At 42.0% G+C, this 54,490-nt stretch overlaps 1 protein-coding gene across 2 annotated transcripts; it reads right to left on the bottom strand.

Annotated features, from left to right (window-relative positions):
* Positions 1 to 7,877: 7,877 nt before the first annotated feature.
* On the bottom strand, positions 7,878 to 33,585 carry GCNT1 (glucosaminyl (N-acetyl) transferase 1). 2 transcript variants are annotated; one of them, XM_032427672.1, is made up of 4 exons: positions 33,479 to 33,585; positions 32,547 to 32,664; positions 11,906 to 12,052; positions 7,878 to 10,533 (listed from the first exon to the last, which is right to left on the bottom strand). In XM_032427672.1, exon 4 carries the CDS (start codon positions 10,388 to 10,390, stop codon positions 9,104 to 9,106), a length of 1,287 nt encoding a protein of 428 aa, XP_032283563.1. In that variant the 5' UTR covers positions 10,391 to 10,533; positions 11,906 to 12,052; positions 32,547 to 32,664; positions 33,479 to 33,585; the 3' UTR covers positions 7,878 to 9,103. The 2 variants fall into 2 exon arrangements, with proteins under 2 accessions (XP_032283563.1, XP_032283564.1); XM_032427673.1 differs by having other exon boundaries at positions 11,962 to 12,052.
* Between the last annotated feature and the right edge of the window lie 20,905 nt (positions 33,586 to 54,490).

The following is a 54,490-nucleotide window of genomic DNA, read 5'->3' as shown; positions in this document are numbered from 1 at the left end:
GTAATATTAGTTTCAGGAGTAGAATTTAGTGATTCATCATTTACATATGACACCCCAGTGCTAATCACAAGTGTCCTCAATACCCTTCACCCATTTAACCCATCCCTCCACCCCCATTATTTGGAATACTTTTGTGCATTTGTCAGTCAACTAAAATATTAGAAAAATTAGAAAAGGGTATCCACATCTTGATGTGTTTTCAACTATCAGTTGTATTTTATTGAAATAAATCTCATTTTAGTTTTATCTCAACACAAAAAAAAAAAAATTTTTAAATTAAAAAAAAAATGGTTTCTATTTCTTAGCTGATCTTGAAGGTAGTTGAGCCTTTCCATGAAATGTACCAAATTCTGGAGTTAAATAGGCCCCTCCTTCTGCACTGATATTGTTCATCCAAGTTGCTCCCATGATTGATCCGATGGGTGGATGGATAACACCAGAGAGTTTATTTTTAAGTCCGCCTGCTGAAGGGAACATTTGTTTTGCATTGGTATGCAGCTGAAAGAATTAAACCGATTAAATGATCATTTATCTGGTATCAGATAATGAAATTACATATATACATTCAAAGGAACTGTAGGCAAAGCTGGTGCCAATCTAGGCGTCCTGGGATCTTGAAGCCAGGCTGACGGTGCCCTATAGGATTGGTTAAATTGATCTTCCGGTTACTGCTGCAAAAAGTTTTTGTCCACTCAAGATACACAGGTAGAGTATCGTATAGGGCTACCCAGAGGATAAGGCCTTGAGACACATTGCTAAGCACCAAAGTTTAAAGCTAAAAACATTTGTGGGTGAAAGAGAAATGGAGACAAAAGAGGGCTCCTCCCTCCCCCAATAAAGGCTGGGGGTGAGGAGTCTTAATAAGATTCCCTAAGGCAAACGATATGTGGAAAATGCTCCAAATAAATATCTGGCAAGCCACAATTTTATAGAGCTGGAAGGAATTGCTCTCAAGATATCAAGATGTGATATTTCAGGGAAATTCTGAATGCTCCTTTGTCTTCGATATAATTTTTTTTTCATAATTGAGATCATATATGTAGTCTTCCAGTTTCCCTTAACTTATAGTAATTTTCCATGGCACTAGGTATACTGTAAGAACATTCCACAATACCCCATCGTATGAATGTAAAAAAAAAGTACACATTTATTTCTCTATCATTGGAGATTTGTGTATTTTTACATTTCACCACAAGTAAGGATATGGACTAGCATTGCATTTAAATATGGATCCTGATCTCTGATTATTCCCTTAGGATATTTTCCAAGAAGTGAACAAATGATCAAAGAATCTGAATGTTTTTAAGGGCTTTTCGTGGGGTCAAACTGCTTTTTGGGTAGATTTTAACACTCCTCCCTGCAGCGTGAGCATGTTTCTTAACATAGTCTCATAATTAGGAGGGTGAATATTAAAACTCTCATTAAAAAAACAAAAACAAAAAACCTGCTAGTTTGGTGTATATATATAAAAGTTAAATTGTTTTAATTTGGATTATTTGTATTGAATTTCAATATTTCATATTCACCATTTGTACTTCACCTTCTATGGATTGTGACATCCTTTGTTAATTTTACTCTTGGCATCTTAATGCTTTTAAAAAATATATTAGTATAGGGGGCTGAGGGGTAATGAGGAGAGACCACGCAAGGGTATATGGTTTCTCTTGGGGGTGATGAAAATGTTCTAAAGCTGATTGTGATGGTTCTATTAAAAACCATCGAAGTGTGCCTGGGTGGCTTAGTTGTTAAGCGTCTGCCTTCGGCTCAGGTCATGATCCCAGGGTCCTGGGATTGAGCCCCATGTCAGGCTCCCAGCTCAGCTGGGAGTCTGCTTCTCCCTCTCCCCCCCGCCCCCCGCTTGTGTCCCCTCTCTACCTGTCTCTCTCTCTCTCTGTCAAATAAATAAAATTTAAAAATCTTAAAAAAAAACAAACAAACCATGGAGGGGCACCTGGGTGGCTCAGATGATAAAGCGTCTGCCTTCGGCTCAGGTCATGATCCCAGGGTCCTGGGATTGAGCCCCATGTCTGGCTCCCAGCTCAGTGGGGAGTCTGCTTTTCCCTCTCCCTCTGCCTCTCCCCCTGCTTATGCTCTCTCTGTCTCTCTCAAATGAATAAATAAAATCTTAAAAAAAAAACCAAACCATCGAATTGTAAACTTTATATGGGTGAATTGTATGGTATATGATTTCTATATCAATAAGGCTGTTTTTAAAACATTAGCATAAATTATTTCCATATTAAGGTATTCAGCCTCCCTCTTTCAAAACTTGTTAGCAAATTTTCCAATTCTGATTGCCTTTTGCTTTCTCATATTCAGAAGATACATACTTTTAGTTAAATCTATAATCTGTTCCGTAAAGAATATGCCCACTGGTTTTATTTGCAAAATCCCACCACATGTGGATAGTCACTGATACGTTCTTCTAGTTTATTTCATTCTTAATCCATCTGGACTTTGGTGTAGGTTATGAAGCTATAATCGATGTTCTCTAATACGTATTTGTTGAATAAAATAAATTTGCCCTTCCCTTCTTGTGTTCGGATGGTTCTGTTCTCGAAAACGGACCTCAGTGCTTCGGAACCCAAATTCAACGTGAAGACAGTTTGGGATAAAGCGGAACAATAGCTTTATCACTTTGCCAGGCAAAGGACGCTGCAGCAGGCTACGGCCTTCAAAAACTGCAAGCCGGTCGGGAGGAAAGGGCTGGGGGGGGGGGGGGGGGGGGGGGGGGGGGGGAGGGGTTATAGGGAAATACAGGATCTAACCAGTTTTGACAGGAATTGTGTACATGGTACCTGCCTCCTCCGTCCTTAGGGAGGCTCCGGGTTCCTGAAAGAAAAGCCTAAGAAAGGAGGAGAGGTTGTTTGTGGAAGAGGGGAAAAAGGTTGCTGAAAAATCAAGCTTCGCGGAAGCATGAGTGCAGCCATTTTTATTTTTGTTCAACTTTATGCTTTTAAGCAGTTTTAGTTCCTTTGCAATATTTTACATATAATAACATCTATTTCTGAGTTATTATTGTATTGGTCTGAGAGTTCAAATGTAAACTAGTAATACACTTTTAAATTTTTAGTTTTAAAACATGGCTTCATATCTAGTATTACAAGAATTCAGGGGCACCTGGGTGGCTCAGTCAGTTAAGTGTCTGCCTTTGGCTCAGGTCACGATCTCAGGGTCCTGGGATCGAGTCCCAGGGTGGGTTCCCTGCTCAGTGAGGAGCCCGCTTCGCCTTTTCCCTCTGCCGCTCCCCCTGCTGGTGCACTCTCCCTCTCTCTCAAATGAAATCTTTGAAAAACGAACAAACAAACCCAAGGCTTCATTACTTTCTTTCTTTTTCTTTTTTTAAGATTTATTTATTTGAGAGATCGAGAATGAGAGAGAGAGAGACAGCACATGAGAGGCAGGAGGGTCAGAGGGAGAAGCAGGCTCCTCGCTGAGCAGGGAGCCCGATGCGGGACTCGATTCCGGACTCCGGGATCCTGACCTGAGCCGAAGGCAGACGGTTAATCAACTGGGCCACCCAGGCGCCCCAAGACTTCATTACTTTCCTTTCTCAAAGTATTCCTAGCTATTCTTTTATTTTTCAAGATTTATTTGAGAGAAAGAGACAGACAGAGCACGAGTGGGAGGGGCGGAGGGAGAGGGAGAATCTGAAGCAGACTCTGCTGAGCAGGGAGCCTGACACGGGGCTCTACCCCATCCCCGAGATCATGACCTGAGCCGAAACCAAGAATTGGACACTTAACCAACTGTGCTACCCTGGCGCCCCTCCTAGCTATTCTTGCACATTTTTTCTTTCAGATGAAATTTAGAACAATTTTACTAATGTTTGAGAATATGGTTGGATTTCCATTTAACAGATGGACTGATTTGGGAAGGGCCATGTTTAAAATAATTGTCTCAGAGTGCAATGTAGTTTTCCTCCACAGTCCCACACACATTAAATTTGAACATTTTCTGAGCTTGTTGCCATGATAAATGCTCACATAATCCCATTATATTGTCAAACTATTATTTTTTTGCTTGAATATGGAAACCGTATTAATTTTGAATATCTGGATCTATTGGTTAATTAAAAATCCTAAGAAAAGATTTTTTGGGCTTTCTATTTGGACAAACATACAATCTGCAGTAATGAAAAGTCTTCTCCTTCCCAACAGCTATGTCATTTCTAGTTTCAATCTTATTGCATCAAAAAATATTAAATCAGTATTCCGATGACAAGCCCTGAAAACTTTAAGAAAGCACATATTAAAAACTGAATCTTTGACAAGCAAGCTTATGAAGGATATATATTAAAAGTCTCAAGGGTTAGAGAAAGATCCAAGGTTAATCAACTTTGTCGCTTTCTGGAGTGTGTTTCATCTAAACTGAAGCCAAAGAGCACCAGAAGGATTTAACAGATCAGGTGAGAGGACATTTGGAGCTGTACTTAATATTTTTGGCGGGGAAGGGGGGGTCAGGGTGGGGGTGGTTCTTTTCCCTCCACTGCACCCTCCACAGACCACAGCAAATAACAGATCTTGTTAGTATTTGTGGCCATTGAGATGGGACTGACTGGGAAAGTGCCCTTCCCCCATCAACAGATACTGCATTCTTCTAAAGGCCTGGTCTGAATCTTTTTGCATAAACTGTGTTAAATTTTCTACCATTGCCACACCCTCTTCCTCTCAGACATCTCTGCCTGGAGAATTAATGTTTTTAATCAATACTCATACACAACACTTCTTGGTTACAAAGTACCACACCAGCTACTAAATTTAAGTGCTGGTAGCTAAGGAAAAAAGAGTAATTTGTGGAGACAAGGCATTGATTTCTGAATGGCTGATTTTAATGGTGATATGACTAGTTACAAATGCATTCAGTCCTGCCCACAATCAAAAGAGTAAAACCTATGGTAGCCACTTTTGCCACGAAACAGTGTTGCATTTATTTTATATTTAACATAATGAGAAATAAGTTATTTTTCTAAGCAAACTACAAAAATCCAGTTTAATTGACCCTACAGATGAAATAAATTAAAACATGGGACATGGCTTCCTCCTCCCCTAAATAACTACAAGAGAACATCTACTTACGTTATTTGAGTGAATTGTATTTGATGAATGACACAAATCCATGTTTGGAGACAATGCTTCTGGAGAGGGAGCAAATTTTGCTGCCCCAAAATGTGCCTCTTTGGCATATTAATTATTTCAAGCTGGTTATTTTTTTCCCCTAAAGATTTATTTATTTATTTTTTTGGGGGGGACGGCGCATGAGTGAGCGGTGGGGCAGAGGGAGAGACAAGAATCTCAAGCAGACTCCCTGCCTAGCGCAGAGCCCCAGCCTTATGTGGGCCTCGATCTCATGACCCTGAGAGCACAACCTGAGCCGAAATCAAGAGTCAGACGCTTACCTGACTGAGCCACCCAGGAACCCCTAAGCTGATTATTTTTAAGAGACTGCAGACTCAAAAACTCTGAAAACTGAGTAGAAGTTACCCTTTTAAGAGACATTTACATATACAAGAGAAATCTCCATTTATAAGGGTGTCTCCCTCAGTACCAAGAAGAGGGAGAAGACTCTAAATCTCTAGAAACTGTTATCAATGGAAAAAGCATGGACTTAAATCTGTATAGTAACCTTACCCTGGTTTATTATGCTTTTTCTGGTAACCTCCCATAACAGACTCCCCACCCCCAACACCTTTTGTCTTTAACTGGAGATGATGTTTAAGGTAATGGCTTCAGCCAGGGAGTTACTGCTTTCCTGGGTCTCTCCCATGTACACAGAAGGTATACATGTTATTTATTAGTTTGATTTTTTTCTTTTTTTTAAGTAGGCTCCTCGTCCAGTGTGGGGCTCGAACTCATGACCCCAAGATCAAGAGTCACATGCTCTACTGACTGAGCCAGCCAGGCATCCCTGTTTGATTTTTCTCTTGTTAATTTCTCCTTACTCAGTCTCATGTCAATTTGATTCTTAGACCAGCTAGAAGAACCTTAATGGGTAGAGTAAAACTTTTTCCTGCCTAACATTTCACATTTGCAAAGTTTAACAGTTGTTTGCTATGGTGTGGAAGAGCCTGGGTAACTGCCTAAAAAAGAAGTTTTTATTAACTCTTGCACTTAATAAGTGATGTTATTTGATGCATTACTTCATTAACTAGAATAAACCTTCCATCTCAAAATTGCAGTTTATGTTTTGTGAATGATTCCTAATAATTCCCTACGTAAGACCTTAAGTGACGGTAAAAGCAGTGTTTAATAACTGACATACAGGGAACAATTTATATCTTTCTCAACTTGCATTTTTGCTTCCTTTTGAAACCGTCTTTTTGATTTTTCAAATTGCTTGTCCCAGTAGTATGAATTTTATTTTTTAAGATTTCATTGTTAAGTAATCTCCACACCCAACATGGGGCTCAAACTTACAGCCCTGAGGTCAAGAGTCGCATGCTCTACTGACTGAGCCAGCCAGTCACCCATGTCCCATAGTATGAATTTTATTTGCTTTAAGTTATGCTAAAATGTATAAAAGGAAGTCACAATAAACAGATTTTATATAATTCCTGTAACAGGCATTAGCAATAGGGTAATGTTCAGACATATCTCACCAAGTGCCATTCTAGAATATTGAGGTACCACAGCTATATAGAAGACAGTAGGTCCATAGTTTTAGTGTGGGACTTGGGGAGATGACACTCTAAAGTCTTATTTTTGTATCTATGGTGGAGAAAAATCTCTCAAAACCTATCAGTTTTAAATGTAAATCACTTGCCGTCACATTACAAAGTAGTGTTGAGGTAAATAACCTTGGATATTTGTAAATTAAAAAGATAGATTTAACCTTCAATTTTTGCTAAATTCCAAAATCCATATAATTTAAAGCAAGTGGGACATGATGTTAACAATCAGCGATTCCAGGTGAGGGTTATATGGTGTTCACTGTACTATTATTTTTAACTTTCCTGTAAATTTGCAAATTTTCAAAATAAGAAATGAAAATGCACATAAAACAAGACACCATGAATGCAGTAAAAATATAAGACAAAGTATTTGTCAATGAATACCACTAATTTTAGAGAAAAAAAAGGACCCATCCATAGGTAAATCCTTCTGCTAAGAGCATGGGAGAAACATTTGACATGCATTAAAAGAACAAACTGATTTAGAAGGCGAGAGAGGCAGCACTATCATCTTATGCCCTCATGGACATCATCTTTGAGTTTTCAGAGTATGTTTTCCTGGTCCAACATTGGCTGCCTTATCTAATTATGCAAAACAGCAATCTACTGACTTGCACGTTTACACATGATGACAAAGCTTTTAAAAATGTGAAAATTTCATTCAGGAGGGTCGGTAGAACAAAGCTCTCCATAAAATGAAAATGTTCTCTAACTTTAAGGAATAAAGAATATTTTCTCAGTTGAATGCCTGAAAACTGCTTGTATTATGAATTTCTTCTGTATCACTTAAATTTGCTATGCTTTATAATGAAGTACATAGTTTTGATCATTTAGAGCCTCAGCTAAATGATAAGGTGTCCCATTTCCTGTTAGATCTCTGGCTGAACACTATCAGCTTAGCAAAAGAACGTTTTCTTTCTTTCTTTTTTTTTTTTTAAGATTTTATTTATTTATTTATTTGAGAGAGAGAGAGAGAAACAGCATGAGAGGGGAGAGGGTCAGAGGGAGAAGCAGGCTCCCTGCGGAGCCGGGAGCCCGATGTGGGACTTGATCCCAGGACTCTGGGACCATGACCCGAGCCGAAGGCAGTCACTTAACCAACTGAGCCACCCAGGCGCCCAAGAACGTTTTCTTTCTAATCTTCATTTACTTTGAGATATGAGATAGCACAATGGCAACCTGGAATCATTTGTCTTTTGGTGGAAAAGTAGAGCAGACACCATAGGCATGTGAAAAAACAGCTTATGCCTTCTAAGGAAGAAGGAAACTTACAATCCAAGGGCTAAGGAATAACTAAGGGGCAGGTAACATGAAGAAGCAAGGACAGCAGAAGCCAGCCAGTCCTTTGAAATGGAGACACAGGTGACATTAGATGCAAGTCCCTGGGAAGCTGGACCTAAGTGGGTCCCAAGAGCAATAGCCTTACTATCTGGCTATAGTAAGATGAATGACTGCTAGAACATTCATCATAGGCCTCAGAAACTGCCCAAACACGGCCGCCTCTTCTCCTACTCCCCATACCTACTACACCCTTTCTGTCTTAGATCCCCACTCCCCATACACACTACTCCCTTTCTGTCTTGGATCACGTTAAGAGAACTGAGGCACTATGAAAACAAGTTTTTCTATAGCTTGATAGCAGGGTCTGAGGAGACAGGGGCAGGGGTGAGTCGAGACAAGTATTTGGAAAATTGAGTTTCTCTGTAGAGACTATAATAATAGACAAAGATCTCAACTTTTTAAATAACTTAAGGTATCTTTTCTAATAAGCTAAGATGATTCATAGAATCAACGAAGCTAGACATTGCCACTTTTTCTTTTGTTTTTAAAAACATATAGACATTGTTAGAAGCAAAAATTAGAAATATTCACGTTCAGTCAAGCCCATTTTTTCAAGTTCCCTGAGATGACACATACCGACATGCTACATAACACAATGTTACAGCAGAAAGTAAATTATTTACGAGGACCATTTAAAGTCAAATTTCTATTTCACCACATAAAACCTGCAAGATAAATTATATCCTTACAACTGGTTGTTGCTATAAATTTATTCAAATCAAGAAAATTGTCATAAGTAAAGCTCTCAAAGTAATTTTGGCACAGATGAAATCTTGGTCATTTTGTTAAGTCCCTGAGTTCTTTTAACAGGCTGGTTTTTGCATTCAGCCGCATCCCCAGCTACGTGGGCCACTGCCCCCCAGAGTGCCTCCCAACCTACCCTGACCCCATGCTAACTCAAGGTCAACATTTAATGCTATAACCTTTCTAACCCATGGTGCTGTGCTGGGCAGAAATCACACAGCTTCAAGGAGGTCCCTAACCCAAAGAGCGCCCCCTATAGTTTCTCTGTTTATTACCAGGCAGAAGAATCAGGTAGGGTGCATCTCATGCACACGTCTTCTCATTTCTAAAGTTGACTAAACTGAACCATCAATGTTTTAATGTCTCCAGGGCTTTATGCCTCAGATGCTCATCCAAACACTGGATGGCAAAGAGGTCAATGTCCGTGTCAAACTTGTTGGCAAACAAGTGGTGCTTGCGTAGCATCCAGTTCAAGTCCCCTGCTCCGAACACGCACACGGAACGCACATGGACCCCACTGCAGGGTGGGTAGGGGGCACCCTTGGAAACATCCCCTTCGAAATACTGCCATTTGACAAACCTTGCAATTGCATGCATGTCAGACATGTCATACTTCTGGCTTAAGGACAGTGAGCCTGGGACATCAGGGATCCTCTGAATAGTGGCCCAGAGATACTCATCCGGGCTGTATGTATCTTTAGCCCACTCCATAAACTTTTGGATTTTTTCATTCTCTAGCACATACCCCACGTACATCCTACTGACCACAAAATAGGCACTGCCTGAAAACAGAGGTGTTTCGAGAGGAGGGTGCATTTTGTCAGTCCCCGTGTTCGTCAGCTTCCCATTAACAACTCTATAATGCTTTTTCCACCTTTCTTTTTTATTGGATGGCATTCTCTCAGTTTCTAGGTTGTTTTCACCCATTAGCGACTTGAGCTTCCGGACAATTTCCAGGTTGGTTTTAATGGGAAAATCCATACCGCAAAGATTTATCAAGTACTTCCAGTCTGCACTCATCCTGTAGAGGTCTTGCATGCAGTTGAGGTCGGCCTGAACCCGACTCCACGACGCATACACCACACTCTCCAGCTGACTGGCCACAAAGACATTACTGAAGCAGGACGCGATGCCAATCACCGCGGCCAAAAAGGAATCCTCTGACTTTCTGTCCACGTGAATGCAGTAGAAATTCTGAGGCATATAGATGGCTCTCAGGAGCCTGTCAAGCATTTCAATTTTGTGATGAACCACTATAGAATATGCTATGGGAAACTCTTCCTCTTCTTTACTAAGGGGTTGCATGATATATTTCCGCCTCTCGATGAAAGAATTACAATCTCTGGTCATGTTTATATAGTCATTGGTTGTCCACCGAGGGCGCTGCCTAAATTTCACCGTTAGAATTTCAAGCTGTACCTTTTGGATTTCATCTACATCCCCCCGTAAAACTTTGGTACAATTAATATTACTACTAGGATTCTCTCCAACCAGCTCCAAATGTCCAACACTTATAAATTCAGGCTTTTGATGAATTCTTAAAACAGAGAAGGTGACTAGGGAAAAAACAAGAAGGAGGAAGAAGTATTTAGTGGGATAAGAGAAAAGTCTCTTCCGCAGCAACTTTCTCAGCATTTCAAACAACAATCAGGGATTTTCCTTAATTAAGGGCAGTCTTCCAGGCTTCAAGCAGTCATGGTTTCTCTACCGTCGTGGCCCTGAGAGTTGTCAGTTCGCATTTATCAAACTGCAAAGGCATCTTGAAATGGAGAACAGCACTAAAAGAAAAATAGAAGGAATGTATATAAATACAGTCTTTTTACGACATCTCAGGTTTAAAAACCATCCTCTTTGTTATGAGGTCAAATGTTCAAAACAGAACAAAATTGGTCAATCAGCAGAAAAGGCTAGTGTTAGAGGAAACCCACAGTCTGTAATATTAATACCAGATTCTTAAAAAAGAATAAAAGGGGGGACTCCTGGCTGGCTCAGTCGGTGGAGCATATGACCCCTGATCTTCAGGTTGTGAGTTCGAGCCCTACGTTGAGTATGGAGATTGTTTAAAAATAATATCTAAAAAAACAAAGAAAAAAAATACAAGGATGTGCTAAAATATCCTACGTTATACCTCTTAGGAAGTTACCTCTCAGGAAAATTGAGGTACAAATCACAGCTGAAGACCTAGGCTACAATGAACTCTCCACAGTTGGTGAGATAAGTTTTTCCTCCTGTGCCAGTTCTAAAGCACCCTTTGCCTTGAAATCATTACTAATCTGGGTTCCTCCTGATGCATCCATTAATGTCCATCAGTTGGCATCAGCAGCCCCAAATATTTGAAGCAAGCAGCTTCATTCTGCACTTCACCAACTTAGGACTGGAGGTGCTCTTAAGGAGAAATTCAAAAATAGCTGTGACTTCTAAGAATCTCTGAAGGAAAAGCAAGTCAAGTGAATTTTCAAACTAAACCAGGAAGACCCAGCTGAAACCAGGCCAGATTTGGGTCTGTTTTGAATCTCTCTTAGTTCAGTTCCATACCAGGTACCCCAGGAAGAGAAGACATACACAGTCCAAAATAGAGACATAGCCTTGCATTTCCTACATTGCTTTTACAGGTTATAATAATTAATGCTTGTGAGAAACAACAGTTGTATACAAATTATAATGTATGACACACCTATTGTCTATATTCAAATGAGGAACCCGACCCATTTTTATTATGTTTACAAATATTACAAAATATATTTTGTTGTCAAAAATCAATTTTATAACTTGGCAATTGGTTCTATAACTAATAAGTGCTACTGTTCTTTTTTTTTTTTAAGACTTTATTTTAATCTCTATATCCAACTTGGGGCTCGAACTTACAACCCTGAGATCAAGAGTCCTATGCTCTACTGAGTTAGCCAGGCACCCCTAAGTGTTACTGTTCTAACAAATAAAGCCAAATACCATTGATCATCTCCATATCAGCTTTATAGAGATTTGAAACTGGTTTTTAATACCAGGATTAGCACTAGAACTTTTAAATATTTAGTTAGGAAATAAATTGTGAATATTAATAATGCAAATACAAATAAATAATTGGACATTATTAGTATAGAATAATGTTATGAAAAGTACTTAGATTTTTTTTTTTTTTTTTTTTTTTACCATTTAGACTTAAAGAAAGTCTGGCTCATTTAGTTCTTGGATTCCAGGTAACATACTGTGTTTGGAGAGTGCCTTTCATGCAGTCAAGTTTCTTATATGTACCAGGCATTCAGCAACAGTGCTGTCCCATGAGGCTTTTAAAAAAATCTGTGAAATGAAAAGGGAAATGTGTGAAGGAATGTAATGCCCATTAAGTATACACACACTCAGAAAGCATGCTCGTGAACTAATCCTAGGTATTCACTTTTTTTCCCTCAAAATTATGGCTGGTTCATTTCTTGCTTTTAAAATTTCCTTCTCTCCAATCTTAACTTGTTTTTCTAATGCTGGTTGTGTATTGTTAAAGGTTTGAAAATATTTACAATTTGGGTCAAGCTTTTCCAAAGAAAACTCTAGCAACATGTCCCAGAGTGGGTGCCAAGGAACCGTGTAATGGTCCAGTACTACTGGAAAATTGAATATATTCTATCCCCACTGTGAAGATTCCTGGTGCTCACTGGCCCATTAAAACAATCTTGCAGTTGAGTTAGCTGCTTATCTCATCTTTTTCCAACTATCTTGTCCACCACCCAACTCCAAACCTGTATTAGCAAGAAACGTGGGTAGATTCTGCAAAAATACTTAAGCATGGCAACCATTAAAACATCAGATCATCATAAACAAAATGATGCCACTAGGCAGCTCCTACTCCTTACTGGTTCAGACATTTGAAGAAATCTCTGTCCAATCATTAAGTGATCTGATCTCCAAGCTAACTGAACAGGGACTTAAGTGGCCTCACACTACAAAGAAAATAAACTTTTGAAAATTAACCTGGAAAAATCACTAAACAAAGAGCAACACCACCAAACCCCGGGCAGGGTAGGAGCAAAGGTCTGACTTCCAGTTGACATATTATAAAATCTCCCTTTTCTTTCTTTCTTTCTTTCTTTCTTTCTTTCTTTCTTTCTTTCTTTCTTTCTTTCTTTCTTTTAGAGAGAGCACGTGCAAGAGAGCGGGGGTAGGGGTGTAGGGGAGGGGCAAAGAGAGAGGGAGAGAGAGATTCTCAAGCAGGCTCCACGCTCGGCATGGAACCCAGTGCAGGGCTCGATCTCATGGCCCTGAGCTGAAATCAAGAGCCAGATGCCTAACTGACTGAACCACCCATATGCACCTAAAATGTCCCTTTGACAACAAAAAATTACAGAGTATGTCAAGTAACACGAAAGTCTGGCCCATATAAGGAAAAAAGCCGTCAATAAAAACTGTCCCTGAGGAAGCCCAGGCATTGGACTTAACCAAGACTCTAAGTCAGCTATTATAAATATTTTCAAAGAACTGAAGAACTGAAAGTATAAGAATCATATTTAACCACATTGAGAATTTCAATAAAGAGACAGAAAATGATAAAGAAAAAAACCCAACAGAAATCTGGAATTGAAAGTACAATAAAGTGAACTGAAAAATTATCTAGAGGGGCTCAACAGTAGGTTTAAACTGACAGAAGAAAGAATCAGGAGAATTGAGGACAGGTCAAGTGAGAGTATCCAGTTTAAGGAACAAAAAGAAAAAGAAAATTAAGAAAAATGAACAGAGCCCCAGAGACATGTGAGATACCATTAAGTATTATCAACAAATGTATAATAGGATTTACAGAAGGAAAGGAAGGGGGGAGAGGGCTGTATACATGAGCATGGGAGGTAGAAAAAAATATCTGAATAATGCTGCAAATCTCCCCAAGTTTGATTTTAAAGAATTAATCTACACATCCAAGAGGAGCAATGAGCTCCAAGTACGCAAAATGGTAGAATCGCTTTGGCAGTGTGGCAGTTTCTTATAAAGCTAAACAGAGGCTATCCTCTCAACACGGCAATCACACTCCTAGGTTTGTTTAATGGTCTAAGATATGGCCTATCGTGGAGAATGTTCTATGTGTTCTTGAGAAGAATGTGTATTTTGTTGATGTTGGGTGGAGTGTTCTACAGATGTCCACTAGCCTAGCTGGTTTATAGTGGAGTTCAAGTCTTCTGATTCCTTTTTGCCATTCCTTATGAAATGTCTTTCTTTGTCTTTAATAATTTTTGTCCTAAAGTCTATTTTGTCAGCTCTTAGTATAGTTACTCTAGCTCTTTTTGGGTATTTGTTTGCATGGCATATCTATTTGCATTCTTTTACTGCAATCTAACTGTGTCTCTAAATCTAAACCATTTCTCTTGTAGATATCCTATAGTTGGATCACTTTTTAAAAATCAATTCTGCCAATCCTTGCCTTGTGTTTGGAAGTCTTAGTCCATTTACACATAATCTGCCATTTTGCTATGTGACCCAAACACACCGCCAAGCCTTCCCTGCCCAGAATGTACCACAGGACTTGGCAACTGTCTTAGCAAGTATCCTAGAGAAAGTCCCTCCCTTGAACACTGATGCCTTTCTTGAAAGAGAAGACTTCCATGTGGACCCCACCATGAATATTTTTAAGTAGAAAAACCCAACTTAAGGAGAAACGGAAGAAGAAAATAATTCTACCATGTGAAGAAAACAGGGAAAGCCAAGACTTAAAGGCCATTCTTAATAGGTGGCTTTTTGAAATTAAAACTAAGAAGCACAAGAATACTAAGTTCTATAAAAACTGAAAGTAAACTCTGATCTTTTCTAATTCTGGTACTAAGGAGGAGTCAAGGAAGGGGACAAGAAGAAAAGCATGGAACACACATGAGGTAACAATACAGTCTCTAGAAGTGTTCCACCATAAAATGAGCAATTCCAACTGGTCAGGACTAAGGTGCAGCTGAGTACTCACTGGAGTGGGAGGACAGACAAAATGTCCTCAGGTAGAGTGAGAGAAGAAGCAGCAAGTAATATTTGAAAAGCAGACAGACGAAAGGTAACTGATTAAGCAGACCCAAGAATCCCAGACTGACAGCAGGGAAAGAAAAAACCAGCTCTATTTTTGCTACAGGATCTTCAAAAGGTTCAGGGAAATGGTAGCACAGATTCCAGAGGAGGGATGAGAGTTTCTGAAACAAAAACAAAACAGTATTGACCGGCAGCTTTTTTAAAAGCAGTTGGGTCTCTACCCTGAAAACTGGCCATGACCCAAGATTTAGTCTCTGAAGCCTGGGACACACCAGGCACAATGGAAAGCAGGGTTTCCAACCAGGAAACAGTGGAACCGAGTGAACCCAGAGACAATAGGTATTGAGGTCTCCTTCCCTATTGCAGCTACCAGCTCCCAGAACTTCGACAGCCAAGCCAACGCAGGAGTTTATTTACTAGAGAATCAACCAGGCCAACTCTTAAATACATTGCTTAAATTAGAAATTTCCCCAAATGTTCAAAGAAACAGATTGCGTACAGGAAGAAAACTAATTATAATAACCTCAGAGAGAGAAGAAAAAATATTGCATTCAATCAATCAGTAAGATTATAGGGCCCCCAAAATAGGCAAAACAATACTCCCATCCCGTATGCTCTTTTGCAATGTGACCTTGCCATTCACCAATAAAAATATAGTCAAAATTTCTTTCCCCTTGAATTTGGACAACCTTATGACTACACTGACCAGTAGAGATCGGCAGAAGTGACGCGATGTGGCCACCAAGACTGGGTCATGGAAAACTAAGCAGCTTCCAACCGGTTGTCTTAGAAAATCTGCTCTCCAGAGGCTTCCTTTCAGAACCAGCTTCCGTGATGTAATAAGCCACACAGAGAGTCCAAGATACCCAAGTCAACAGTCCCAGATGAACCCAGCCTTCATTCATCCCAGCCCAGGTGCCAGACATGTAATTGAAGAAGTCACCAGATGACTCCAGCCGATAGTCACTCAAGTCTTCTCTGAATTCCTGACCCACAGAATGTGTGAGCAAAAAATAAAATGGAAATGTTCACGTTACTACATTTGGGGAGGTCTGCCTCACAGCAGGGACTCCAACTAATCTGAAACAGAACATTTAGCAAATAAAAAAAAGCTATTAAAAATTAATGACATGAGAGGAAAAACTACAAAACTCAATGGCAGTGTTGGAAAAGAAAGTTGAGGAAAACTCTCAGGGAGTTAGTTAGGCAAATAGGCAAACCAACTGATGGGGAAATTGGAGGGGGAAAAATGTATCACAAAGAAGGAATAGTTTCCAGATTGACACTCCTTGGAATATCAATACAATGGGTGAAAACAGATCCACACCAAGACACGTTCCTGAATCATGAAATACTGGAATACTGGTAAAGAGAGTATCACATAGATCTCCAGAGGGGTAAAAATAAGCCCCATAGACAGGATTCAGAAGCACAGTTGTCTTCACATTTCATAGAAACCATCCACAGAAGGCAGATGATGAAGATAATGGCAACAGCATCGACAATGCTAAAGGAAACTGAATTCCAGAGGAGAATTCTTTGAACCACGTGAATTACTAAGTCAATTAAGGGTAAAATAAAAACATTTTACATCTTAAGACAGGTAAGGTCTCAAAATATTTACCTTTATGCACTTTATCTCAGGAAGCTACTGGAGGATGAACTCCATCAAAACTGAAGTATGGGGGGCGCCTGGGTGGCTCAGTTGGTTAAGCGACTGCCTTCAGCTCAGGTCATGATCCTGGAGTCCCTGGATCGAGTCCCGCGTCGGGCTCCCTGCTCAGCAGGGAGCCTGCTTCTCCCTCTGACCCTCCCCCCTCTCATGTGCTCTCTCTCTCTCATTCTCTCTGTCTCAAATAAATAAATAAAATCTTAAAAAAAAAAAAAAACAACTAAAGTATGGGGGCGCAGGACTGGCTCAGCCCATAGAGTATGTGACTCAATCTCGGGGTTGTAAGTCGACCCACTTTGGGGGTAGAATTTACTTAAAAAAAAAAACAAAAAACAACTAAAGTATAAACTAAGAAAGGGGAAAACATAACAATCAGAAAAGGTACATCCCAGGATGATGGTAAAGGAACATCCTAGACTATATCACAGGCCAACAGATAACCGTAGCAGGCTGGGGCAGATGAGAAGGCCCCAGGACAGGGTGGTTCTGTCGGGTCAGTGGGTGAAGTGACTGACTCTTGATTTCAGTTCAGGTCACGATCTCAGGGTCGTGAGGTCAAGCCCCGAGTCAGGCTCCCTGCTTAGCAAGGAGTCTGCAGGAGATTCTTCCCCTCTCCCTCTGCCCCTCCCCCGTCTCGCATGCGTGAGCCTGGGGGCATGCGCTCTCGCACGCTCTCTCTCTTAAATAAATAAATAAATAAATAAATAAATAAATAAATGAATAAAATATTAAAAAAAAAAAGGCCCCAGGAGAGATGTCTTCAAGATGAAACTGATGGAATAAATGATGGGAATAAGCATATTGAAAACTGATTTAAAAAACTGGCAGTTTGGGTCGTGAATTTATAACTACATTGAAAACAAAGGAGATGAGGGAGGGTTGGGGTGATAGTCATTGCCTCCAAAGAAATCAGAGACATGCAATGATGAAAAAAGCCATCACTGTGCACTGTGGCTTAGCTCTGAAGAGCACTGGTCTTATAAGCATGATTTTCCCAACAAGATTCACCGACACCTTATTAGGAGGACAGAGCAATGGGAAAGATGGTTGTTGAAAGAAATGGGTTGTGTGCTTTGCCCAGCATCACATAACTGCCCATGGGAGAGGCTCTAAAGTACATTACTGCTCCAAGCGAAAGGCCTCTGCCTAATTTAATCCACCACCTCTCGTCTTCAACAGCTCACCATGGTAAGGATGGGACAGAAGTAAAGTAGGGGACTGTTTTCACAAGGATAAATACATGAGGCGATCTGTGTAAGGAAGTCTAAAACCCTAGATTATCGAATCTAGATTGCAGTTTGGAATATGTCAGGACACAGAGGACTTTGCGATATAATAACTAAGACCTAGATAGAACTAGCACAAGCCTCAGTATTTTAAATAAACCGATGCCAAAAGATGACATTCATCCCAATCACACACTAGTTTCAGTGAATTTAGAGAAGTATCACTACAAAGAGAAGAAAATGAAAAAAAATTAAAGAAACGAGCTATCTGTGGCTCAGGCTATATTTTCCTAAATTCCTTTTTTAATAATTTTTAAAAAGGCAAAGCAGGAAGAGGGAGGGAGAAGGGATTAAGGCATATTTTATTATAAACTAATAGGACATAAAATATTTAGACCTCAAACTAGGATTTACCCTATTTACATAAATTTGCATATAACGTACATACCCCTAAGAACAATCAGGATTTTCCTGTTCAGCCTCTAATTACTCTCAAGACTCCCAGACAAGGGGCAAGATAAAAAGGGCCCTGCACTGGTTAGCTTTGTTAACCTTGGGGCAGGTTAGAGCGGACAGGTGAGTCAACTGTAAAAATGAAAGGGTGGACTTCAAAGGGGTAAACTCTTTTCTCCTCAACCATTTCCACCACAGTCATTCTGGCTTAAGTCCAAACAAAACTATTATACATGGGACTAATTCTCTCTCCCTAGTGCCTATTGTTTCATTTTTAATAGTGGAAATATTTTTTCTTAAAAAAAAAAAAAAATACAGGGGCACCTGGGTGGCTCAGTCATTAAGCGTCTGCCTTCAGCTCAGGTCATGATCCCAGGGTCCTGGGATCCAGCCCTGCATTGGGCTCCCTGCTCAGCGGGGAGCCTGCTTCTCCCTCTCCCTTTGTGGCTCCCCCTGCTTGTGCTCTCTCTCTCTGTCAAATAAGTAAATAAAATCTTAAAAAAAAAAAATACATGCGCACGCACACACAGGCAAGTAGATGCACACACGTGTGTGGCCGCACAGGCAAGCGTAACTGAACAGCCAGACGGCTAAGTCAGGGCTCCTCTGTGACTCAAGTTCACAGACTCCCAAGGACTATTATTCCGTGACCCAGAGGCTGCTGTGCCCAGAGCAGAATACCCACCACTGCGATTGATGCTAAAGCTGCCCAAACATCTCAGGGGATCGGGACCCCAAAGCACCCTGAAGCAGCCGAGGGAGGGAAAAGGAAGTGGATGAGATCTCAAGGCGACTTCCTACCATTTACCACCTGTGTGTCTCCATGGCCTCCCCTCATCTGGGGGAACCTGGTCGGTCGCCCGCCTGCTATCTGTGACTCACTGCAGCAAGGCGCCAAGATTTTCTGAGGTGTCACCTAACGCAAGCTCCTGAGACCCCCCCAACAGTGTCTGCTCCTCCCGACTGGCCAGGAAAAGCGCTTGGAGTCCCCAAAACTTAGGACCGTGATTAAAAACACCGAGCTCCACAGTTTAGGTCACTGTGTCCCAGAGTTCATTCCAGAGTTCCCTTGGGCTCCAGCCACGGAAACAGGGGCGACAGGGAAAACCTTCTAGGACCGGCACTGGACCCTAGTTTCCTGTGCCCTCTTTGGAAAGGGGGCTTTCCACATGAAATAAGATATTACAACTAAAGCCAGATGGTGTGACCAAGGGAGTAGAGGGCTGAAAGCACGTGCTCAGTACAAGGCAGACATGGAAATGAGGAAATGCAGGAATATAGCTGGTCACTTCAAACAGGATTCCAGAATTATGTGCCCTTCAGACCAAAAATTGTGTTTTCCACAGCAAAAAAATGTCCCACTGATCCCACCCGTTAGTACCTATGCTTTCTTGATATCTTGAATCCTCTTCAAATTTATAATTCAGTGCTAGAAATGCATATGGGGGTGCCTGGGTGGCTCAGTCAGTTAAGCGGCTGATTCTTGGTTCTGGCTCAGGTCATGATCTCGGGGTCCTGCAATAAAGCCCCAAGTCGGGCTCTGTGCTCAGCAGGGAGACTGCTGGGGGTTACCTCCCTCTCCCTCCCTCCGCTCGCACTCTCTTACTCTCTCTCTAAAATAAATAAAATCTTTAAAAAAAAAGAATACATATGGATTCACAAGTTTTATACACTCCCTTGAAAGCCAAAAGAATGGCCATAATTGCACAAAAGTACCAGAATTAAGGCATTATATTAGTAGTCAGGAAAAGCAAATGATAAACATGGGGTATACATACAGAGGAATATTACTCAGCCTTGAAAAGGAATGACATTCTGCCGCAAGCTACAACACAGATGAGCCCTAAAGACGTGCTACGTGAAGTCAGTCAGTCACAAAAACATAAATACCGCATGATTCCACTTAAATGCGGTACCTAGAGTCATCAAATTTGTAAGAGATGGAAAGTACACCAGAGGTTATTAGGGGCTGGGGGTAGTATGTGTGCAGGGGGAGAAGTTACAGTTTATTGGGTACAGAGTTTGTTTGGGATGATGAGAAGTTCTGGAAATGGATAGTGGAGATGGATGTACTTAATGCCACTGAGTTTTACATAGTTTTAACCTCAAGAGTTTTTTTAAAACCTCTTTATTATGATTTTTTTAAAAGATGCAGCTGGCTTAGAACTAGACTAGACCTTCAGAGTGGGTGACTACCGGTAGAAAATGTAACTTAGAAGAGGCTTTTGAAATTAAGAGAAGACAGACATTAAAGGATATTTATTACAAGAGCATTGGGAGGAGTGAACCAGGTTGTCTGAACATGCAAAAAAGCGTCTTTTTTGAGCTTAGTGTCATGAAATTTTGGACATGAAGAACAAAGATCATCTGTCTGCCTCCCTCTCAGACTAGTGTTTCTTACTGCCTATGTAGGTTTCGTGTTATCTCCCGTTTTGTTAATGCACGAGCAATGGAAACCTTGAAATGGGAAAAACCTGTCCTCTAAGGCAAGAGAGTTCATTTGTAGAGGCAGACCTTTGTAGCCTTGAATGAAATATATCTACTTTGCGCATACACACACACACACACACAGTTTTTTTGTTTTTTTATTTTATAGATTTTATTTATTTATTTGACAGAGAGAGAGAGCACAAGGAGGGGGAGAGCAGCAGAGGGAGAGGGAGAAGCAGGCTCCCCGCTGAGCAGGGAGCCCGATGCGGGCCTCGATCCCAGGACCCCGGGATCATGACCTGAGCTGAAGGCAGTTGCTTAACTGACTGAGCCACCCAGGTGTCCCTGTTTTTGTTTGTTTGGTTGTTTTGTTTTTAAGAAATCTTCAACCTCATTATCACTGCAGGCCAAAAGTGAGTATAAAAGATCTATTGTTCACTTCAAAATTCCAGACTTGAAGAGTAATAAACTTTTTCCTTTCATTTTTTTAAAAACCTTTTACTAGGTGGTTTAGAATGCTAAATAGAGCACCACAGTTTTATGGAAACAAAATTTTAGATTTGAAAGGTACTTTCAAGTTTCTTTTGTCTGCTCTTAATTTTGAAGATGAGAATACTAGGGCTCAGAAGCCACGTGTCCAGAACAATTCTTTAGCACAGACAGTTTAACAGCGGCCCTGGTTTCTGTCCCACCTGCTCATCACACAGCCCATAGGTCCTGGGTTTTCTGAACAACCCCAATTTAAATATTCCAGGCTTTAAATGCTTCCTATGTCCCAGAAATTCCAATCCAAAATACCGGATTCCTTTTTGTTTTTAAAGGAAGTCCTAAAATTCCAGGTCATAGCATGTGTCTGGATTTTTGGCTGGTTAAATATAATGGTCAGAGTAGATTTTCTCTTTTATTATGCAAAAAATGATAAAGCTAACCATGAGCAAGAATGAGAAATGCTTTTTAACATATTAAAATCCGCCTCAACCTCTTGCAACGTGGTCCCTTTCCCGAACCACCCTCCGTGAGCTCAAACCTCACCGTCTAGTGGGAACCACAGCAGCAGTGTGAAGTCAAACAGAAGAAACGATAAATCCTATGTCATGTTCTAATGTAGGATTTCAGCAAGCTCCCTCATCTCTCCGAGCTTTGGTTTCCTCATCTGAAAAGTGGAGCTCCCCGTTGGGATGGGGGTGATTCAAAAACCTGTCAAGCACCTGGCAGAGAGACTGGTATGCAGCAGTTGCTGGATAAACAGAACAGGTGTCCTCACCACCATCTCCCATTTCAGCACTGAATTCCACATAATCCTGTCTAAACTGTTCCAAAGCACGTCCTCGGTGAGTTCCTGGTAATCTGACCTAGTCTCGGGCTCCTTGCCCACTCCCTCCCCTCACGCTGTTCCCTGGGCCGACCACGGGCGTATTCAACTTGAAAAATGAAAGAAAGAGAGAAACAAAGAGTCCGAGTTGTCCAAAATCCCTCCCTTCCCTCAAAGAAAGGTACAGCGGGACTGTGGTTGCTTTGGTTAAATGTGCCTTCAAGCTCAGAGTGTTTTCCAGCTAAGGAAACTAGAGTAGAGTATTTAGATGCTCCCAATTACAGTGTGTTGGGGAGCACACCGTGAATTCTGAGCCCCCTGTGTCAGGTCGGACAGAATGAGTAGCTATCAAGAAACCCCAAACCACCGGCCTCGTACTAGATGGTGCTCATCCTGTCTTCAGGACTGACCTTACCTTCCTGCGCTTGGGGCTCCTCACCTGTGCACAAGGGCAGTTGGGTTTGGGTCAGGGGTCCCCAACTCCCAACTCACACAGCACTCTGCTACTCCTCAGCGGGCGGATGATGGACGGGGACGGGGAGGCTGAGCCCTGGTCAGGTTGATTGTCTGGAGTGGAGGACGACGGGGAGGACCCGCTGCAAGACAACATACTAATCAGGCTGTACTTGCCTAAGTCTGAGGACTGACTTTCTTACATAATAGCTTCTGAAATTGATAGGCACTTATGCATCATGTGTTCGCTACTATGGTGGTTTTTTTTTTAATTTCCTTAAAAGCACATATTAAAATTGATGGTGCTTTCACAATGGAAGTTATTGTGGGATTAAGGAGATTGTTCAGGTGAAGGGTTAGCAAGAACTTCGCAACAAGCATTTTACATACATTGCCTCCAATCCTCGCAACCCTGGAAGTAGTTACTTTCTCTCTCACTTCATAGTCAAGGAAACCGAGGCTTTAGGCTGCTTTGAATTGGGTCATCTGCTCCTGTTTACCAGCAGGGAAGAGGTGGGAGGGGGTTCGGCCCAGGGCTGACTCCCCAGAGGGTAGAGGGAACAGAGCAGTCTCACTTTCTGGCCAAGAATACTGGGTCCAGTTATTATTAACAGCTTTGAATCATACCCTGCCTTACCTCCTAAACCTTCCAAGGGGCTCCAGAACCTTCCAAATATTCCTGCAGGTGTCAATATGACAAACTCTCCTCCTGAAGGCTTCAGTCCTAAGATACAGGGAACCATTTGTGATCTGAGACCTAACCATTCCCTTGAAGCGGATACATAAACTTGAGTGGCAAACTTGATCCAACATTTTCATTGTATCTAGATTACATTTAGGTATATACGTTGAATTTCAAAGTACTGCCAAAGCCAAGAATGAAGGAATTCTCTACGTAATGACACACAAAAAAGGTTTTTGAGATGAAACTGCATCCACAGGAGCTGCACTCCAGCTTGTATAGAATAAACCCATTAAAAAACAAGGCTCCAAATATACCATCAATGTGCACTAGAAAAATTTGAGCATAGACATACCCAAAACTATTCAGTGATCATCTTTTTGTTTGGGGGTGGGGTATTTATTCAAGCACTTTTGAAATGTTTTTAATTTCACTTCAGGAATTTCTAAAATTGCAAAGTGAGATAAAATGGCCCCAATTCTCCAACATAAGCTCCAATTAAGCATGCTGGCAAAGCATTATTGTAAAGATAATTTCCAAACAAACAAAAAGCCACTTACAGTTCTAGTCCACTTACACATCATTTTCAAGTTCCCTTCTAATGCCTGTCCAGGGACGTTCCTGACTTACATTTGTGCAAAGATGTAATAGCAGCTGGGATTCAATTTTCTGTTCTGTTTTTTTTTCTATTAATGGACATCACAGTCTTTATTGTTTTTTGCCAATGTTAGTATGCGTCTTGTGGTTGGATATTAAGGATATTTCCAAATTATATTGTTGTAAACATGAACTATGAATCCTTTTGAAGATACACATAATTTGTTTTCTCTTGGCTTTATAAAGGATTTCCAGGAGTAGGATTCTTGAATCAAAACTTATAAATTTCAGGGCATCTGGGTGGCTCAGGCATTAAGCATCTGCCTTTGGCTCAGGTCATGATCTCGGGGTCCTGGGATTGAGCCCCGCATCGGGCTCCCTGCTCAGCGGGAAGCCTGCTTCTCCCTCTCCCACTCCCCCTGCTTGTGTTTCCTCTCTTGCTGTGTCTCTGTCAAATAAATAAATAAAATCTTAGGAAAAAAACCACATAAATGTCTATGGCTCTCCACTGCCTTCCAAATGGACCACATTCACTTATACTGCCAGTAGTAATATCTGAGCACCATTTTTTCTACATTTACTATATGATTATCTTAATTATGTACTACATGTTCATCCACTGTATAATTATCTTTGTCATCATCACAACTATATAACGGTACATCAATGAGGTTTCATTTTGTATTTCTTTGATTACCAGTGGCTCCATATTTTCTCTTGAGTATATTTACATGCAAGAAGGAGAGCTTAGTAGCAATGATTTTAGCTCTGGAACCAGACTGCTCAGCTCAAAAACTGGGCATCATCATCCACCAACTCAAGGCTTCCGTACACCCTTAACTTCAAGCTTCAGCTTCTTTGCTGGTAAAAATAATAGTAAATAATAATAACAATAATAATAATTTTAGGCAGTTTGATTGAATTAGGGTCATGTGTGCCTTAGAGTTTTTATAAAGAATAAGTGAGCCAACCGGTCATACGCTTACACTGTATCTGACACGTGGGCCCTTCATTAAGGTTAGCCATTTATTCACTATGATTTATATTTTCTCTTGTCTGGACATGTTCAAATCTTTAGTTCATGCCTAGAGGGAACTTTTCTTAGACTTCCACAATCAGAAACTGTATTTCAAGTTTACTAACAAATTCACTCAATTTAATTCCACACCTAGTAGCTATTATACAGAACAGAATCCTAGGGTCTGGGTTTTGGGGTGGGGGGGGCAAGTACAATCATAAATAAAGCATCTTCCTGATCTCAAGGAATCCACACATGCTTATTTGCTGAGCCTTCTGGGGGAAATTATAGGCTTGGTCAATATAGATAAAAACTATTTGGGGAACAATGCATCCATTGTAGTGCTGAAAGGAACAGGTGAGAGCATCTAGCCAGACTGGTCAGAAACCATAGCTGAGGGTCCCCCTGGGGGCGAGGGAGGTTTACAGGGACTCCTTCCTGGGATGGCCACACTCCAGTGGCAGCTAGGACACCACGTGCTTCAGGAATTCTCATTGTTAGCCAGGTGTTTTGTTAATTAGCCGTAGCGTTAGAAATGAATCTTCCAGAGTGAACTGAATGACTTCGATTAGCATAACATAGGGAAAGAGTAAACGAAGATGAGATCAGTGTGCTCCAGATGGAATAGAAACATCCTACAGGCCTCTCAGGCACAAATACCTGAAGGACAAACACGCTTGCCAAGTCGAATAGCCTAGGATGGTGCCTTAGGCACATTCCTGGGTCCAGCCGCTGATTCCAGAAAATTCGTGATTACTTGATTCCAACCCATGATCAGCTGAATCTTACAGCTACCCCAAGTGAACTTTTTGTGGGGGATGCAGCCAGAGCCCCACGATAGAGCAGAGGTGACTCAAGACTTGCTTTTTAACCCTCACCTTTACCTGCAGAGGAGAATGTAGCCCTCTCCAATCTCCTTCCCCAAAAGATCCAAAATGGCTTGGGGCGGATCTCTGTCAACAGCACAGAGGTGGCTAGTGAAGGAAAGAATGAGAACCACAAGGCCTATGTAGAAATGACTTAAAAGCATTTACCCGTCCTGGAGCGGAGCACTGGGCACAACACCCCCAGGAGTTTCTTTTTTCTTTCTTTTTAAAGCATTTTAAAGTGGATTATTTAAAGGAAGTTTAAGGTACACATTTCAAGAGAAACAAGACACACATACATTCTGTATTTGTTACTTTTCAGAGTAGAAGCTCTAGTAGCAATTTTATTTTCCAGGAATGAACTATAGGAGCACGTCATGGGGAAGAGGCAGTTTTACAGTTTACAAGGAAATCTAGTTCTCAAATTGCTGTACGGGGAGGGGGACACTTTGACTCAGTTTTTAATGATAAGCTTGTAAATTTTTTAGTACAAACACCAGGAGTAAAAGCTTTGAGTAAGTCCCATCTAGATATGTATATTTCTTTAAAAATTCCATGTAGGGCGCCTGGGTGGCTCAGTTGGTGAAGCGACTGCCTTCAGCTCAGGTCATGATCCTGGAGTCCCGGGATTGAGTCCCACATCGGGCTCCCTGCTCGGCGGGTAGTCTGCTTCTCCCTCTGACCCTCCTCCCTCTCATTCTCTGTCTCTCATTCTCTCTCTCGCAAATAAATAAAATCTTTAAAAAATATAAAAATAAATAAATAAATAAAAATAAAAATTCCATGTAATAACTTTTGCACATTATAAAACAAAAAGATGGGGAAAAGAGGAAATAACGCCTATCGGTGTAATCACTTATGGTACAAATACAAATGGTTATTAATATTTGTAACGAAAGCAATAGATTAAATATGCTTTATTTTTTTAAAAAAAGACTTTATTCATTTGAGAAAAAGGAAGAGAGAAAACATGAGCAGGGGGAGGAGCAGAGAGCAGGGAGCCAGACTCCGGGGTTCGATCCCCTGGGATCATGACCTGAGCCCTAGACACTCAACCAACTGAGCCACGCAGGCGCCCCTAAATACGCTTTATTTTTGAAAACTCTTGGTTAATTATCCTGTTCTAGAGCCCTGTTAAGGGCTGCTTCCAAGTTTCCTGTATCCTAACATTTTGTTTTAATGGCTGGGGTGACAGGGATCCACTGGAGAAACAGTAGAAGACTCTGGGCTCTGCTACCTAAATCTTGATACTTCGTTTTCAGTCCATTCACCAATTACACAAAGTCTTTTTTTGGTGAGATTCAGCTGGTAGTTCTCAATCAATTGTCCTTGCAAACTAGTCAGTAGGTGTCACATTTTTATGAATCTAACAGATGGATTCAAAACCCACTGATATCCTCACTTAAAAGATTTTGTCAGACAATTATTTTTCGAAGTTCTTAGAGGTTTTCAGTTTTTTAAAAGTTTTGATCAGTCACAAATCTACCATATTTCTTGGCAACGTTTACATTACAGTGAAAACATTTCCAAACAGCTCTTTCCAAAATGCGTCTCTGTAGCATGAATTCTTCTAAAAAGCAGTCACCCCCTCTCACTGTGAAAAACATCACAATTACCTTGGATTGTTCTTGGTGTAAACACTTTCCCCAGCACCTCTGTGGGGTCATCAACCCAGAAGCTCTCCAAATAGCGTTGATCAAGTTTTTACAACCCAATCTCTAGGCATGCCCCTCCCCCTTCCCAGAGGACAGTGGGTGGGGCTGAAAGCTCCAAACCTCTAATTACTGGTTCTTTCTGGTGACCTCCCCATCCTGAGGCCACCTAGGGCACCCCCCCACACCTCAGCACCTCATTAGCATAAACAGGTGTGGAAAAGAGATCCTTCTATGAATAACAAAAGACATTCCTATCATCACAATCCCTCAGGAAATTCCAAGGGCTTCAGAGCCCAGTGTCAGGAACCAGAGACAAAGACCAAACATATATTTATTACTCTATCAGGGCTGAGCATAAGGGTCATCATCATTCATAATCTACCAGTGTTTGGCACTAGAAAATGCTTGAAGAATACTGGTTGATGAAGTAGCTGACTTCTGACAAGTAGCTGACACACCAAACTCGGCAGATGGTTTTGCAGCCTCCTTCAGAGAGCTCAACTTTGAGTCATCTAATCCATCTTCTCCCTCCCTCTTTCCATCGAAGACCAATCCCCTCACCTGTGTAATGGAATCCAACCTCTTTCACCTTCCCTGAAAGCAGGCTCAGTCATGGATTTCTCACTCCCACATGTTTAGCTTCTCCCTCTCTACCAGAAACTCACCAGCGGCATTAGAATTTGTTCAAGTCTCTCCAATCTCAAGTGGAAAAGGAGAGAAAGAGCGAAAGAGAAAGAGAGCGAGAGAGTGAGAGAAAAGAGAAAGAAAAGGAAACCACAGATCCCACATTTCCTCCCTATCCTGCATGTCTATTTGCTTTCTCAGTTGCCTTAACCAGCTGCTCTTCCTCTTCCAAACACAGTGGTCTTTTTCTCCAGGCCAGCCCCCTTCTCTTCTCACCCCACACCCCTCCTCACATGATCTTTTGGGTATGTGATGATTATTTACATGCAACAGCTCCCAACATGGACTTCCTTCCACACCACCACTTTCAAGAGTTCCAGATGCCAATTCCTTGGTCTCCACTTGGGTGTCTCCCAAGCAAAACCTATCCCAATGGATCACCTTCCCTCCCCGACCCCAGGGTTCCCTAACACCATAAATGGCCTCACCACCCCATCCCACTCAGTTATTTATGCCAGAAACTTTCAAAACATCCTCCATATCGCCCTGTCCATCAACCACATCCAAATAATCACCACTTTCATGTTGACTTTAGCTACAGACTCACCCTCTCTCCCTTTCCCTCCTCCCCCCAACCCCTCTGCCTCTGGCTTCTATTCAGCATCACTACACCATGCCCTGGTGATAGCAAAAACCTTTGCACTCTGCCCATACCGCATCCTGCCCCTCTGCAGGGTATGTATGCAAAGCGACAGGCTGAGGGCCTGAGGCCGTTGGTCTGGCCCAGCTGGGACAAAGTAGTGCATCTTACCTAGTCTGTACAAAGACATCACACATACCAGCCCAGCCCAACCCTGCAAACCATTCTCCACACAGCAGTGACGATGATCTTCTCAAAAACCCAAACTTAGTCGCACATCTCATCTACCATTTAAGGTCCTTCAAAAGGTTCCCATTACCTTTCCGTCTAAGTCCAAAGTCCTGAAAATGACCTGAGAGGCCTCACCCCAAAGCTATATTCCTGGCCTTGGTCTCAACCCTTCTAACATGGAACTCAGGCCCCTAATTCACCTGACTACTTTCTATTCATTTTTCAGGCCTTATTTTAAATACCACTTTCTAGGGAGACCTACCCTGAGTAATCCCCTCCCCTCAGATTAAATGCTCTCTGGATCTTGGGCTCTTCCGGAGTCCCACTGACAACTGGGACAGCCTGTGGGACTATGTGCTCATTTATCTCCACCCCCTCCTCTAGGCCCTAGGCTAGAAGGCTCAGCAAGGCAGGGACCTCCATCCTTCACAGCCGTAGGGTCAGAGCTGACAATGTCTGTCATGGACAGGTGCTCAGCTCAGTAAGTCATGGTTCAATGAATGCCTGAAAAAACAGGTCGCTCAGGTACCCAGGCCCCTCATACATAATGTGGCTAACTCTTTAGCAAAAGAAAAATTACTCATGGGAGGAATTTCTTTTTTATTCATGGGAGTAAATTTATTTTTATTTTTATTATTAAGTTTATTTATTTTTATTTTTTTAGTACTCTCCACACCCAACGTGGGGTTCTACTCATGATCCCGGGGTCAAGAGTCACATGCTCTTCTGACTGAGCTAGCCAGGTGCCCCTTCTTAGTAAATTTAGTGTACTAATTACCATATACATGTGGACTCCTGATTGGAAATATTAGTACATCCGTGAATCGGAAACTCTCAGTGCTTTGGGGCAGCAGTAATCTCTCCTCTGGATTTGCATTAGTGACTGCAATCCTCTTCTGAGCTATGGGCAAAGAGCCAGGGTCAGCTTCATGGGTATGGGACCTATACACCTGCACAGGGCCCTGTGATTCACTTAATACTCAAGCTGTCTGCCGCCATCTTGATATTCTTTTTTTTTTTTTTTTTTTTGAGTTGTATTTAAGTAATCTCTACACCCAATGTGGAACTTGAACTCACACCCTGAGATCAAGAGTCATGTGCTCTTCCAACTGAGCCAGCCAGGCACCCGGCCATCTTGGTGTTCTTAAATAATTTTTAAACATGGGGCCCCACAAATTATATAGCCAATCCTAAGTCTTACAAATTAGTTTGATTTCTGGAAGGGATCCAATGGGTAGCCAATCCCTATCTAAGGATGCATCTTTCAATAACTAGGGCTGTGTTTTCAACCTCCTGAACTTAAGGTCTAAAAAAAGAGGGTTGGTTATATATTCAGGACATTTTCTTCTTCTGATATGCATTATATTTTATATTATGTAGGGCTCTCTTCCACAAAATTAGAATTTCTCAGACTACAGAAATATATGGTTATCTTAGCTATTGCTGTTAGGTAAAAGCTTTTTATGTTTCCTAAAACTAAATTCTACTCTGAACATGATCTACATTGAGTCTCATTGTTAAAATTTTTGCTTAGAATTTTTGCTGTGGTTCTATTAGGGATTGTGTCAATTTTCACAAATCAATAAGCATGGTTCATTAATATTTTATCATCTTAAATTAAAAGACATCAAGTAAACTAAAAGGAGAAAAATGGGGGCCCCTGGGTGGCACAGTCAGTTAAGCATCTGACTCTTGATTTCGGCTCAGGTCATGATCTCGGGGTTGGGGGACCAGCCCTGAGTTGGGCTTCTTGCTCAGTGGGAAGTCTGCTGAATATTTTCTCCCTCTTCCTCTGCCCCTCTCCCAGCTTGCTCTTTTTCTCAAATAAAAATAAATAAATCTTTAAAAACATAAAATAAAAGGAGAAAAATGAAAACCACTCTAGAATTCCATTTTAGCTTCCACTATTTTAAACTTTAGAAATTCAACAACCACATTGAACACCTGAAATTTCCTTGGAGATAAAATCCTGGCAGGACACACGAAGCTGTGCACGAAGAACACTATTTAGTCACCTTTATTATAAAAGTATTTTAAAATGTAGATGTTTGTTTATACATTACAGATAGCTTCTCTAGTCACTAGAAGTTTAAAAGTTAATTGTATTTACGGTTTAGTTCATAAACGTCCAGAGCATTTTAAATGTCGGCTCATTCTTTTCCCAACCAGGTGACTGTCCTCCAGGGGATGTGTGGCAACATCTGGAGACATCTGGGTTGTTGTAACTGTAGGGAGGGGACGACTGGCATTTACTGGGTAGGACCAGGATGCTGCTACACATCCCACAAAATGCAGGACAATTTACACAACAAAAGCTTAACTGGCCCAAAATGTCAACATCCGTAGCATCTGCCACAGATGAGCGACAAAGAAACAAGACAACCTTAAGCGTTGCATCTGGTGCCAAAGCCAATGTGGTTAAGAATACAAATAGTCTCCATGAGAAACACATCTGATTTATATGAGCAGTCATTTGGGGAACTCCTCTTTTAAGTCAGGGAGTTAGGTATTCGACATCCTGATCTAGAACCACGAATAAATTTTCATTAGAATGACCATTAGCAGCAGTGACACAATTCCTTGGTTGGCCCATAAAAGACTATTTTCCTCTATGCAGCGGAAGTACTGCATCCTTCATAGAAAACAGGAATTGAGAATCAGAAGAAATCATTTTCAACAGCATTAATCTCGGCTTCCCACCACCTCACTTCATGACAAGTGTATTATATCTACATCATAGGTCAGAATTTTTCATTCCCCTCGAGAATGCAATCACCAGGTATAGGAGTTTCTAAGACAGATCTGAAAATGAATGATGCGTGAACCAAATATGATTGGTTCCTGTGTTTTAAAAAAGAAAAAAAAGAGTCAATATTTAAATCAGGTCTTACTTTGTAAAAAAAATGAAAAATTTTCAGCTATTTTGGGGGAGGGGAGAAAGATCTAGACACCCTGGGTCAGAATCCCTGCACGGTTATGGGGAGGGAATGGCCGATACCCACACAGATCGTTTTAGCAGGTCCTCCGTAGGTCACCTGTGCCCAACCAGGCCCCCCTTAGATCCCCCATCCATTACCTGTTCAGTCCCTGTAACATAGTTGATTTTGTAGATTGTTGGTAATTCTCGAGGACATTTTTCTTAATGTTAAGCAACTAAGTTACAAATGGAAAAACCAACTTGTGGTTGGAAGTAATCTTATAATCAGTAACGGATGAATTATAATTAATGAAGGATGAAATCCACTAGAGATTTGGGGCCCAGGCTAAGGAGGTCCTCCCCAGGGCCAGTGAAGGAAGGGCAGATGAGCTGGGGGCAACCTTCAAACCCTCCCCATGAAATAGAAAAAAAAAAAAAAATCAACTTCTTCCATCTACCAATAAAACTTTGTAAAAGTAAATTTACAGTATATTACATTGTTTTTAAAAATTGTGAAGTCAGCTATTTCTAAGAACTCAGTTTCCCAAAACCGCATCTGGAAGGGCTGCGAAAAATCCATTAAGCAATAGCAGACATCCACCGAGCTCAGTGTTTTTTTTCTTTTTGCCAGAAGTGAAATCTGTTACCCTATCTTCCGGCAGGGGAGCCTGTCTGGAACTGCCTGGGCTCCTAGCAGGTAATTTACACTGATCTTTAAAAACCATTCACCCCTCCTCCTCCCCTCTATAAAACAAATCTGCCTTTCAGAACAGCTCTGAAAGGGGGACAGAATGCCCAGAGCAGGGGACAAGTCCCCGACCAAATGCCTCACCTACCACTAGCCAAATTCAGGCCCCAGAAACTTGTCGCCTGTTCTCATCTCAAGGAACCAGTGCCCTTCTGCGAACCTCGTATATCCTTCCCCGTTGGCCTCTTGTCTTACTTACTAGCTGGAAAATGAAGCCTCTCTTCCCTCTACAAAGGAATCAAGCAAAGGATGCCAGGGTTGCCGGGTGACTACAAAACTTACCTCCACCTGGGCAGCCCATAAGGTCCAGCCCGGATGTGCAGGCGACCTCATCCACCGTGAGAAAGAAGTGTGTGGCCGGCGAGGGTGCCTGGGGCTCGCTCGGCATCGAGAGAAAGCGCTGCAAGGAGACAAAGCTGTGAGCCTGGGCTGCTTTCACTTCAAAAAGCTAATAACCAAAAACTGGAAGAATTGGAGTTAGAAACTGGGTGCTAACAGAAAAGAAAACAAAAACAAAAAAAGTAACCTAGGAGGGAGTACAATCACCTGTTTTCCTAACGGACTCAGCAGCGCGAGTTTCCGACACCCGCGGGGGAAGGACAGAGAGGGAACAGGGGGGGAGGGGGGGGGGGGGGGGGGGCTTCGAAGCCCCCTTCCAGTCGCTTGCCCCAAGGCGAGTCATTTCTCATCCTGGTGTCGGCTTCTTCATCAGTACAATGTGGGTAATAATGCCTCTTCGCGGGGCTACCGGGAGGAGTAAATGAAGTTAAAGCTGCTGGCACCCAAGGGACGGCAGTTGAGTAACTGTTCGCTCTTCTGCCTATCCACGCCCGCAGCCAACTCCTCTGATTTCTCAGTTCCTACTCGCTACCCGGACCAGGGGGAAAGAAGCCAGAAAAAGTGGCTTTCAGGTGACACTGGGCACCGGAGTCCCGGCCCCGGGCTCCACGGATCGGACCAGGAGTAAGGCCCAGGGAAGGCATCCAGAGCGCACACGCGCTCCCGGCTCACTCCCACGGCGTGTCCGCTCCCTCCGGCCCCGGCTCTGCTTCCTCTTCCCCAGCGGAGCCCACCCCGCCCGGGGGCAGCGGAGCCCTGGCTGAGAGCCGGCTCCCTCCCTCGCATCCTTCCCATCCCTCCACCCGCCACCGGGCGCCGTAGCAGGCGATCCGGGTTGCTGCGACCGGGTGCGACGGAGTGGAGGAGTCGGTTACCTGCAGCAAACCTCTGGCCGCCGGGGCGCAAAAGGGCGCGCTACCGCGCGGCACCCCAAACCGCGGCGCACTGGCTGCGCTGGCGCTGGCGGACCGCGCCTCGCGTCTCCCTGCCTCCTACCCAGCTGCCTCGCCCCTGGCCCCGCCCCGCGAGGCCCCGCCCCCAGCATCCCCGCCTCGCCCACCTCGGAGGTTTGCGGGCGGGGCGGGGCGGGGTGAGGGGGGCGCGCACGCGGCTCCTGGCCGGGGACAGCGCGCCCTCTGGGTCTCACCGCGCTGTGGACAGAGAGCTGGCGTCCGCGTGCTTCCTCTGTCCGGCTTCCTCAGGTTCGCCCTGGTCTTAGTTCCCCAAATTGCACAAGGGCTGGGTGAGTAAGTGCGGTCTTCTTCAATATTCTTTGTCCTTCTCCGCGGAGGCAGCAAACGCGACAAGTACAGCGTTTTCTGATTTAAAAAAAAAAAAGCGAATACCAAGGTTCTTTATATAATGTAAAATTTAGAGATGACCATGCAGGTTTCTTTTTTCCTGATGAGCCTTTTTAAAAACTTATTGCATTCATGTGTGTTTTTACATAAAAACTAAGAAATTGTGAAACAGTCCACAGTGCCGTGCAAAGTAGAAAACACCTCTTTCCCTACCTTATAGCACATAGTGCTCCGTCACTTATAAAAGTTGACACGGTGTTCTTGGTAGCGAGAGGAATACCGTGTGTACCCCCACTGGACTTTTACTTCCTGGGGAGCAGAACAGGTTCTTACTCATCTTCGTGTCCTGTATGCATTCACCACACGTGTATTGAAGTAAGTGAAGGGTGGGAGTGCCTACACCCTTCCCCGCCCACCATGTCTTGCTGGGGTCGTAGGGCAAATCGGAGGCCCTCTGAGTAGGTAGGTTTCCCTGCCACCGAAGGCTTGCCTGGGGTCCATCATTCTTCCGGAAGGTCATTGCTCAGGGGAGAGGCTTGAACGCGGAGAGCAGGGCCAGGCTGCTAAGTGAACCACCGAGTCTCCGAGGTTCATCTTCTGGGGCTTCGGACTCGAAGAGGTTAACGACCCCGGTGGGGGGGTGGGGCGGGGCCCGGAAGGTACGCGCAGATCCATATCTTATCAGTGGGACAGAAATTAGCATACTGGTTTCACAGAAAGCAAATTGGTTTCAAGTTAACCCGCCTCTTTTGTGAAGATCCCAGCTTTCTCTTCACGGCTTTGGAAAATTCTGGGAAGATTGCTCTGGACTCTTCAGCCCCCTTCCCACCCTTGTGCCGGAGTGTTACGGGTGAAGCAGCACGACGTAGGCCGGTTCTAGTGACAATGGCAGAGGGGCTAATGAAATATTCCTGGGGGAAGGTAAATCTTGTCCCTTCCCCAAGGACATTCCTCCTCCATGGAGTGACAATCTTGGAACATACTGCTTTAATTTTTTTTTAAAAAGTAATTTTCTGAGGCACCTGGCTGGCTCAGTCAGTGGAGCATGCGACTCTTCATCTCCAGTCATGAGTTTGAGCCCCAGGTTGGGGGTAGAGTTTACTTAATAATAATAAAAATTTTTTTAAAGTAATTTTCTTATAGTCATTTTATGCAAGAGTGAGGACGATGGAACCACATGAGTTCCTTTTAAACTGTGGTTTATATTTTTATCATGAAAGCAAAAGTGGAACCCAAAATATCTTGTGCAGAATTTGCATTTTGGTCAGAATTAGAAACAAAAGTAATTGTAGTTTGTTTTCTCCATCGATTGCTAACCCAGATGACCTTTTTAACTAAAGAACTTGAATAAAGACATTGAGAAGGCAAATGAGCTGTGAAAACCCTCATAATGAATTACGAAATTAAATTCATAAATTTTAATAATTCAGTGTTTGAAGCTAAACCTGTCACTTCTTTCCACTGGACTAACCATATTTCTTTCATCCCCACTTGATTAGTTTTTGTTTTGTTTTGTTTTTCTGGGCTTATGTCAAGGATATTTTAAGGTCTCTCTCTCTCTCTCTTTTTTTTAAGATTTTATTGTTAAGCTCAAACTCACAACCCTGGGATCAGGAGTTGCATGCTCCACCAATTGAGCCTGCCAGGCACCTCCTAAGTTGTTTTTTAATCAACACTCCTTAGTATGCCTGAAAGAATAACTCCTTTTAATTTCTAAAGGAGTAATCAAATTTGCTTGCTTTTGAGTTACCATTAAAGATTTATATCTTAAAAAAGAAAAGAAAATGTGCATATCTTATGACCCAGCAATTCTACTCTTTGGCATCAAATCAACAGTTGTATTGTCTAATGTAGTAGCCACAAGGCTCACGTGGCCAGTGAGCCCTTGGAATTGTCCAGACTTCTTTGAAATGTGTGGTAAGTGTAAAATACACAATAGATTCTGAAGATTTAATAAGAAAGAAAAAAGAATTTAAAATACCTCTGTTTAAATATTGATTATATGTTGAAATGATCATATTTTGGATATATTGATTTAAATATTCAAATAAAAAAATAAAAGGGTGAATAAAATTTGTTACTGGCTTAATAGTTGGAACAATGAATATATGTTGCCAAAGCAATGCTAGTTCTGTTCCCTAACATAATTTGTACAACATTGTGCTTCAGGTATATTATGTGCATTGATGGATTGATTTGATCATCTCAGTTTAATGTGTAATATTGTCTTGATAGGAAGATTGACTTCAAGATCCAACCAGTGGATTTGTAAATTAACTTTTAGAATATGTCTTTTTGGTCAGTGGGGTACGGTGGGTATCCCATAAATGTGATTACTTATTTTTAATGACCACAACAACATAAACCTATCATAAATCTACACATGTAGTCCACGAGGTCTTTCTGGATCTCTTCAGGGCATATCTTTCAGGGGCCTGTCAGAAAACAGGTATCACAGCAGAGATTTTTACAGAGAATTGAGGGAGTTGGTTAAACGGGCGTAAAGGGACACATTGCAGTAATGGGGAGGTAGCAAGGACAGGAAGCAGCTGTCTCAGGGAGAGTTGGAGAGAAGGAGCTAGTATTGGAAACTAAGAGCTGCCTGCCTGCTAGAAGGCCCCTGGGGTGCTGGGACTCTGGCCTCTAAGGAAGGGATGGTACCCAGCTGGTGGTGATATTTCTTGAAGGCAACTGTTGAGGCTGGATCTGAGAGGGTGGATTAATACTAGAAATCAGAACCAACTGCTGCAGGTTGGGGGTGGGCGGGGACCATTGCTTGGTGACAATGGCAGGCACGGCAAGCAAATGTCAAGGAGCAAGTCCCTTTTCCTTTCTCCTGCCTCCCGGTCTCCTCAAGCACCTGCTTTCGGCAAAACCTTAACAGAAAACATGCAGAGCCATAGCCTCAGCCAACCGAGTACCTTAGACATACCTTAATAACTAGCAGAAGGAGCAAATTCATGATTATAAATATCAACTGTCCTCATATTACAGATGTAGGGAAGTGGTAATAAATGGAGCTGTTACACTGATGATTAATATGATTGTTATACATTTTTAAAAAATATCATAGGGGTGCCTGGGTGGCTCAGTCCTTTGAGTGTCCGACTCTTGATTTCGGCTCAGGTCATGATCTTGGGATCATGGGATCAAGGCCCTTGTGCTTGTGCTCAGCGGAGAGTCTGCTTGGGATTCTTCCTACCCACCCCCCGCCACTCTCTCTCTCTCAAATAAATCTTTTAAAAAAATATATCATAATAAAACTACAGTTAAAATTACACTCAAATAAGAGAACATTGAACGTGACCCAAAACCTGTGCTCCCAGAAGGCAGTGATGGTTAAAGAAACTCCCACACCCATACTCCCTTGTGTTCCGGGAGACAGCTTTCTGCAAAGAACCACCACCTTTCCTCAAATGACTTAGGTGAGACTCACAGAGAATTGTTTGTCTATGACAAGGTCAGACACAGACCATCCAAATTCCCTTTGTGTCTCAGAAATGATTAGCTGGGCCGTTTGTGCCCCACTGACTAATCAGCACAAAGGGCCTGCTCGCTTTACTTGATGAAACTTTATTCAAGCTTCCCTCCTTCCCCACACCCTCGAGCTTTCATCCATCCTCAGCCTAAGCCAGCAGTGGGATGAGGAATACACCCCTAATGGACCCTACCAACAAACCCCTTGCTAGCTGGTTTCAAAGAAACCTTTTTTGACCAATTGTCTGATCCTGGCACCTGCTCATTCCTACCTGAGACCTGTTTTTTCTAGGCTTGTTGGCTCCTCCTTATAAAAGAAAAGACTTTTACTGCCTGACCTTTCAGAAGCTTGAAGATCTTACAATCAAACCAGTCTCCCTATTATAATCCCTCTCCCCCAAGTGCAGTAAGCCCCTTCCCCTAGTTGCAATAATTTTTTTGAATGAAGTCTCTGCCTTCCCTAAGTCCAGGTTTGTTGTTTATTGGACAGTTTTCTGGTGCTACGACTTGGCTCAAGAGTAGAACTCACCTAGGGATCTCCACCATCCCCACACAGGTAATGATATACCCTGTCCTGCAATTTGAGGATCTGTCCCTGAGTTCGTGTCTCAAGCTAATGCTCTGGATGTCCTGTCTATTGAAGCACAGTATTGTTATTCTCGGGCTTTGAAGCAAAAAGAGAATCTTTTTCTAGCGAAGATTCTTTCTTTGGTCTTCTCATGAGGCCTCTTCTCTTTTTCCTGGGTTCCTCAACCCAGGTACCGTGGGAGAGTCTTAATCAAGTGAGACTTTCAGCTTCTTTACAGTTTATTTCCTCAGGTTAATCCCACAGGTAACTCTCACTTTCTCAGGTACCTTCTCTTCTCTCCCGTGTCATCATGGCACTAGTTCAGTTTAATATCTTCAAAAATTGGCAAAATTTACTAAAGGCAATTTAGAACTTCAAAGGCTTCTTTGGGAAATTTGGGATCTCCCCAAACCGAATCATCTGAGACTTCTCTTTTCCCAGCGTCCCCTCCTCTTCCTTTTTAGCACCTTAACCTTCTCTTCAGCTGCCTTGAATCTTTTGCTCTAATGATGGACTCTGAGAAACAAATTGAGGGTTCTAGAGGGGAGGGGGGTGGGAGGATGGGTTAGCCTGGTGATGGGTATTAAAGAGGGCACGTTCTGCACGGAGCACTGGGTGTTATGCACAAACAATGAATCATGGAACACTACATCAAAAACTAATGATGTAATGTATGGTGATTAACATAACAATAAAAAATTTAAAAAAAATCTTTTGTACTATCCACCTTCAACACGTCTACCTCCTCCACCCCCTATGCACTGCTGTCAGACCCTTCCCTACCCACTCCAGTCCTTCAATGCATCATCATCACTTGAGATTTGGGCCCTTTCTGCTCTGCTCACCTCCTCTTCACCCCATTGAAGGAAGAATCTCCTACCCTTAATAGTACAAGATGGCCAAACACATGACACCCTGTACCCGACAGATGAGATTGATAGTTTATTAGTCATAGAGACTCACACCTTGGGAGTGGAGGACATTGCATGCCATTCAGAGCCACACAGGCCTAGAAGGCGAGATTCTGTGTCTTAGCAGAATGATTTCTTTTGCCTTATGTTGGTGGTATCGTGTTCTTGATTATTTAAAGTAAGAGTCTTCACCCTTTTGACAGAGCTCTGGTTCTTTACAGTCATGTTACCTCCTGTGTTTACTTTTAAAATCTTTTATTGCCACTTTGATTTTAGGTTGACTTCATTTTTGCAGGCCACATAAGCAAATTTTCTTGCCAGTTGCATTATTTTTGGGATGTGTTCTCAGCAGATATTTTACTTCTGAAAATCATCAATAAGTTAACCCTGGCCATTCTAAGTGCTTCCTCATCTACCGATAGTTTTTTGTTTTACTTTGATGCTTCCCTGAAAGTGCGTGCAAATCAGCCACAGACAAGAGTACTTTGTTTTCAACAAAAAAGGACTATCTCAGGGTCCCGTGGAAAAGGACTCTGCCCGCCAGATACCCTTGGGCACAACTTCTGATGGCATCACTTAAATGACTTTGAGAACATACTGGTGGTATGAGTTGAGATTTCCTGAACTCTAGTGGGGAAACAGATGCATTCATGAGACCGCCAACCAAGATCAGAAATGAAGTACTTAGGGATGAATGAAGATCTGATGAAGGAGGATTATGAGCTTAGTTTGAAATATCTCTGATGCCTTAATGTTCTGTATTTTCTTGATGTACAAAACCCCTTACTCTTTTCCCTTTATCTATAACTCATGACAATTTAGTAGACTATGCTTTTGTAAACAGAAATGAAACTTATTTTTCTTCCTCTTGCTTTCCCCTTCAGAATTTAGAATCTCTTACTGAGGGGCACCTAGCTGGCTCAATCAGTTAAGCACCCGACTCTTGATCTCGACTCAGGTCTTGATCTCACGGTTGTGAATTTGAGCCCCATGTTGGGCTCCATGCTGGGCACAAAGCCTACTTAAGAATATTCAGTAAGAGGGGCACCTGGGTGGCTCAGTCGTTAAGCGTCTGCCTTCAGCTTAGACCCTGGGATCGAGCCCCGCATTGGGCTCCCTGCTCAGCGGGAAACCTGCTTCTCCCTGTCCCACTCCCCCTGCTTATGTTCCCTCTCTCACTGTCTCTCTCTCTGTCAAACAAAATCTTTAAAAAAAAAAGAGTATTCAGTAAGAGATTTTTTTAAAAAATTGTCATGGCAATATAGTTATTTGCTTAGGTTCAGTAAGAGTCTGTCTTCCTTGTTAATAGGCTATAATTGGGAACATTGGTTATTAAACCAAGGCTTTGGCTGGAATGTCATATTTGCAAATACTGCTCATTTACTAGACACTTACAAGAAGCTAATGTTGACTTTATTGTGGAGCTGATGCTTAAACCCGTTTGGGAAAAGTGGCCTGGTACTTCGCTTACAGGTTTCTAGCCTTACAGATGAGTAGGGAATGTCAATTCCTAGCAGGCCTAGGAACCCTTGAATGATTTGGGAACATTGAGAAGAGAAGGACTGGCCCAAATCTATAGATACTGCTGGTGAAATGTGATGGCAAGTTTATGGTTTGGCTTTCTAGCCTTAACAAGTTTGTACAAATCCAACCTGAGATTCCTTATAACAAATTCCAGAGAAGCAAACTTACAAAGGTCTATATGCTAAATTAACATTCTTGCTGTACCCGGGTAAATAATCAGGTCAGTCCTAAAGAGGCCAGCCTTATTTTGTGATCAAGAATAATCTTTCTTTAAGGTTACCTTGGATCAAAAAGGATATGAATGTAGAGAGAAATTTTGTGTTTCAGTAGAAAACTACAGTACATCATTCTGGGTGATCAGATTCTGGTTCCATTCATTGAGCTATTTTTCACATCTTGTAAATTGCAGGTCCACTGATGGTTGTGCAAACTCTCTCATCAGGTAGAGATTTAATTGGTTTCTTTATCACTATGGAAAAGCCAGTTCCCTTGCCTACCTATAAATTGGACTAGATCCTGTCACCTTGCACAAAACATCAACCCTTACAGACTTTCAATTCTTCCACTTTCCTGCAACATCTCCCTCCCTCTTGACCAAGAACTAAAACCTGACTGCCCAGATGTTTATCAGGATGCTAGGTTGCCTTGTAGTTGGCTCCAGGATCTCAAGAAGCACTGGGAACTGAAGCCCAACAACTTGACTTGGGATGGATTCTTCCCGATATAAGCCATTGCCTGGGCCATGAGGAAGTCTGGCAAAATGCTCGGCTCACACATACCGTTAGATGAGGGGAAACCAAGCCTGTGGTAACGTCACCAAGCACACTGTCATTGCAGCTTTCAGAAACTCAATAAGCAGTGCTTGTATAGTAAGAATTTCACCTACTAATCTCTTAGGCCTTTAACATTAGTATTTCTTTTTTCCCATTGTAAAGCATCCCTCTTTTAAGAGCCTGATCTTTGTAACTACCTCTCAACAGATTGTTCAATCGATTTGGCAGGTGTAATACCAACAAGAGGCCTCGAGAAACTATTTCTTAGTCCCTGACTTGCTCTGCTCAGGTTTATGATTGCCTGTGAGTTGTTCAGTGATAAATAATATTCATTCATCTTGAACCAAATGGTAGAATGACAATGCTGAACTTTCTCAGAGCTCGTGCTCCAGAGAAGCAGCGATGATTAAAGAAATCGCCCCACCGTTTCAAAATAGTCCCCCTCTCCTTGCAATAATCCTTTTGAATAAAGTCTCTCCTTACCAAAATCTGGATTGTTTATTTTAACAAAAGCTACAAAATTAGTTTTGAATCATTTACAAAATTCAACAGAATTACCTTGGCTGGAACAGGAGAAAGGTGTAAAAGAGTACGGTGTCACTCTCAAAGCATGAAGATGGAGAAAGCAAATTCAGTAATAAATGTACTGTTTAGGAAAAAAAGGTTGAGTCTCAAGCATACAAATTCCACACTGAATTAAAACTGAAATTTGTTTTTTAAACTCATAAAACCTATCTTAAAATTTAAAAGAAGAAGAGGAAGAAGGAGGAGAAAAGGAAGAAGAGGAAGAAGAAGAGGAAGAAAGAAAAATGATTTAGGAACAGGCAGCCTTTCTCAGAATGGTGATAAAACTAAAAACCACAAAAAAAGCTTGATGGACTTCATACATTAAAAATGTTAAATGTGGGGGCGCCTGGGTGGCTCAGTCGTTAAGCGTCTGCCTTCGGCTCAGGTCATGATCCCAGGGTCCTGGGATCGAGCCCCTCATCGGGCTCCCCACTTGGCGGGAAGCCTGCTTCTCCCTCTCCCACTCCCCCTGCTTGTGTTCCGCCTCTCGCTGTGTCTCTCTCTGTCAAGTAAATAAATAAAATCTTTAAAAAAAAAAAAAATGTTAAATGTGTGCCCAGCAAAGGATATAAACAAACTTAAGAGTCAAAAACAAAGGAGAAACTGTATGCAATGGTACACAAGCAAAAGTTAATTTTCTTAATGGAGACTTCTTTACAAATAAACTTTTCACATAAATAGCAACATGCCCCAGGGGAAAGACGGGCGAAGGACATGATTGGAGAATTCACAAAAGAAGAAACCCATATGTAAAGTTGCTCAACTTCAAAGTCTATGAAATGCAAATTAAAACAAGAAATCATTTTTCACCTAGCAGGTTGGCAAAGTTGAAAACGACTGATAAGCCTAATATTAATGAGGGCATAGGGATACAGGCTTCTATAAATGCTGTTGGAAGGAGAACTTGTCCTCTACTATCCAGGGTTCCTTTGAATGGTTGGGGGGCCTGCAAATTAAGTGACAATAACTAGATTAATAGGAGACAGGATAACGTTCATTTCTAAGAGCCTGTGAGAGCTGTAATGAGTAACTGTCAGAGAGCTAAAGGTTCACATATAGAAGGGGCCACATAGGGCTTCAGCGGGAAGGTGTGGAAGGTTCAGTTAAGCTTCTGGATGCTAATGCCACTGAATTCGCACTTCCATGTACTAAGAGTCATTCTTTTCCCAATCAGGAAACTCCCTCTGAGGGGGTTCGATGGCAGGTGTGCTTTCCAGAGGCTCTGCTTAAGTTTAGATAATATTTTCTTCTTCAGTTAATGATTGTTCAGATATGTTCAGTGTAAGGTAATTTTCATACCATTTTGAGGGCTGTTACCAATCACTGCTAATGTCACTGCTCTCAGTGGTACAAATTCCGACAAGCTGTCTGGAAGGGCTTTGGACACGGTGAAAACATATAACAATCATTGGTTCTAGGAATTTACCCTCTGTGAGGAATTTCACAAGTGCACAAAGATTTTTTAATAAGGACGTTCATTGATTGTATTATAAATATTGGAAAAATTAAGGTTTGTTAAAAGATGATTTTCAGAAAAATTTACCACAGAAAAAGGTAAAATCATGACTCATACAGATATAAAAATGAGGATGTGTTAAAGAGTTCATTTTACATATATGATGTGAGGGGATCGGGCAAATGTTATAACGAAGGTCAAAGGAAGAGTCAAAACACAGATTTATTTAGAGTATAAGAATGCTGAGATGAATTACAAATGGAAGACAAAAGTGATTTTTCTATAGGAGTGGGGATAGGGAAGTCAATTAAATCACTACCACACAGGACAGAATTTACATATCTATCAGTTACCTACAACTTTATAAAGAGTAGCAAGTAGCTCAAAGATGATAAATAAATAGAGCTAGAATTTATAACCCAAAGTGGTATGCTATAGACAAATGTATAGTGCTTCATAGAAACACTATTTCTTTTTAAGTAGACACCATGCCCAACGTGAAGCCTAACACGGGGCTTGAACCCATGACCCTGAGATCTAGACCTGAGCTGAAATCAAGAGTTAGCTGTCTAACTGAGCCACCCAGGTTTCCCAAAACAGAATTTCATTTTAAAACAAGTTTTATTAATAGAAAATGGTTGTTAGGTTGCACTGATATCATGCAGTTGTAAAAAAATGGTAGGGATATCATGCTATATTGTCATACAAAGTAAAGTTACTGTATCATTAGATTAAAAATAAGAACAATCACTTTGTGTATAGTTATTTCTCATGATCAAAGATATAGACAAGGGGCGCCTGGGTGGCTCAGTTGGTTAAGCGTCTGCCTTCGCCTCAGGTCATGATCCTGGAGTCCCGGGATCGAGTCCCACATCGGGCTCCCTGCTCAGCGGGGAGTCTGCTTCTCCCTCTGACCCTCCCCCCTTTCATGCTCTCTCTCTCTCTCTCAAATAAATAAATAAAAATCTTAAAAAAAAAGATATAGACAAGTAATACATAAGCAGTCATTTCCAGGCATTTTTACTTTTCTACTTCTTAATGTTTGGGTTAAAAAAAAATTATATATGTATATATATACATTTTTTACAACTATCATAGCTTTAAAAATATATTTCTCTTTTGAAAAATAATATAAATACATGATTAAATAAACTAGGCAATAGTACATTTAACGTTTATGTAAAATAGAAAAAAAATTACAGTGAGAAGAAGCCTATCAGGATGTTTATCAGAACAAAACAACTTGAAAGAAGTACTTGTCTAAATGGATAAACAAACTGTGGCATATTCATGCAATGGAATACTGCTCTGATCTGAAAATTAATGAAAGGAATCCTCATTTAGAATGAAGCTGGGAGGCCAGTAGAGGAAGCTCTCACAGTCTACCACTTGTGATCAATTGTAGACACAACAGGAAGAGCCAGGCCTTGCAGGGTGAATACCACTTTACCATCCCAGTAGGTGGAAGAAAGGCTTTCCTCCTCCCCTAGTCAATGAGAGATTCAGCCAATGAAAAGCCATCATACTTCCAACTCCCCCTTTACTCCAATGGACATTTTGTTTATAACAGCCTTCTCAACTTCCTCCCCCCACCCCCATAAAAGAGTGGTCATCTCCTTTGTTCTGTGCATCTGCCTGTGGTTTTGCTGTAACTTGCTTGTCCTGGATTTCAATTCTTGCTATTCTGCATAAACCCATTTTTGCTGGTAAAATAAAACTGGCAGTTTTATTTTTATGGTTTAACACCACTTAGTTTAGCAGGGGAAATGGATTCACACAACAATATAGATGAATCTCACAGACCTTATGCTGTGATAAAGATGCCAGACACAAAAGAGTACATACTGTTTGATTCATATTTATATATTTGAAAGTCTGAACAGGTAAATCTATAGTGACAGAAAGGGGAATAGTCTTTGCCTGGGGCTGAGGGGGGTGGGCTTACTTTTTGAGATAACTGAAATGTTTTTTATTTTGATCATGCTAGTGATTACATGGATACATACATTTCTCAAAACTCATTGAACTATCCACTTAAAAGGGATGTATTTTATTGCCTGTGTAGGGGAGGAAAAATAATTTCCTCTCTACCCTTCTAGATTCTTGGCTGAGATACCCCTATAATAAAAGATAGATTAACAGGAGGAAAACAAACAAGTTTAATACTATGTGTATCTCCTGTAGGAGCCATGGGCAAGCTACCCTAAGACAGACCATTTTGGCATGCAGATCATGCTGAGCTGAAAACAATCAAAGCCCAAAAGACTCAGAAAGAAACTTCGACCTACCCCCATACTGCCCAAAAGAATTTAGAGGACTTGCTCCAGGAAGAGAGCTATCATCATAGCTAACTACATGATAATATGAGCTAGGTATTGTAGACCGGGGGGAACCTAGCAGGGCTTGTTTGGTCCAAGTTCTCCCCATGTCCCATTGTTTCTGAGGGGCCCAGCAAACATTTGCTTACCAAACATTTACTCTCTTTCATTTTCCTGTGAATTCCAGTCCCTCCCTTTGAAGTATCAGATTCCTTTCCCCTTCTTCTTAGTTCAGGGTGACATATATACCTCATTTTGCCTGTCTATGTCTATGTGGATTCCCCAGACATACAAAATTAAGTTTGATTTTCTCTGATCTGTCTCATATCAATTTAATTTAGTCCAGTTAGAGGAACCTTAAAGACAGAGGAAAAATTTTTCCTCCCTGACAGGAGATACCCAGGAAAATGGGGTAACTCCCTGAAATGGCCCAAGCCACCACTTTAAATGCCATCACCAGCAAAAGATAAAAAGATGTTGCAGGGGTGGGGGGTGGTTATGGGAAGTTTCAGAAAAAGCACAGTAAATAGGTGAGGTTTTTAAGTAGATTTAAGTTGCTGCCTTCTCCGTTGCCCGGTTTCTATAGTTTTAGTCATTTTTCTCTTCCTGGTACAGAAAGGGAGAGACCCTTACAGATGGAGATTTCCTTTATAAATGTAAATATCTTTTACAAAAGATAGCTTCTACAGGGCTTTCAGAGCTACTCCTGTATCTGCTGTTTCTCAAAAATAACCAGATCAAGATATAATCTTTATGTCTAAGAGGCATGTGTTGGGGTGACAAATTCTGCTCTCCTTCATATGTAAACTATGCCTCAATAAAATTGATGTTTAAAAAAATACCTGTTTGAGAAAACTAGAAGGGGTAAACAAGGGGGAAAGCATATATTGGGGAGGATCTGAACACAATGAGTTTGCAATGATGATAAACTCTCAAGGAGCAGAGGGGTTCTAGGTTTCTGGAAATATGCCTGGACTCCAGAGTTTCCTACTTAGAAGCCACCTGGAAAAGGATGGTGCAGCCATGACACTAAATGTAATCTTTTGGGGGCAAGAGGGCCCTAGGAGAAGTTGTGGGGAATTTTCTTTTTAAGATTTTATTTATTTACTTGACACAGAGAGAGAGCAGGGGGAGCTGCAGGCAGAGGGAGAAGCAGGCTCCTTGCCAAGCAAGGAGCCCAATGTGGGACTCGATCCCAGGACCCTGAGATCATGACCTGAGCCGAAGGCAGACGCTTAACTGACTGAGCCACCCAGGCGCCCCAGTTGTGGGGAATTTTTACTATTATGAGGCCCTGGCACAGCATAGGAAGAGGAAAGGGCTGGAGAGTGTGGAGGAGAAACCCACGAATGCTGTATCCTGGACATCAGGGAATGGGCTGCTCTGTTAAAGGAGGCATAAAAATCAGGTAGGCTCACAGCATATTTCAAGCCAAGCACTATAATTCTCATGCTAGATGCACAAGAATGTCCCAGATAAAAAAATTGTTTAATACTGACTTGCAAGTGGAGGTTGACATGTGGCCAAGGTGCCCTCTGGTGGTAGAATCTGAAACCAAAGGTGTAAACATAGAGTAGTTGAGAAATATGATGAAAATCATCTCTAGTTTTTATGTGTATTAGATGTGAGAAGGAAATATAGTCGATTTTTACCATGGAAAAAAAAATCTACACTTAGCTAGTATTATCTAAAATAAAGAGCTTGGTAGAATTCCATTTCCAGTCAAGAAGGAGTAACAGGGATCAGATTTACCTTCTGTTAAGAACACCAGGATCTGGGCGCCTGGGTGGCTCAGTTGGTTAAGCGACTGCCTTCGGCTCAGGTCATGATCCTGGAGTCCCGGGATCGAGTCCCGCATCGGGCTCCCTGCTCAGCAGGGAGTCTGCTTCTCCCTCTTCCCGCTCCCCCCTCTTGTGCTCTCTCTCTCTCTCACTCTCTCTCTCAAATAAATAAATAAAATCTTTAAAAAAAAAAAAAGAACACCAGGATCTGAATAGTCACTTATGCTAAGCTCCATGTCACCAAAACAAGACTTAATAACAGTTCTGGCTCTCTCAGAAATAGAATCTTAAACCAGTCAATCAGGAATCACCTGATCAGCCCTAGTTAGGTAACGTGACTTACAGAGCCCTGACTTCCCCTAAAGGAAAGTAGCCTTGCAATGACCAACCTTTTGTTTGTTTGTTTGTTTGTTTGTTTGCCTAGTATAACTTCCTTTTCCTGCTCCTTTCTGCCAGAAAAGTTTTTCATTTTGTACAGGTCCTCAGAGATCCTTTCTATCTACTAGATTGGATACTGTCCTATTTATAAACCATTGAATGAAACCAGTAAGATCTTTACAATTTACTCAGTTGAATTTTGTGTTTTAACACTTCCCATTTGAAATAAGAAATCATACAAAATATATTAAAATTATTTCTGAAATAATGGTTTTCAGAAATTGGACATCAGGCACCACAGGATAGTGATCTCTGAAAAATGGGAAACAAAGGTGAGGTAAGCCTAATGATTGCCCTGAGAATGTTTCCAGGCCACCACTCAAGGAAGGGTAACTCAGGCAGAGCTCAGCAGATCTCCTGAGATATAGAAATGGATCAAGGAGACCAGAGATATCAAGGTAGCTAGACTCCACAGGGCATAATACTAGAAAGGGGAGAACAACAAAGGGAGAGAACTGCAAAGATCTGCAGAGGGTTTTCTTCAAGTCTTCATCTGAGACTGCATGTTTATGAGAAAACTACCTGAGTACTAGGAAAGAACTATCTGGGGGTAGTAGAGGGAGCAATCTCTAGAGCTCACAAAGAGCAGAGAACAGTGCCTGCTTCCACCACCAGAGTGGAAATTGTTGTAATTCAAGAGACATTAGATAAAAAAAAAGAGACATTAGATAAAGAACATGGTAGTAGGGCAAAACTATCCCTAGAATAATAGTTGTTCTGGTCCTGAATAGGAAAACTTAAGAGCAAACTTCAAAATCATCGAACTATTTCCAAGTAATTTATCTGTGTCCCAGAAAAAGGCCAAGAAAAAAAAATACATATGTATATATATATATATATGTATTTTTTTTTTTTTTTATATATATAGATAGATAGATAGATAGATAGATACGTAACATGGGCCTTGAACTCACAACCCCATGATCAAGAGTTGTATGCTCTACCATCTGAGCTAGCCAGGCATTCCTTGGCCAGGAATATTTGTAGGAGTCAAAATATAACCTAGCACCCAACAAAGTAAAATTTACAATGTGTCGCCTTCAATCAAAATTTACTAGGCGTGCAAAGAAGCCAGAAAATATGGCCCATAATAAGAAGGGGGAAAAATCAATTTATAGAAAGAGATCTTTCTAAATGATGATAGAAGGATATTAAAACAGTTATTATAACATATCCCATCTGTTCAAGAAGGTAGAAAGATTGAGCATGTTAAGTAGCAATATGGATCATCTAAAATTGGACTTCTGGAGATCAAAAATATCATATCTGAGATGAGAAAATACACTAGCTGGAATTCACAGAAGATTAGGGAGGAAAGAAGATTCGTGTACTTGAAGAAACAGCAATAGAAACTATAATAGGAATAGAAAACTAATCACAGAGAGAAAAAAGACTAAAGAAATGAACAAAGCATCAGTTGGCTGTGGAATCACTTAATAGAATAGTGTATGTGTAATTGGAGTCTTTACTATCCTTTCTATTAACCACTCTGTTTCCAAACTCTTTTTTTCTACTGTGTCCACTTTCACCATTAAAAAAAAATACTACACGGGCGCCTGGGTGGCTCAGTTGGTTAGGCGACTGCCTTCGGCTCAGGTCATGATCCTGGAGTCCCTGGATCGAGTCCCACATCGGGCTCCCTGCTCAGCAGGGAGCCTGCTTCTCCCTCTGACCCTCCCCCCTCTCATGTGCTCTCTCTCTCTCATTCTCTCTGTCTCAAATAAATAAATAAAAATCTTTAAAAAAAAAAAAAAAAAACTACACAACTCATCCCTCAAACTTCCACCCGCAAACTACTAAAACTACTCTTAAATAGATCTGCAATAACTGAACACAGTGAAGACTTCATGTAACTCCATCTTCCTGTGAAAGCCAATGGCTCTCCCACCTCTTGGCAACAAATAACACTGTTTGCTACCCAATCTTTGAATCCTAATCCTTGTTTACTACCCTCATTCTTTGAAGTTGATAAATTTCCTGCCTTCCCCCAAAACTTCGGCGTCACTCATCTGATTCCTTCCCTCCTCTGCCCCTGAATTTTGGGTATCCCTAAGCCTTTGTCATAAAGTCACAAAATTTCACGGTTGGGCAGAGATCGTAGACACTATCTAGTCTGGCCCACTTATTGTTGAACATTTGATTTATGTTTACAATATTTTTATCATATAGTTGTCCAGCTTTTGTGTAAACACCATCATGATGGGTACTTTTCCCTCTCTATTCTACCATCAGCAGCTCTAATCTTTAGACCCCTCTTTCTCATATTAAGCTGAAACAGTTTTCTCTATAACTTCTGCCAAATGGTCTGGTCTTAGGCTCTTAACCTCCCTTCATTTCCACTCTAGTCTAGACCCATTAACACCTCAAGCATGGAATACTTCAATAACTTGATGATCTCCATTGTAATTCTTCTTTCAATTCACTCAGTGCATAGCAATTCCCACCTGACTAATCTTTAAAACAGTTTTGATCCGTAAATTCTTACTTAAGAACTTAATAAGGGGTCCCTTCATTTTTTCCCCTATCAAAACATGTATTTTTTTCCCAATATATTCTTTTTTGAGTGCCATTCATGCACAGATACAGAATTCAAAAATATATAAAAGAGTATAGCCTCCAGCCCTCCACTTTCCCTACAGAGGCAATCACTGTTGGAAGTTTTGGGGGAGTTGGTTTGGTTTTTTTCCCTTTGATATCTTTCCAGAGATGTTCTGGACATTTTATCGAATGTATATCTTTTGCCTGCTTCTGACGATAGCTTTCACCCTTGAACCATATAGAGGGCAATTTAGCAATACCTGTCTAACATATCTGTTCTTTACCTACCTTTTTTTTTTCACTTAACATAAAATTTTGGAAATCATTCTACATCAGTTTATGTAAAGCCTCTTTTTTTTTTTTTCCCCCAATGTCTGCACAGAGGAGGGGATGTATCGTGATGTTTAAATATATCCTTAATGGGTATTTAGGTTGTTTCCGGTTTCTTGCTATTACAAACAACGCTGCAATGCAGAGCCTCATACATGTGTGAAATATATGTGTAGGATAAATTGCCAGGAGTGGGATTGCTTGCTCAAAATGTATGCACATTTAAAAAGTTGATAGATATTACCCTCTGAGTTGTTACCTTCAAGGGTGAAGGTGACTGGCAAAAGATAGCATCAGACGCAGCAGGGGAAACAAGTTTCTTATGCCTAGGTAAAAGAAGAGATCCCCACCCTTCTGTCGTACTTGAGAACATCCACCCACAATCCTCTCTGCTACAACTCCCTTCTCTTAAGACCTTTTCAAGAGCCCCTTCTTTCTTTAGCCCTTCCTCATTCCTTCATTCTCTCTCTCTCTCTCTCTCTCTATTTTAGAGCAAAGCTTGGCAAACTTTTCCTGGAAAGGCCAGGTAGTAAATATCGTAAGCATTGTGGGCTGTGTGGTCTCTGTCACAGAAGTGAACACGCGGGGGGCTGCCATTCCTCCGAGCTCCCTGACCTCACTTTCCTGAAGACCAGCAGGAGTTCACCCTTGCTCCAGGCGATCCAGCAGGATGTAGCCGCAGCTGTTCCTGTGCCTTGCGCTCAGCAGGCTTCTAGCTGGGATCTCCAGAACAGTGCAGAGGGCCCCAGCGGACATAAACCTCCCCGGGGAAGATGGCAAAGGGAGTTTCTGGAAGAACCTGGCTGTGTGTGCCGTCTCCAAACTCTGCGAAACTCTCCCTAATCCAGTTGCTTCCTCGCGTGCCCCTAGGGAAAACCATCCTTGTCAAAGTCAGGTCCAGGTTGTTCCTAAATCCAGTAGGCATTTATCCAACTCATCCGATGGGTCCTCTCAGCAGCATTTCAGACAATCACTTTGTCCTTGAAACCCCTTCTTCAACTGGGCACTGAATCTTCCTGTTTCTCTCCTGTCACTCCTCCCAAGTCTGCTAGTTTCTCCTTATCTCCCAGGCCTTCTGACACTGCAAAGCCTCCAGACTCAGGCCTCAAGTCTCTTCTCCTTTCTCTCCACGGTCCTTCCCTGTGAACTCACCCAGCCTCAGGCTGTTCAATATACCTGTATTTAACATGGCCATCTTCGGAATTTTGATCACCAGTCTGAACCTCTCCTCTGAACTCCAGACGCTTATTTCCAGCTACTCAGTTGACACCTGCCCTTGGAGGCTAGATCAGCATCTCAAATATGTCCAACGTGCAGTCCCTAATCTTTCCCAACCTGCTTCTCTGCTGTCCCCTGACTCTGTTGTTCACAGCCCTATCCACCCAGTTGCTCAGGCCAAACACTGGGCAGTCATCCCTGCCCTGGCTCTCCATCTCACATGGTGTAGATCCACTTCATCAACCGGTGCCTCCCCCACCCCCCTTCCTTGCTAGATGTCCCTGCTTCCCCTCCTGGCCATAGCAGCCGGTTAGGTACACGGCAACAAGAGCGGTCGTTCTCAGATGCGGATCAGGGCTCCCGACTCACGGTAAATGCCAGAGGTTTCACAGTGTCCTCTATAAAGCCGGCTCCACAAACTCTCTCCCGGAATGCCTGGTTTAAAATGACAACTCCCCTCCCCAGTTCTCTCTGTCCTCTTTCACCTTTTTATTCTTCCACAATAGCACCTCTAGCATCTACAATACATAATACGAGTAGGTTTCACTTAATTTAAAAAAAAAAAAACCTTGCTCCACCTCCAATAAATAGAAAGCTTTTTGTCAGAGTAGAGGTTGTATTTTTTTTTTTTTTTAAGATTTTATTTATTTATTTGAGATAGAGCAAGCACGAGCTGGGGGTGGTGCAGAGGGAGAGGGAGAAGGAGGCTCCCCGCTGAGCAGGGAGCCCGATGCAGGGCTCCATCCCAGGACTCTGGGATCATGACCTGAGCAGAAGGCAGACATGTAACCGACTGAGCCACCCAGATGCTCCAAAGAGGTTGTTTTTAGTCTGTTTCATTCTTAGTGTATCCCCAACGTCTATAAAAGTGCTTGACTCAAAGTAGGCGCTCAATAATATTTGCTGAATGAATAAGGGAGTTCTCCAGGGCAGAAGTCTGACATGGGTCTCACTGGTCTAAAATCAAGCTGTGACCTGGGCTGCATTCCCTTCTAGAGGCCCTAGGGGAGAACCCATTACCTTGCCTTTTCCACCTTTGGAGGTCTCCCACATTTCTTAGCTTGCGGCCCCTTCTTCCACCTTCAAACTAGCAATGGTCAGTCGCGTCTTACATCATTCCCACACCTGGTACTGTTTTCCCATCTTCTGATTTTCTGTCTCCCTCTTCTGCCTTCGTTTTCTTCTTTGAAGGACCCTGTGATGTCACTGGGCTCATCCAGATAATCCAGGATAATCTCCCTCTCCTAAAGTCCACTGATGAGCCACCTTAATTCCATCTGCTACCTTAATTTCCCTGGGCCATGTAATGTAATCTACTAACAGGTTCCAGGGATTAGGATGTGGGCATGGACATTATTCTGCCCCCCACAGGTGGGAATCCACGAGAATTCCTCAGGATTCACAGCTCATTCCGGATCAACCAAGAGCCCTGTGGATCAGTGTTGCTTTGAAGCAGTGGCTCTGTGAAGGAATCTGTCCTGCCAGGCAGGATCTCCTCCACTGCTTTCTCTGGGGAGTACCTCCTGCTCCAAGCTGATGGTTCCTCCCAGTGACCACTCAATGAAAATTCCCTCTCAGCTGACCGATCGTCAGTGCCAATAAATGACTTCATATCAAGGTATGCATAAAAAGGTTTCCTCTCCTCAGGTATTTGCATTCTTTAAGAGGGTTTTTCCAGCGGGGCGCCTGGGTGGCTCAGATGGTTGGGCGTCTGCCTTCGGCTCGGGTCATGGTCCCGGGGTCCTGGGATCGAGTCCCGCATTGGGCTCCCTGCTGGGCGGGGAGCCTGCTTCTCCCTCTGCCTCTGCCTCTCTCTCTCTCTCTCTCTGACTCTCATGAATAAATAAATAAAACATTTAAAAAAAAAAAAGAGGGTTTTTCCAGCTGTAGTTACATTATATAAACGTATGGTTTATATAATGAAGGGCTTGTCTTTCCTACAGGTAAGGTCTCTGGAAGTAGCAGCCGCTGGCCTTGACTTTAAGGACTTGATGTCACCTGCACTGGTGTCTCTACGGTTGTCTTTGCTTGCCCTTATAACCAGGATGGGGCTGCTGCCACCAGGCATCATCAGATCCGCATTCTGGGCAAGAAGGAAGAGCAAAGATGGCACCACTAGTCATTCTCTTGCCAGGAAAAAAAAAAATCTCTTCAAATTGCACCCCACACATTCTCAGACTTCCCTTAATGTCTCAATGGCCAGAACTGACCACACAGACACTCCCCGCTGCAAGAAGTCGGGGAAAGCAAAGGACTGTATAATCACAGATTGATTTAGACTAATCCTGATGTCTGCAGACGCTCACATTGCTGCCGCAAACAGAAGTTCCATTTGGTCAGCATCGAGGTGTCAGGCTTAGTAAATAAATATGAGATGCCTAGTTCCATTTGATTTTCTCATAAACGACGAAGCTTTTTTTTTAAGTATCAGTATGTAGTATGTGGGACATAGTTATACTAAAAATCACTGGCTACTTATTTGCATTTGAAATTTAACTGGGCATTCTGTGCTTTCTCTGGCAACCCTAGGTTAGCAAGGAGAAGGAGGGGATGCCGAGTGGGGAACTCACAAGATCTGCTGTGAGAGCACTGGCCTTTTTTTTTTTTTTATTTTTTTATTTTATTTTATTTTATTTTTTTATTTTATTTTATTTTATTTTTTAAAGATTTTATTTATTTATTTGAGA

The sequence above is a fragment of the Phoca vitulina genome, unplaced genomic scaffold, assembly GCF_004348235.1.
Source record: "Phoca vitulina isolate PV1807 unplaced genomic scaffold, GSC_HSeal_1.0 scaffold37, whole genome shotgun sequence".
NCBI classification, from domain to species: domain Eukaryota; kingdom Metazoa; phylum Chordata; class Mammalia; order Carnivora; family Phocidae; genus Phoca; species Phoca vitulina.
Note: the sequence above shows the minus strand (reverse complement) of the source record. Positions and strands in the feature narration are given on the sequence as shown.

Coding starts and splice junctions, on each gene's coding strand:
- GCNT1 (XM_032427672.1), bottom strand. CDS start 10,390: ATGCTGAGAAAGTTGCTGCGGAAGAGACTTTTCTCTTATCCCACTAAA.